The sequence below is a fragment of the Sminthopsis crassicaudata genome, chromosome 4 (genome assembly GCF_048593235.1).
Source record: "Sminthopsis crassicaudata isolate SCR6 chromosome 4, ASM4859323v1, whole genome shotgun sequence".
NCBI lineage: Eukaryota > Metazoa > Chordata > Mammalia > Dasyuromorphia > Dasyuridae > Sminthopsis > Sminthopsis crassicaudata.
In genome coordinates this window covers 286,232,038-286,304,126 of record NC_133620.1, presented here as the reverse complement: position 1 = coordinate 286,304,126, position 72,089 = coordinate 286,232,038, and the positions used below count along the sequence as shown (strand labels likewise).

The 72,089-nt window shown below is 37.0% G+C and overlaps 1 protein-coding gene and 1 long non-coding RNA gene across 5 annotated transcripts; both read right to left on the bottom strand.

Moving 5' to 3' along the window:
- Window positions 1–24,514: 24,514 nt before the first annotated feature.
- ETV7 (ETS variant transcription factor 7) lies at window positions 24,515–46,745 on the bottom strand. 4 transcript variants are annotated; one of them, XM_074311116.1, is made up of 9 exons: window positions 46,377–46,745; window positions 44,906–45,031; window positions 43,487–43,589; window positions 37,409–37,573; window positions 33,929–34,054; window positions 30,517–30,744; window positions 27,962–28,104; window positions 25,211–25,311; window positions 24,515–25,100 (listed from the first exon to the last, which is right to left on the bottom strand). In XM_074311116.1, exons 3-9 carry the CDS (start codon window positions 43,533–43,535, stop codon window positions 24,983–24,985), a joined length of 930 nt encoding a protein of 309 aa, XP_074167217.1. In that variant the 5' UTR covers window positions 43,536–43,589; window positions 44,906–45,031; window positions 46,377–46,745; the 3' UTR covers window positions 24,515–24,982. The 4 variants fall into 4 exon arrangements, with proteins under 4 accessions (XP_074167217.1, XP_074167216.1, XP_074167219.1 ...); XM_074311115.1 differs by lacking the exon at window positions 44,906–45,031; XM_074311118.1 differs by lacking the exons at window positions 30,517–30,744; window positions 44,906–45,031.
- An 8,688-nt stretch (window positions 46,746–55,433) lies between these two features.
- LOC141566505 (uncharacterized) lies at window positions 55,434–70,411 on the bottom strand. The gene is made up of 3 exons (XR_012489338.1): window positions 69,684–70,411; window positions 66,270–66,400; window positions 55,434–56,094 (listed from the first exon to the last, which is right to left on the bottom strand). It is a non-coding gene; the product is annotated as an uncharacterized LOC141566505 (long non-coding RNA).
- Between the last annotated feature and the right edge of the window lie 1,678 nt (window positions 70,412–72,089).

Here is a 72,089-nt window from a genome sequence, read left to right as displayed (position 1 = left end):
TGAATGTAACTGATAAAAATAAAATCTTAAATACATGAATTAAAAAAAAAAAAGAATATAGAGCTTCTTTTCCTCTTCACAGAGATTGGGGATTATGATTATGGAATATTGTATCACCATTCAGCCATGATCATAGTGTTTAATTGATCTTGCTTGGATTTTTTTTTTTTTTTTTTTTTTTTTTTTACTGGCTATCTTTAATTTTGTTGTTGTTGTTGTTGCTGTTGTTGTTGTTATACGGGGAGTAGATGAGGAAGTAGAGAGGAAATTTCATTTGGAAATGAAATAAAGTTATATAAAAACTAAGTTCAGTAATTTTTTCAATCATGATCAGCTTTTATGACCTCATTTGGAGTTTTCTTTGCAAAGACACTGAAGTAGGCTGCTATTTCTTTCTCTGGATCATTTGACAGATAAGGAAAACAAAGCAAACAGGGTTTGCTTATTCTGGGTCACATGGCTAGTGTCTGAGGTCAGATCTGAACTCAGGAAAATGAGTCTTTCTGACTCTAGGTCTGGCACTGTATTCAATTATGGCACCACCTAGCAATCCAACTATGGCACCTTGTTGCCCATAAAAACTAAAGTTACTAGTAAAAATAAGATATATTCAAAAGAAAAAGAAGGAAATTATCTCTCCCCATCTGGAATTCCAAAAAGGGAGCTCAAAGGAGCCTTAGAGAAAATATGCTGCAATTCTTTATTTTGTATAGGACAGAAATCAAGTCCCAGAGAAGTTAACTTGTACAGAGTCATATTGAATAAGTATCAAACTTGGAATATTAACCCAAGACATCTGATACAAAAACGTCTTTCTTTTTCTTTTTTTTTTTTTTTTTCTTTTTTTGCAGAGGCAATTAGGGTTAAGTGACTTGCCCAGGGTCACCCAGCTAGAAAGTGTTAAGTGTTAAGACCAGATTTGAACTCAGGTCCTCCCAACTTCAGGACTGATGTTCTGTCCACTGCACTACTTAGCTGTCCCCACAAAAATCTCTTCCTATCAGTTTTATGAGTAATTTTCCCTCTTCCCAAATTCTTATCTTCCAATAATAATGGTAATAATAATAGCATTTTAAGATTTGTTCAATTCTTTACAAATATTATCTTATTTTTTTTCTTTACAGCAATCCTAGGAGCTAAGTGCTACTATTATCTCTATTTTGCAGATGAGCAAACTGAGGTTCAAAGCAGTTATGTGACTTGTCCAGAGACATACAGATAATAAATGTATGGGGTAGAATTTGATCTCAGGTCATCTTAGTTCTAGTTTCAGAGCTCTATCTATTCAATCTGATCTATAATTTATTTCAATTCATATGTGCCATGCACACACACACACACACATACACATATTAGATTGTAAGCTCCTTGAGGAAGGGATTTTTTTTTTCTCTTTTTTTATTCCTAGTGCTTACGTAATACCTGGATCATAATAGGTGCTTAATAAATGTTTATTCATGCACACATTAAAATTTTTTTAAATAATTTTATTTTTTTCAAATACATGCAAAGATAATTTTCAACATTCACTTTTGCAAAACCTTGTATTCCAAAATTTTCTCCCTCCCTTCCTTCCCAAGACAGCAAGCAATCCAATATAGGTTAAACATGTGCAATTCTTCTAAACATATTTCCATATTTGTCATCCTGTGCAAGATCAAAAGGAAAAAAATGAGAAAGAAAAAAAATAACAAGCAAACAACAACAACAAAAGATGAAAATATTATGCTTTTTTCAATCCATATTTTCATTTTTTTGTTGTTGCTATTTGCTTGGTTTTTTTCCCCCATTTCTGTGTTTTTTTTCATCTTTTGATCTTTTTTTTTTTTTTTGCTCAGCATGACTAATATGGAAATACCTTTAGAAGAATTGCAAATGTTTAACTTATATCAGATTGTTTGCTGTCTTGGGAAGGGGTAAGAGATGAGGAGAGGGAGAAAAATTTGGAATGCAAGGTTTTGGAAAGATGAATGTTGAAAACTATTTTTACATGTATTTGGAAAAAATAAAGTAGCATTAAAAATGAAAAAAAGAGAGAGAGAGGATGCAAGAAGCCAATCCTATTTCAGATTGCCGAAGAAAAAGACTCTGGGAAGGAACAAGAAGAGCTAGCAGTCTCCATCATGTCCCTATTTCCAGTTCACTACTCTAGAGATTTTAGGGAATTTTTCCTTGAATGAGATCCAGGATCTTCTCTCTTGGTTGAACAACTACCTTGCTCCCAGTGGAAGGGCTCCTTCGTTCATATTGTCTGGTATATATTCTCCTGTATATCCTTTCTCTGATTTCTGCTTTACTGTGATTTAGATAAATGATTGTCTTTGCTATTTGCTATATGTGTTCATTGTGGAACTGGTATTAGGTGGAAAAGGGGTCAATCTTAGATATAGGGATTTGAGGTCTATTTTTTCCCCCCAAATGACAAAACCATCCATTCACTCCTTCCCCTGTATTCTGATACAACTGATCCAAAGTTAGCAAACCTTTGGATTCATCTTGAATCTTTTCTTGTCATGCTCCTTTCATCTTCTGGCTGTCACTAAGACCTGGCTCCCTCCTGATGACATAGCCTTCTTGGACCTTCATTTCCAGCATTGGCTGCATTTTTACTCATTTCCCCTAAAGTCTCCTGGGTCTCACTGGGGAGTTAGAAAAGCCCTTACTTCCAGTTGTTACTCCCAGTTTCACCTTCTACTACCACAACTCAGTAACTTCTCTTCCTTTGAGGTTCACTCAATTCTTATCTACCACCTAATCAAAATAGTTATGACTGTCTCCAAACCTCTATAACATTCATTCCCCTTCTTACCTCAATGAGTTCAGTGCCTGACTCACAATCTTTCTCTCCTGTTGAACTGTCCTCATACTATGGAACATATGACACTTTAATCTCACATTTTCTCACCACACTCCTTTCCCATTGAAGTGGGAGGGAACTGTTTCCTTTACTAAAGTTGTGGTCCCTTTAAGAAACTGTATTTCCTTTTGATCTGAGATCCCTTTCAGAGTCTCGGCCCCTCCTGGGGAAAGCATACCACCCCCCCAGATAAGTTATCTTTCCAGGATGCCAGGGCCTTTGATTCAATTAGAAATCCTTGTCAAGTACCCCTTTGAAGTATTATTAATTCCAATAGGAGATCTGGGCTGAAAACTAATAAGAATCTAAGCTTGGGAACCTCAGCTCCTGAAGCCCCAAGACTCCTTAAAAAGGGCAATATTTGGACTCATTCTTTGCAGATGGGCCTAAGTAGCTTGCTCAGCTGCCAAGATCCTTCAGCCTGCAAAGAAAGCATTCTCAGTGCCAAAATTCCATGTCCTGATAGATCTTTGCTACTATCAAAGTCAGTCCCTTAGCAAACTGATTTATAGTCAACAATAAACTTTCATTTTGCAGCTAATAATTCGGGAATGAGTGAATTCTTTCACTCCTAAACCTGAGGCCCATTTAAAGGGGATATTTAACAATTCTCTTATTGCCACTAACCTGTTGACCACCAGGAATTGAGAGCATTCAAACTGAGTCATATTTATGGTTCCCTGACTGGGAAATCCCAAGATCTGGACACTCACAACCACGTTAGGTTTTGTGCTATTGTAGCCCCTGGCTTGAGCATTATTCTCCCAGGGAGAATACCTGCTTTCTTTGACAAAAGGCCTCGTAGAGATAGTGGACATCCAGAAAATCTGGACAAGGTAAAAGACTTTTTTTCTTCTCTATTCTGTAGTGGACACTCAAAGCCACCGGGGATTAGGTTTTGGGCTGTTGTTGGAGCCCCAGGCTTGAGCACAATTCTTAGGGATGCCCCGTGGGAATTGCTGTGGACTGACAAAAGGCCTCGTTTTGTTGAGCTCTACCTTTAAAGATGTCTAGATACACGAGAGGTGCTGCAAGAATTTGAGGAAAAACTAAAAGCTTTTACCTGTCCAAAATGGGACAAAACACCTCTGCCTCTAAAACTTCTTCCTTGAGCAGAGATATTTGGCTTGAGAAAAATCCCCTAACTGAAAAGCTTAAGATGTTTAGGTGCTTCCTTTACATATCAAGGCATTCCTAAATTCCTTTTTCTCTCACCTGAGTTGAATCCTGGGCCTTCCAGCTTTTCCAGGATTCTGATTTTAAGCCCTGCCATCAGGCAAAAACTCCAAGACAAGAGAGAAAGTGTCTCTTTCAGGAAGCTGAACCTCCCCCCTCCCCCCCCCCACCAAGTAGAAACCTGACCATTACTCTGGGGACCCCCTGGGGTCCAAGGCCTGTACTCTCCTTGATCTGTCCTGGGTAGAAACCTAGAAAAGCCAAGCTTGTGCCTTCAAGCCACTCCACTGTTACATACAGCTGCTGGAGTCTTTGGTGACAGCAGTCAGGCTTTAGCAGAGGAGAGAAAGGTCATAGAATTAAAGGGAGCTTTGGAGACATCTCTCTACCCTGGGCTGCTTGAAGCAGCTACATGAAATTGAGATCTTCTTCCCCTAAATGAATTTTAGTGTTAACTGCTTGTGGAGGGGATAAAGGGGGAGAGAAATTGTTTCTTTTATGATTATCACTCTTTGAGATTGTGTCCCCTTTTCTGATCTCAGAGATCAGGATCTCTCAGGCTCCAAGTAGTCTAGAGAAGACCCACCCTCCCAGAATAAAAGAAGCAATACTAATCAGGGGCAAATCAACTCCCATAGATCTTTTTGAAATTTTAAATTCTCATTCAATTGAGGAATCCAGGATCAACTCAGGCTGTCCCAGCCCCCACAAAGATACCTAATATAACAGCTTCCCTCAACTAAGGTCTTTGTGGATGGGCCTAGGTAGCTTGCTCAACTGCCAGGACCACTCTGCACTGAGAAAGCATTCTCAGTGCAAAACTCCATTTCCAATAGATCTGCTACTACAGAAGTCAGTCCCTTAGCAAACTGATTTCTATCCAACAATAAACTTTCATTTTGCAAATAATATTCGGGAATGAGTGAATTCTTTCACTCCTAAACCTGCGGCCCATTTAAAGGGGATTCTTAATAACTCTCTTATAGCCACTAACCTCTAGACCACCAGGAATTGAGAGCATTCAAACCTCATCACCCTGACCTCCTCTTCACCTCTATCCCAACTAAGTCATACATAAAGACAGTTACACTTTTGATCTTTTCATCACCCATAGATGATCCATGTTCATGAATTCTCAGATTTTCTTATTATTATGTATTGACCCTATAGTATTGGAACTATGTGTGTGTGTGTATGTGTGTATTTGACTCTCAGCTCAATAAATTTGAAGACTGCATAGCCAATGTTCCACCTGGCCCTCTGCATCATTTTATACCCTTTGTCACACACTAGAGCTGGACTCTAAGATTTGCTGTCTTGGGGAGGGGAGGAAGGGAAGAGAGGGAGAAAAAAAATTTGGAACACAAAGTTTTACAAGGGTGAATATATTTTTTAAAATAAAATAATATTTAAAATTTTAAAATATTTAAAAAAATAAACTGTTGCCAAGACCTATTTTATCTTTGAAACATCTCTCACATCAATGCCTCCTTGTTTCCTCTGACACTATACTACCCTGGTACCCTTATTTCCTCACACCTTCATTGTTGTAACTGGTTAGTTGGTCTTCCTACATAAACTTTTCCCCACTCTATTCCATCCTTCACTCAGCTCTCAAAATGATCTTCCTAAGATCTAACTATGTCACTCATTTTTTTCAATATAAAATTTTCCAGAATCTAATATAAATCTTCCATTTGTCATTTAAATTCTTCTATAACCTGATCTCCCATTCTTCTTACATCTGACACACCCATAACAAATACACTGTGATCTGGTAACATTGACCTTTTCCTTACTCCTTAAACAAGAAGCTCCATCTCAGACTTCAGGTGTTTTCACTTGCTGCCTCCCAAGTACATAATGGTCTCTTTCCTCATTTCCATGTCCTGCCCTCTCGGGCTTCATTCAAGTCTCAGCTAAAAAATCCTCCTTCTATAAAAAGTCTTTCTGGATTGCCCTTAATTCCAGTGCCTTCCCTCAATTTATCCTGTACAGTTTGCACAACAGAGTTTTGGAGATCATCTAACATGGAGGTGCTGTAAATTATGTTCCCTTTAACCTTTGGAGGGGCCCTGGAACTTTGTCCCCCTTTTGGGGGGGGGGGGGATTCCTGAGTCTCAAACTCTCCCAGCCTCTAGGGAGGGACCACACCCTTCTGTCCACAAAGGAAATTCCCAAGATAAGTAATCTCTTTTTCAATTGGAAATCTAGGCCTGGGGCATAGTCAACATTGAGTGGCTCAAACTCCCAGGTAAGTGATCTCATTCATTGGAGATCTCATAGTCAAAAGTCCTCTACTGAGTAGCTCACACTGGTTCCCAGCCCAAATGTACCCAATATAACCAAGGGTTGGTCAAACCCATCTTTGCAGAAGTCCGAACAGCATCATGCCCACTGCCGAAGGTATTTTCTTCTCAGTGTAACTCACCTTTGCTATATTCCTTGCCTAAGAAGTCTGTCCTCCTAGTAAACTGGCTTCTTAGTGCAAATAAATCCATCCTTTGCCACAAAACTTGAGCCTGTATTCATTGGGGTTTTTTAATTCTTTTGCAAAGCCTGCCCCCAGTCAAGGGGATCCCATTGCTGTTAGGGGGTCTCTCTCTCAATTCTCGCACCTCATCATTTGTGCCTCATCAGAGGCACCTGCTTCTAAGAGGTAACATCCTGTGCTTCTCTTCCACATGGGTGGAAGACTGGCTTCAATTAGTTTCATAGCAAAAATAGGCTACATCTTTTAACATGCCACACACTAAGACAGTCTAGCTCCCTTTCTTTTTTTTTTTTCCTCAATAGTATTTTTTTTTTCCAAATTCATGTATAGCTCTCTTTTTTGAATGCTCCTTCAAGCTCATCACTAAAGGTGTGCTGCACTGAACTACTGAGGGGAAGGACTCTTCCTTTTTAGACCTTGTGGCCCCCAAAATGGGTTTTTCAGGCAGAGGGACCAACGTACATAGTTGTTCTAAATTTGCCCATAGTTATTTCTTTATTGGCTTCTCAATTCACTGGTGAGCTCCATAAGAATAGGGAGTGTCTTTTGCCTTTCTTGGTATCCTCAGCACTAAGCACAGTACCTGGAACACACTAGCTCAGTGGAAGGACAAATAAAAGTGATTTTGCCAACAGAATATACAATCTATCTATTGATTGAAAGGAAGATTTATATCAAAAGTTTTGGTTGTAAGCTTGGGAGCACAGTGGCGTGATCATAGAGTACTTTAATTGCCCAGAAATCTGCTAGAACTCCCACTCTGCTAAAAGCAGAATATTGAACAAATTCTTGACTTTCCTTTTTATTATTATTATTTCTCCCCCCTCCCCCTGCCCAAGGCAATTGTGATTAAGTGACTTGCCCAGGGTCACACAGCTAGGAAGTGATAAGTATCTGAAGTTATATTTGGACTTAGGTCCTCCTGATTTCAGGGCTGGTGCTCTATCCACTGCACCACCTAGCTGCCCCTAATTCTTGACTTTTCTTTAAAAAGTTCATTTTTCAAAAGGAGGAATAAGCAAAGAGGGATCCTACCTAGGAACTGATTTTTACCAAGTATGAGAAAAAAGGTTATTGGGGAGTGGAATGATGGTTGAAAGTGATCATCTTCTCTTAGAGTTTGTGGTAGAGAAGTAGAAAAGTCTGGTCGTGGTCTGACATGCATCATATATACTGGTAATTCATAATTATACGGTGTTCAAGGATGGATAGATAAGATCTTGAGACCAAAATTCTATAGAAGTCATCCATTAAGGAAGGGGAAACTGCAGAAAAAAAATTCAGAGGACATAAAAAGAAATAATTCTAATGAGAAAGAAAATTGGGAATAGAAGAGACTGATATGGATTCACAGGGAACTCATCAACTTATCATTCTATCATAATGTAAATATATTTAGAGTTGGAAAGGATGGTAGAGATCACCAAGTCTATCCAGAGAGAGATTAAGTGACCTTCCCAGAGTCTCACAACTGGATGGGGTGGGATTTAAACCTGCTTTCATGTTTCCAAGTCGAGTACTCCATCCAATGCAAACCACTGTCTTTGAAATTTGATTTTTAAAGATACATGGAGAAGACAAAAGTAAAGAATAATAAATCATGGGACCAACTTGTAAAAATGGTGCCAAGGTTGCTAAAACTCAGAACAAGCTGAGACTGGTGAAGAAAACTAAGAAAAAAAAAAATTAAGCTATTTTAGGGAAAAGCATAGGACTACAGAAGCAGCAGAACTACTGCTCAGGGTAGATGAGACACCAGTTGACATCAGAGGAAAGGCAACTCAATTCATATTTTGCTCCTCTCTTCTTTGCCAAGGAGAATGACTTTTGTTCTGAGGATGATAGGATGACGACAGCTAACAGAGAGTTGATACCTAAGAAAAATAAGAAGAAAGTAAGAGAGTATGTCGTTTTGCTGAATGAATTCAAGTCACCTGGCCCAGATGAACTATGTCCTCAGATACTGAAACTGACAAATATGATTGCTGAACTGACTGATGGACTGACAACAGTATCACAAAACTTAAGAAGGAAAAATGTCATCCTGTTTCTCCAAACGGGAGTGAATAGATTTTGCAAACTGTAGGTAAATGAGTTTGATCTTTACAATAAGTTATTAAAGAAATGGTTAGTGAACATCTAGAAAGTGGTAATTACATAAATTACAAAATTCTCATTAACATTGGGTCATAACAAACTGACCTTCTTTACTTTTTTTTTTTGATAGATTTGCTAAAGTCAGGACAATGCTATAATTTACCTGAATTTTGAAAAGTGTTTTTAAAAAGTATCTTATGCTATTATTATGAGGGAAAATAAAGAAAGAAATGAGGGTAATAAAATTAAACTTTTCCAGAAGAGCACCAGGCTGGAGTCAGGATCATACATATACACATATTTATACATAGATATCTTTAATCATACATATATATGTAGAGACACATATACCTTCATATGCATCTATATAAAATCATATTTTGCTTATTTGCCCTCTTTTTCTCTGAGGGTGGATAGCATCATCTTGGAGTCACTTTTATGAGTTCCAATCTGACCTCAGATACTAGTTATGTGATCCTGGACAACTCACTTAACCCTCTTTGCCTCAATTTCCTCATCTATCAAATGAGCTGGAGAAGAAAATGACAAATCCTCCAGTATCTTCACCAAGAAGACCCCAAATAGGGCCACAAAGAGTTGGACACAACTGAAAATACAACTAGACCAAAAAGGGCATTTTTAATGAACCAGGGATCATTGTCTACTATGTTTAACCTTTTTATTAGTGACTTGAATAAAGACATAGATTCCATAGTGATAGAACCAGGATTCCTGTGGTTGCCAAAGAGAGATTAGTTTTTTCCTAAAAGGCAACAAAACTGTTCCTAGGTCCTTTGACACAGCTACTTTGTCATCTAAGGTCATACAAGGTGAATATCTGAAAACCACAAGAGTTACCACACTTTACCTTGTTAATCAGATCTCTTTCTTTTTCTTTCTTTCTTTTTTTTTTCTGACCATAAATTTTTATGTATGTATATAAAAACAGGAAAAGAAACAAAAAACATTGCCGTGTGCACAGCAGAATATGAGAGGATTCAAAATACATAGCAGTAAATGTCCATTTCAAGTAAGTCTATATAATAAATACTACACATTATATTAGAATTGTCCATCTTTTTTTTTTTTTTTTTTTTTCCTGGCAGGTTTTCTTTTCTTCTCTGCTATCCACTTTTTACTTTATTTCCTCCCCCCAAGAAGGCTACAATTAAGCATATATATATATATATATATATATATATATATATATATATATATATATACAAACATACATACACACATATATACATACATATACATAGATATCTACAATGATACATACATATACACATATACCTTCATATGTATCTAGGTAAGACTTTATCATGCTTGTTTGTCCTCTGTTTTTCTGAGGGTGGATAGCATCTTCCTTCATAAGTTCAAGTCTTGTCATATTTTTCTAAATTCACCAGCTCATCATTTCCTACACCATAACAATATTCCAACCTTATACTGTCTAGTTATTTTAAATAGTCTAAAATAATATTGATAAATATGGCTGACATAACATAGCTTCCCTATTTTTCTCTTTTGATAAAAACTATTTTAAGTTTAACTTTGTCTGAGATCATAATAAAATATCCCTGCTTTTTTACATTACAAATTCTACTCTTGATCTTTATTTTATGTTTGTGTGTGTCTCATTTTCTATCTCCCCTAATTCCTTTGTTTTATTCCTTTATCCTTTATTACTTCTTTACCTTCCTATTACTTAAATTACCCCATTTCCAAGGAGTCCCCTCTTTTCCTTTATATTCTTGTTTTCATCTGAATTTAGAAGACTTTTAAAGGTATACATATTGTGTGTGTATTCCCTCTTTATCCTATTAATCTACACACCCTTCAAAACCCCCTCATCATATTCCCTGATCTTTTTAATCCCTTCTAAATTTATATCTTGTTTTCTTTTTAACCCAGATTTCACATGAGTAGAGTTCCCTCTAAAAATCTCTCTCTTATCCTCTTCTCCCTCTATGCCCTTGCCCTCTTATTTCTTTCTGAAGTTAGAAGACTTTTACACCATTTTATATCATTTTTACTTATTTTTGATGGCTATTCCAGTTCTTTTGCTCTTTGACACATAGTGTTCCAAGATCTGTGGTTTTTTAGAATAGCAGTTGTTAGGTCTTGTGTGATTCTAATGGTGGCTTTGCTGTATTTGAAATTTTGTTTTCTTGTTCCTCAAAATATACACTCCCCACGCTGTCTGGGAAATGAACATTTCTATTGCAAGAGCCAAAGTTTTCCAATTTCCCAATCCAGTTAGCCCTAGGGCTTACCACTTGCTCTTTCAGTAGAGCTATACTACACTTTACATGGGTCAAACCTATGTCCTGAGATTTTTTCCTTGGATCTTCTCAGTTTATTCCAAGAGAACTACTCTTCTGCCCCAATTCTTGTTTATTTTTACTGCTAAACATTCACCATGAGGTGCTATTTTGTCTGTGGGAGAAATCTGGAAAGTTTAAAATCTTCTGACCCATCCTGCTATCTTTCCAAAATCTTCTCCTGATCTGTTTCTATTTGCAAATAAGGGATAACATGTCTACAAAATCTACTGCCACTGTTTCTTTGTTGCATATCTATGTGGTGTTAAATAAATTAACTTCCTTTTGCTAAGTTGTTCAATAACTGATGAATAACTCATGCCATTCTCCAAATCAAACCTGAATTAATAAGGTGCTGATATTGAAAGTGCCTCAGATAGTTTAGCAAATCTATATATAATCAATAATTAGAAGGGACATTCCATATTGGGATGGGAGAACCATAGTTAGAAATATCCCAGTTTATCTGGGAAAGATCTGATAACTTTAGTGGCCCACAGTTCAATATGGATTCAGTAATAGAATGTGGCATCTCAATCACTGAGTGATTTTTTACTGTCCTAAGAGAAGCTTAGCTTCTAAGTAAACAATAAGCATTTATTAAGTGCCTACTGTGTATCAAATTAATGGGGATACAAAAAAGGGCAAGAGACAATCCCCTGCTATCAATTTTTCTAATGGAGGAGACAACATATAAACAACTATGTGCCAACAAGAGAAAGATGGTAAATTGGAGATAATCAATGCCACTAGCATTGAGGGGGATTGGGAAAAGTCTCTTTCTGAAGGTGAGGTTTCAACTAAGACTTGAAGGAAGCCTAGAAGTGGAAATAGGAAGGGAAAGCATTCCAGACTTAGAGGGTCAGTTGGGGAGAATGCTTGATTGGAAGATGGAGGGTCTTGCATGAGGAAGAACAAGGAGATTTGATCTCACTTGATCTCAGGGCCTGTGGAAGAGGTAATGTGTAATAAGTCTAAAAAGATAGGAAGAGGCCAGCTTATGAAGGACTTTGAATACCAAACAGAAGATTTTATATTTAATACTGGTAGGAAATAGGATGCCATTAGAGTTGGAATGGGGAGGGGTATGGTCAGATGTTTTCTTTAGGAAGATCACTTTGACAGCTAAGTGAAGAATGACCTATCTACAATGAGTAATGACTTAAGGCAGAGAGACTAGCCAGCAGGATATTTTAATAGTTTAATCTGAGATGATGAGGATCAGCAAAAATCCAATCTGATAAATCCAATCCAATAAAAATTTCTTAAGCATCTACTATGTGCCCAGGGTCTGTGCTAAGCACTGTGGTTATTTTTTTCAATAGTATTTTATTTTCAGATTTGTGAAGGAGGAAGGAATTTGAGACCTAAGAAGAATTAGAGATCATTATTGATTCCAAAATAGATAATTTTGATTATATTAAGATAAAAAGTTTTAAATTTATAATAGTTCAAGCCATTCTCCAATTGATAAATGATCAAAGGATATGAACAGACAATTTTCAGATGAAGAAATTGAAGCTATTTGTAGTCACATGAAAAGGTGCTCCAAATCACTATTGATCAGAGAATACAAATTAAGACAACTCTGAGATACACTACACACCTGTCAGATTGGCTAAGATGACAGGAAATGATAATGACCAATGTTGGAGGGGATGTGGGAAAACTGGGACACTGATGCATTGTTGATGGAGTTGTGAAAGAATCCAGCCATTCTGGAGAGCAATTTGGAACTATGCCCAAAAAGTTGTCAAACTGTGCATACCCTTTGATCCAGCAGTATTTCTACTGGGCTTATATCCCAAGGAAATACTAAAGAAGGGAAAAGGACCTGTATGTGCCAAAATGTTTGTGGCAGCCCTTTTCATAGTGGCTAGAAGCTGGAAAATGAACGGATGCCCATCAATTGGAGAATGGCTAAATAAATTGTGGTATATGAATGTTATGGAATATTATTGTTCTGTAAGAAATGACCAGCAGGATGAATACGGAGAGGCTTGGAAAGACTTACATGAACAAATGCTGAGTGAAATGAGAAGAATCAGATCACTATATATGGCAACAATAAGACTATACAATGATCAAGTCTGAAGGATGTGGCTCTCTTCAACAATGAGATGATTCAAATCAATTCCAATTGTTCAGTGATGAAGAGAACCATCTATATCTAGAGAGAGAACTGTGGGAACAGGGTGTGGAACACAACATAGCATTCTCACTCTCTCTGTTGTTATTTGCTTGCATTTTGTTTTCTTTCTCATTTTTTTTCTTCGTTCTTGATCTGATTTTTCTTGTGCAGCAAGATAATTGTATAAATATGTATACCTATATTGGATTTAACATGTATTTTAACAGATTTAACATGTATTGGACTACTTGCCAGCTAGGGGAAGGGGTGGGGAGAAGGAGAGGAAAATTTGGAACAAAAATTTTGCAAGGTTCAGTGTTGGAAAAATTACCCATGTATGTTTTGTAAATAAAAAGCTTTAATAAAAATTTTTATTATAACTTTTTATTGACATTACATATGCATGGGTAATTTTTTACAACATTATCCCTTGAACTCATTTCTGTTCTGACTTTTCCCTTCCCTTCCTCCACCCTGTCCTCTAGATAGCAGGCAGTCTTATACATGTTAAATATTATAGTATATCCTAGATACAATATATGTGTGCATAACCATATAGTTCTCTTGTTGCAAAAGAAGAATTGGATTCAAAAGGTAAAAATAACCTGGGAAGGAAAACAAAAATGCAAGTTGTCCACATTAATTTCCCAGTGTTACTTCTCTGGATGTAGCTGATTCTGTCCATCATTGATCAATTGGAACTGAATTAGATCTTCTCTTTGTCAAAGATATCCACTTCCATCAGAATACATCTCATACAGTATTGTTGTTGAGGTGTATGAGGATCTCCTGGTTCTGCTCATTTCACTCAGCATCAGTTGATGTAAGTCTCTCTAAGCCTCTCTGTATTCCTCCTGCTGGTCATTTCTTACAGAACAATAATATTCCATAACATTCATATACCATAATTTATTCAGCCATTCTCCAATTGATGGACATCCATTCACTTTCCAGTTTCTAGCCACTACAAAGAAAGCTGCCACAAACATTTTGGCACATACAGGTCCCTTTCCTCTCCTCGGTATTTCTTTGGGATATAATCCCAGTAGTAGCGCTGCTGGGTCAAAGGGTATGCACAGTTTGATAACTTTTTGGGCATAATTCCAGATTGCTCTCCAGAATGGCTGGATTCTTTCACAACTCCAACAACAATGTATTAGTGTCCCAGTTTTCCCACATCCCCTCCAACATTCATCATTATTTTTTCCTGTCATCTTAGCTAATCTGACAGGTGTGTAGTGGTATCTCAGAGTTGTCTTAATTTTCATTTCTCCGATCAATAGTGATTTGGAACACCCTTTCATATGAGTAAAAATTGTTTCAGTTTCATCATCTGAAAATTGTCTGTTCATATCCTTTGACCATTTATCAATTGGAAAATGGCTTGATTTCTTATAGAGTCAATTCTCTATATATTTTGGAAATGAGGCCTTTATCAGAACCTTTAACAGTAAAAATGTTTTCCCAATTTGTTACTTCCTTTCTAATCTTGTTTGTACAAAGGCTTTTTAATTTGATGTAATCAAAATTTTCTATTTTGTGATCAATAATGATCTCTGGTTCTTCTTTGGTCACAAATTCCTTCCTTCTCCACAAGTCTGACAGGTAAACTATCTTATGCTCCTCTAATTTATTTATGATCTCGTTCTTTATGCCTAAATCATGGACCCATTTTGATCTTATCTTGGTATATGGTGTTAAGTGTGGGTCCATGCCTAGTTTCTGCCATACTAATTTCCAGTTTTCCCAGCAGTTTTTGTCAAATAGTGAATTCTTATCCCAAAAGTTGGGATCTTTGGGTTTGTCAAACACTAGAGTGCTATAATTATTGACTATTCTGTCCTGTGAATCTAACCTATTCCACTGATCAACCAGTCTATTTCTTAGCCAATACCAAATGGTTTTGGTGACTGCTGCTTTATAATATAATTTTAAATCTGGTACAGCTAGGCCACCTTCATTTGATTTTTTTTCATTAATTCCCTTGAAATTCTCGACCTTTTATTCTTCCATATGAATTTTGTTGTTATTTTTTTCTAGGTCATTAAAATAGTTTCTTGGGAGTCTGATTGGTATAGCACTAAATAAATAGATTCATTTAGGGAGTATTGTCATCTTTATTATATTCACTTGGCCTATCCAAGAACACTTAATGTTTTTCCAATTATTTAAATCTGACTTTATTTGTGTGGAAAGTGTTTTGTAATTTTGCTCATATAATTCCTGACTTTCCTTTGGTAAATAGATTCCCAAATATTTTATGCTATTGACAGTTATTTCATTCAGTAGTTTTTGTAAGATATTATCTCATCATCTCTAAAAATAGCTTTGGGAAGAAGAAAATTCTCTCCATAGTGGTCAAGAAAAAGAGAAAAGATTTGTTGAAGAGTCGTATTAAAAGTATAGCTTGAACTCAGAACTAAAACAACAGGGTCTAGTCCCAAGGAGAAGCTTTTCAGAATGGCCGTTGTTTAGTCAGTTAGTAATGTCTGACTTTTTGTGACCCCATTTGGGATTTTCTTGGTAAGATACCATTGCCATTTCTTTCTCCAGCTCATTTAACAGATGAAGAAACTGAGGCAAACAGTTGTGACTTGCCCAGAGTCACACAATTAGTAAGTGTCTGAGTCTAGGAAGGTGAGTTATCCTGACTCCAGACCTGCCATTCCATTCACTATGGTGCCACCTAGCACTCCCTCGCAAGATATAGGTGATGCTTTAACCCAGAAGGACGAATTGAAGGGCAACTCTCTGAAATTAATTTAAAGTTACAGACAAGTCACTATTACAGGTGTTTCTACACAGGGAATTTCTATGAAATCTCAGAACTAGATCCAGATCTTATACTCTTATTTCACAAAGTTGTTATAAATCTCAGGGAAGGGAATACTTTTAAGCAGAGAGACCATCCTGTTAGGGGGTGGCCACTTCTGCCATGTATGACTGACCCTCCTATGAGAGACTTGTCAATGAGCTTCTGAAGGCGGATTTGAGAGTTTCAATTCCAGAGTTTTTCTTTAACTACCACATTTAAAGAATAATGAACCAATATTTCTTTCTACTCACCCCTGATCCAACATCACCATGAAAACTTCCCCAGGATAATTATCTTTTACCACCTCCTAGAAACTATTCCTATTCCCAGCAGGACCTTCTTCAATTGCTTAGGACTTTCCCAATAAATCTGAGTTATCTTTTATCTTGGTTAGTCTGAGGTCATTAAAATATTGATTAGCAAAAGACTAATTTTTGTGACAAGAACTGAAACAGAAAGATTTTATTACTTAACAACCTTGTTTCCTTGCAGTGATGATGGAGAAGAAATTACATTTTTACCATAAATAGAAAACTGTCTACTCAGAGTCATTCTTGGGCAGGGGGAGAAGGAAAGAGGGAGATATCACATGGAGGGAAAAGCGGATAATGCCATGGAGTTCAAGGAAATTGTTATGGAGTTCCAAGTGCTGGCTATGCCATATTTGAACTGGGTGACTGGTAAGCTTTAATTTTCTCTTCTCTAAGAGAAGATAGAGAAAAGGTTGTAAAATCTAGAGCAGGGATCATCTTTTGTCTTTTTTGTTGTTGTTGTTGTTGTTGACTTCCCAAAGTTTATCAAGTGCCTGGTACTTAGGTACCTAATAAATGTTTATTGATTGATTGAGAAGATACCCTCCCTCCTGGGTGACCATTCCTGATGCTGGGGGTGGCTGAGGCAGGTGGATTGCTTTGAGTTCAGTAATGCTGTGCTGTTTGTTGTTCAGTCGCATCTGGCTCTTCATGGCCCTATTTGGAGTTTTCTTAGCAAAGAACTAGAGTGGTTTGCCAAGTCCTTCTCCAGATCATTTTATAAATAAAGAAACAGGAAAACAAAGTTAAGTGACTTGCTCGATGTCACATAGCTAGTAAGTGTCAGAGGCCAGAATTGAACTAAGGAAGAAGAATCTTCCTATTCTAGACCTGGCACTCCATCACCTAGCTGCCCTTCTGAATTAAAGGGGAGAAAGTATCCACACTATGTCTGGCACCAATATGATGAACCCCCATCAGCATCAGAGAGGCACCAGATTATGTAAGGAAGGGCCCCAATCAGCCTAGGTTGAAAAAAAATGGAATAATAGTCATTCTGTGATGACTAACATGGGGACTGGACAATGAATGGCTACTATACTTCCAATCTGGGATAGATAGGAGATCCTTTAAAAAAAAAAAAAAAGGAAATGATATTTGCATTACAACCTGGTTCAAGATTTGCCTCTAATACATAATTAGACTAAATGACTAGCTTTTTACATAAATAAAGTTTGAAAGACACTTTATATTTTATTTGACCCTCACAGAAGCTAAGATAGGCTGAATGACTATTTTACAAACTGTAAAACTAAGACTGGCAGATGAGGGAGGGTGGAGACCTGAATTAGAAATGGAATTGCTTCCATGAGCTCCTTATACCAATGAGATCATAGGTTAGGGCCCTTTACCCTGATAGTTTATCTCATAGGGTTCTTCAGCTGACATTATTAAGCACCTATTTTGTGACCCTAGGATTGCAAAAGGTTGTTTTTTTTTTGTTTTGTTTTTGTTTTTTTTAGCACCCAAACACTGATACATTGTTGGTGGAATTGTGAATACATCCAGCCATTCTGGAGAGCAATATGGAACTATGCTCAAAAAAGTTGTCAAACTGTGCATACCCTTTAATCCAGCAGTGCTGCTATTGGGATTATATCCCAAAGAAATACTAAAGAGGGGAAAGAGACCTGTATGTGCGAAAATGTTTGTGGCAGCTCTTTTCGTAGTGGCTAGAAACTAGAAATTGAATGGATGACCATCAATTGGAGATTGGCTGAACAAATTGTGGTATATGAATATTATGGAATATTATTGTTCTGTAAGAAATGACCAACAGGAGGAATACAGAGAGGCTTGGAGAGACTTACATCAACTGATGCTGAGTGAAATGAGCAGAACCAGGAGATCATTATATACTTCAACAACAATACTATATGATGATCAATTCTGATGGACATGGCCATCTTCAACAAGGAGATGAACCAACTCAGTTCCAATAGAGCAGTAATGAACTGAACCAGCTACACCCAGCGAAAGAACTCCGGGAGATGACTAGGAACCACTACATAGAATTCCCAATCCCTCTGTTTTTGTCTGCCTGCATTTTTTATTTCCTTCACAGGATAATTGTACACTGTTTCAAAATCTGATTCTTTTTGTACAGCAAAACAACTGTTTGGACTTGTATACATATATTGTATTTAATTTATACTTTAACATATTTAACAGGTATGGGTCAACCTGCCATCTGGGAGAGGGGGAAGGAGGGGAAAAATTAGAACAAAAGGTTTGGCAATTGTCAATGCTGTAAAATTACCCATGCATATATCTGGTAAATAAAAACTATTAAAAAAATTTTTAAAGAGAATATATAAAAAAAAGCACCCAACATGACACATTCTTTATGTCTTAAGAAGTCAGCATCCTACAAGGTAAATTTAATGTAAAAGGAGAACCAAGGAGATATCAAAAGGCAATAGGAAAATTCTTGAGGAGGGAAAGAACACTTTCAATTTAGTGCAGAATCCCCAAAGACCCACATGAAGAGAGAATGAATGATAGAGAGTGGGGGGAGGGGATTATATATGGATCTGACCCATTTAGGGAGCAGCTAGTAATCCATGTGTTTGAATATATCTGGGGACCCCCTCTCAAGTGCCTGTGATTAGATTTCTGGGAGTAAGTGAACATGGATGGGAACTATATATGTACATTGATATATATTTATGTGTATAAGCAGATATATATGTATGTATATAAGTGAAAGAGATAACTATATGTATATATATCTCTTTCACATTGTTACTTTTTCCATCTTGGCTTTCAATATATTGCAGGTCTGCATAACAAATTAAATGGGAATTTTAAAGGAATTTTGAGGAAGCCACAAACAAAATGCATAGGCCAACAAAAAACACAGAAAAAATATTTTTACTTGATATTGATCTCTGCGATAGCCTATGACCAAATATATACTAAATATATATGTGTTTAAGGCTAGATTTGAACTCTGGTCCTCCTGATTTTAGGGCAGGTGTCCTATCCACTGCCATCTACCCTCTCTCTCTATTTATTAAGAATGACAGAAAGCAAAGTCTGAAAAATATTTTTAGATTCTTCTTCTTCCTCATTTGTCCTGAAGACCAGGCTACTCAGGGCCCTGTCAAAGCTCAGTTGACATTCTCTCCTTTTCCTGATCCCCTTGTGGTTCCTGTTCCTACATGCCCCTGCCTCCTGAGGATTTTATTTTAGGCTATTGGAATGTTCCACAATAAAAGACCTATTGATTTGTCCATTACTGATATGTCTGATTCTCTTGTACAAATCCTTGCTAAACTGCATAATTCCTCATCTGGACAGGAACAATAAGAAAAGTCTGGACCAGTAGATCTGAGCTAATTTGAAGGCCTTGAAAATCAGGCTCTAGTGTTTGTGCTTTCCTGGATTCTCACAAAAATCTTGTGAGACAAGTAGGACAGCTATTCTACTCTTTTTCAGGCTAAACATTTTTTTTATTATTCTTTTTTTCCCCTTTACTCTCAGATGGACATATTTCAGTTTGTCAGTGTTTCTGCAGAAGCAGCTAAGTGTCACAGTGCATGGAATCCTGAGCTTGGAGCCAAGAAGACCTGAATTCAAATCTAGCCTAAGATATTTACTGAACCTGGATCCTGGGAAAATCACCTAATCCTGTTTGCCTTAGTTTTTCCATCTGTAAAATGGAGAAAATAATTGTTTCTATCTCCCAGGGTTGTTGTAAGTATAAAAGTGATGATATTTTGCAAACCTTAAAGCATATGAAAATTCTAGCTATTATTATTAAAATACAGAGTGCAAAATGAAGTAGAAGTAATTCAAAAATCTATTCTATGATAATGGATTAATGTGTTATTATAACAAAGTAGTAGTAAGAGCTTTTGATCATAGATTAGAGCCAAAAGGTCCCTCAGAAACATTTAGTTTAGTGAGAGATATGTATGTCCAAGAGTCATACCCCAGGAGGGCTGTGATAGTGCCAGTCCTTTTCTACATGCTATTCTCCTAGAGATAATCAATCATGGCCCAGTTACACCACCCACTTTGTCCATTATCACTCAACATTCTCAAACATTCTTTCACCACTAGCCTCCTATAGCATCCTGGACATTAGCTCCTATGTTCTTGTTCAGTTGTTTTCAATTCTTTGTGACTTCAATAGAGATTTTCTTAACAAAGATATTGGACTGACTTGTCATTTCCTATTTCTATCCATTTCCAGTTGAGGAAATTGAGACAGAGTTTAGTACCAGATCCAGCTATTGAATTCTGAAGCCAGGTTTGAACTCACGAAGATGAGCCTTCTTGACTCCACGCTGTCACCTAGGTGCCCTTTAGCTCTTTAGAGATGAGATAAAGTAACTAGAACTGAGGCATCCTACCCCCAAGTGATAGGCCCATTCCTATCTCCCAAATTATCTGCTAGCTTCAGTAGGTGTCTCCCAGCTGATGGGTTCTGCACTCTAATTCAGGGGTGGGTAAGAACTTTTCCCTGCTTTTACTGTTTTTTAGTGGGTCACATCATTGAAAAAATGCATGATCAAAAAAATTTGAAAGTTTGAAGATTATTCATTGATATAGGCTAATCTCATTTTATTAATGAGAAAACTAAAGCCCAAGGAATTTGTCACAGTGTCTACACACAGGGATCATAAGTAGCAGCACCAAGACCAGAGTTCAAAATAGGGATGACTTCTGAAAAAAAGATGTTTAACTTTCAAAAGGAATTACTTGTCCTCTCTTTGTAAGAATAGGTGGAAGTGGCGATCCATAACAGAAATGCGGAACTGTTCATCATTTTGTCTCCCTGGGCCTGAATTTCCCAATCTATAAAATCTGGAGTTTGGGTTAGGTGATTTTTAAGTTTCTTAAAAGTTTGGAATGTGCTGGTAAATGTTTAACAATCAAATTTTCTTGGGGGGGGGGGAATGATGTACACACAATAACATTTGGTATTTAATCTGCATTATTAATACTTTCTCCATCACTTTCTTAAGATTCAAGAATCAACAAAACAATAATTAAGCCCAAATTTGTAGTACTTTGTCCATTTCCAAAATGTGCAATCTAACATTGAAATGCTCACACTAAAATTTTAATATTCTGTCCTGTTTCAGCATACACAATTCTATATCTTCTCCATTTTAAGGGAACTTAAGGATGAAAATGAATCTTTATTCATCATCTGGTGGACACGATTTAAAACTACAGAGACTAGATAAGAGAAAAAAAGTTTGTAGGTTTGAGTCTTTAATATGAATATCTAATTCTTTAACAGACCTTTAGGATAAAATGATGAATTTAAGAATCATTAAGAACTGAGTTCATTACTTCTTCAAATATTTAGGAGCTGTGTGACCCTGGGTGAATCACAACCTCTCTGTACCTCAGTCTTCTCATTTGTAAAATAGGGATAATGGTAACACATACTTTAAAGGGTTGCGAGAAGGATAAAATGACCTAATTTTGGCAATGCACTTATTTTTCAGTCATATCTGACTCTCCATGACCCCTTTTGGAGTCCTTCTGACTCCAGACCCAGTGCTCCATCCAAGATGTTCCCTAGCTGCCTTTTATAATGACTGAATCACATAAATGAAAAGTGTAACCACTGAGGGTTGGGGAGCTACAGCTGCCAAATTTGGCCAAAAAGAAAATACAGATGATATTTCTTTGCAGAGGTGGGAGACCATGAATATGGAACATTATACGTAATGTCATACTTCTTTGATATGTTGACTAATTTTCTGATTCTTTTTTCTTCCTCTTCTTTTTTTTTCTTCTTTATTGTTTGTTGAGCAGTGAAACCCAAGCCCTCCACCCTCCACTTCCTCCATTTCAGTCTTTTGCTGGAATGATACTTGGAGGGTTAAGTTTCCTATTTCATTCTTCATTCCTCCCTCCTTATTAGATAATTTAGAAAACACTCACTTTACTACTCCTTTAGATAAGTAGAACAGTCTTCCATTGGTATCGTACTGGCTTTTTGTCTCAAAAGATATATCAGTTTGAGCCTGGAGGGGCTCTGGGCCCTCAGCCAGACCATGAATGGCCCCACTGTGTGCTCCCCACATACCTTGGCATGGAGCCGCACAATGAGATTCTTCCTGTAGCAGTCCTCCTCCTCCTCCTCCCCTTGTGTCCCCCATGAAGATGAAACCAAAGGTTCATACTGGTCACCAGTACTGAACTATGAGAATCATTGTGATGAAAGTGTTTTTATAAAATTTAGTGTTAAGGTGAGTTATTGTCAGTTTCTTTGAATCTGAAAGATCATAGATTTAGAGCTAGACCCTTTTCAGATGAAAAAAAAAAAAAATGATCCTGGAAAGGGAAAGGGAAAGGGATTTGCCCAGAGTCATACAGAAAGTGAGTTTATCATATACCATGTACAGATAGGAAGCCAGTTGCCACAACATTCACCAATCATGCTCTGTCTGAGATACTTTGTGGTGTTACCTTCTCTTCTGGATCTTATCCCATGTGGCCCTTACTAGAGTATGAGCTTGTGAGAGGGGATGGTTCACACCTGACACATCTGACACAGGCCTTTATATCCTCAGTTCTTAGTAAGGACAGCCATATGGCTCAATGGATAGAACACCAGGCCTGGAGTCAGAAAGACTTGTCTTCCTTAGTTCAAAAATGGTCTCAAACACTTCCTAGCTATGTCAACCTCCGCAAATCATTTGACTCTGTTTACCTCAGTTTCTTCATCTGTAAAATGAGCTGGAGAAAGAAGTGGCAAATATTCCAGTATGCCTCTTCCAAGAAAAACCTAAATGGGGACATGGAGAGTCAATTCTTTGCATAATATCCTCTGCATTGTAAGTGCTTGATAAATACTTATAATCTGTATATTCTCATAGTGGAAATACAGGACTTTTCATATATAGTTGTTAATTAACTGACTGAGTACCCTAGATTAAATATGACCTTACCCATCATTCTCATTCCCATCACTTTAGATGATGAGACTTCTAAATCTGTCCACTTTTTAAAAAATTTTGTTTCTTCTTTTCTTCTTTCCGATTTTCCCCTTCCCTCATTTCTCTTTCCCTTTCCCTCCATCTTGGCATCTGGCTTCTTTCCTGCTACTTCTCTTCATTTTCCTTCTTCCTATTCTCTCCATCTTCACACATCACAAACTCTCAGCCGTGAAAGGGATCTCAGAAGAACCTTGGTGACTTCCTTGTGTGTCTCTTTTATCTCTTACTAAACTTCTAACTTGATCAAGGCAAGTATCAGATTTAGAGGTGGGAGGGAACTTAGGAATCAACAGTCCGATCCTCATATCTCCTACTTGGGAAACCATGGTCTGGAGGAGTCAAATGGCTTGCCTGAGGTCACAGAGGCAGGAAGTAACAAAGTCTGAATTTGAACCTCAATAAGTTTTTTTTTTTCTCTGATTTTTAAATAACCAGCCTTCCTATGGACCTTATCTTAGCAGTAATAATAATAATAATAATAATAATGATAGCTAACAATTTATATGGCACTTACTATGTGCCAAGCACTGTATTAAGTGCTTTACAACATTCTAATGACAGCCCTGGGGACTATGTGCTATTATTATTCCCATTTTATAGATGAGGAAACTGAGGTCAAATAACTTACTCAGGATCACACAGCTAGTATGTGTCTAAAGCAGAATCTGAACTCAAGTCCTTCTGACAGGCCCAGCGTTTTATCTGAAGCAGTACAGTACGTGAGGGCAGGGACACAACATTTTATTTTGTCTTAGTTCCTTGTGTACCTAGCATAGTATCTTGCATCCAAGTAGGTGGGTGTTCATAGAATCACAGATATAGAGCTAAGGGACTTTATAGACCACTGGATCTAATCTTTTTTATTTTACAAATGAGAAAACTAAGTTTTAGAGATACTAAATTACTTTCCCAATATGAGTTAGTAAGTATCAGAGGCACTGTTTGAAGCCATGTCTTCCTGATTCTGAGGCTACAAGATAGTTAACTTGTTAAATTAAATTATGCCAAGTGGCAAAATAGCATAGAAAGTGCTTAGTTTGGAGTCTGGAAAATCTGGATTCAAATCCTGTCTTTGACCAACTATATGACCCTGGGCATTCCCTTAACTCATTCAGACTCAGTTTCCTCATCTGGAAAATGGGCATAATAATAGCAACTATCTCCTAGTATTGTTGTGAGGATCAAAAATGAGTTAACAGAAGTAAAGTACCTTATAAACCTGAAGGCAAAATTATCACATAAATGATCTCATTATCTAATGCTGCTTAATAAAAATGTTTGTTGAATGAAGGAAGGAATAAATAGGAAAATAAACAAGATGAGAGAGATTGCAGATGGTGATCATGAGACTACTGTTAGAAAGTGTCTGAAGAAACAGGACCCAGTTCTTACAACTATCAAAAGAGACATTTAAAGAAAGAGTCAACAGGGAGCAAAGGTACCATGCAGCTTGCCCTCTGTCATCCTTTGCCCATGGGTTGACCTTGATCCAATTTTAGATTTGAGTCCTGTATGTGAATTCTGGAAGAGTACTTCTCCTTCCCCCATCTGCATTCTTCATCCAGAATCTCTGGCTTCTCCCAAGTCTGGAGGGAAGAGCAAGTGATTGGCTTCCTCCTCTTTCTTCTCCTTTTCTCTTCTTTCTCTTCCTAGTCCTCTTTCCCTCTTGTTCCTTCTCTCTTCCTTCTTCTTCCTCCTCTTTCCCTCTTCTTCTTTCTCCCTTTCCTCCTTTTTCTCTTCCTCCTCCTCCAGGAAAAAAATACTCTTCTAGATCAGAGAAATACATTCCTGCCTGTCAATTGTCCCTTAGGGTGAGACTTCTGACATTTCCTCCTTAAAATCCAGTCCTTCCTGATCCTGTTGTTCCAGCTGCTCCAACTTGCTGGCTTTGTCCTGAACAATCTCATCAGGAGTTTTCAGGAATCTGAAATTCAAAAAAGTGGAGAAAAATTTAGGGGCTCAGGGAGAAATGTCAACACTGGGCCCTTCGTTCTCCAGCCCATTTCTTCCTCATTCTATCTGAGCTGTTCGTACCTGAACAAAAGTTTCTGTCCTGGCTCCTTTTTGATGATATTCAATTTGTAGTAATGCCGGAGAGCCCTTGACATTTTCTCATAGGTCATGTTCACCCGGTTCTGGAAGAGAAAGTAGGCACCATGTGACTTATAGGCTCTGGAGTGATTGAACTGTTCTGGACCTTGAAGGCCCCAGCCCCTTGTGCTGTTGGAGAAGTGACCATCTGGCTCTCTCTGTTTACATTAATCCAGAAGTCTTCTTGCTTCTGGGAGGGTGTGGGGAGATGATGGGAGTAGAGTGGGAGAGTTTTATTCCCTTCTTAAATTATTCACTGGGGGGGGGGGCAGCTAGGTGGCGCAGTGGATAGAGCACCAGCCCTGAATTTAGGAGGAACCAAGTTCAAATCTGGTCTCAGACAACCAGTGGCAAGTCACTTAATCCCAGCCTCAGAAAAAGAAAAATAAATAAATAAATTACTCACTGGGCAGGCTGATCACTGCACATGGTTGCAATGCAGAGATAAAAGTGTGATGTGTCAGGAAGCATCAGGTGTCAAGGGACCTGAGTTCCAGTCCTATCTCTGCTACAAGTTCAATACAAACCTCTTTGGATCTCAGTTGCTTCATCCAGCAAATGCTACTAAGAAGTTGGAAATAATCAAATCATACAAACATAGAATTAAATGGAAAAGTGGGAGTCGGCAGGTCCACTCCCTCCAATCTCCCCCAGCTTGGGCAGGGAGGGACAGGTCCCTATAGCATTTCTAAGAGGTAGCCTCTGCACCTCTCCTTGAAACAAACAAAAAATAATTCTTGTCAGACAAAGGGAGTCTTGAAGGATTTTTCAAAGTCACAATACAAATATAAAGTATCATTAATTGGGATACAGAATAAAGGACCACCTGCTTTCTCTTTTAGAAAAACTAAGGAAGTATCTTTTTAAAGTATCCTATTCTAAAGTTTAACCTCTTTCTTTTGAATAGTCAGGGGGTCCACTCAATGGAGTATAGAAGTAGTCAGGGAGATCTGAGATCAAATCCTGTACTTCTTACTAGCTGTGTGATCCTCTGTCAGAATAATTTTCTTCATTTATAAAATGAGGATGGTAATAAAAATCTACTTCATAGAATTATGAGAATCAAATGAGATAAAGCACTTCAAGTGCTACATATAGATTCTATCATTATAATTATTAAGTATATAAAAAGTTAAGGGTGAAAACTAAGGCTTTTTGAAAATGAATTAAGAAAACTGAATTAATTTCAGAGAAAGTTATCTGATCTACTTAAGACCAGCTGGGGACCGCTAGGTGGCACCATAATGCCTGGATTCCAGTAGACTTGTCCTCGGAGTTAAAATGTGGCTTCAAACACATACCAGCTGTGTGACTGTGGGCAGGTCACTTCACCCTGTTTGCCTCAGTTTCCTCATCTGTAAAACGAGCTGGAGAAGGTAATGGAAACCCCTCCAGTATCTTTGCCAAGAAAACCCCAAGTGGGGTCACATAGAGTCAAACACAACTGGACACAACTGAACAACCACAAGCTAAGCCCATTGCCTTTTCCTATGGGCTGAGGTGATTCAGGGTAATGATCAAATGAAAGGAGTCTCTCTGCCGGCATCAGTCGATGGAAATGTGCTAAACATCATCTTTGCCCATTGGAAGGAAAAAGCCTTAAGGGAGGGAACTGATCGATTTTGGCAAAATCATTCTACAAGAGAGCAGGAAGTGAAGTGAATTAAATTTTGTTTTCATAAAGCAGAATCACAAGTGAAATTTATCCCAAGTATTGTAACTAGGCTTTATCCCATTATGGAACTGTGGCTGTTGTTTTGAAAATATAATAAACTGCTAAACAAAAATGATTTTTATTGGAGAGTGATGGGCTGATTCTGTGTTTGGTCTTCTCTGGCTAAACACAAGTACTTAGATTGTAATGCTCTAAATTAATGCTATTTCTAGCAGGCTTATCCCTAAAATGTAGAGTGTAGAATCTTCTTCCCCATTAATAGTAAGCTGCAGTAACATCAACACTACTACTAAGTAGTAAGTTGGGAAGTGGATGGATACAGAGCAGCCTCTGAGCAGGGAAGGCCTGCATTGAAGGGCCGCCTCAGACTCGTCCAGCTGTGTGACTTTGGGGAGTCACCTCCCTGCTTTGTGTTGCAGGAAACTTTCTCAGATTTCAAGTTAAAAAGTGGGTGTGAAACTACATTGATAGGAGGAATTTTCCACTGAGAACTCCTTAAACCAATGAAATCCCAGGTGTGGTAAAATAATAAGTTTTCATTGTTCAAGCATTTCCAACTCTTCGTGTCCATGGGGTTTTCTTGGCAAAGATACTGGAGTATCAGTGGATTAAGGCAAACAGGGTAAATGACTTGCCCAGAGCCACAGAGCTAGGGCAAGATTCTGAGGGCAGATTTGAACTCAGATTTTCCTGAGTCCAGGCTCAGAGCTCTTGCTACTTGTTATCCAGTGGAATGGATAACAATAAGAGGGTAAGTACAAACTGTAGGTTTCATTGATTCTTTCAATTGATGAAAGAACTCAACATCTGTGCCTCAGTATTCCTACCTATGAAGTTGCAGTCTGAAAGAGCTCTAAAGGCTCAAGCATTCCAGTACCAGGAGTGAGTCAATTCATTCTAATAAACATTTATCCCATGGACCTGATGGCTAGGGTTGCAGTCTCCCCCCTCCCTGCCCAACACCATTCCCAAAAGGAAAACTCATAAGGCCATCTCGTACCCCTGGAAACCAAGTGTACCTTATGATTCCCCCAGAGCCTGGCAAGTCCATTTGGATCGACCACCCGAAAGACCTTGGAGTCCTTGTCTTCCCACTTGATATATGATTCATATTTGCTGTCAGAGAGCAGGTGATACACATAATCCCATAGTAAACGACAGTCTGTGGTGGATCAGAGGACAACACAAGAGTGATACATAGTTGGATGTAAAAATGCTGTCTAAAAAGAATTTTTCTACTGTTAGCAATACTGTCTATCTACCCAGGTTACTTATACCTTCGGAATCCAATTCTTTTTTTTTTTTTTTTTTTTTTTTTTGAGGCTGGAGTTAAGTGACTTGCCCAGGGTCACACAGCTAGGAAGTGTTAAGTGTCTGAGACCAGATTTGAACTCTGGTCTTCCTGAATTCAAGGCTGGTGCTCTACCCACTGCGCCACCTAGCTGCCCCGGAATCCAATTCTTAACGTGCAACAAGAAAATTGGATTTACACACATGTATTGTATCTGGGTTATACTGTAACACATGTAAAATGTATGGGATTGCCTGTCACCTAAGGGAGGGAGTAGAGGGAGGGAGGGGAAATTTTGGAAAAATGAATACAAGGGATAATGTTATTTAAAAAATTACTCATGCATATGTACTGTCAAAAATTTTTATAATTATAAAGTTAATTTAAAAAAAGAAAAAGAAAAAGAATTTTTCTAAGTAAAATAAAGCAATAGTAATAAGGGAGGCAGGGCACTGAGCAAATATCTGTTAAACACCTATTACATGCTAACCACCATTGTATGTGCTTTAAAAATATGACCTAATTTGATCGTTGGGCAGCAAGGTGGCATAGTGGATAAAATGCCAGTTACTTAGTTCATCAGTTGTTAGAGTTGATCATTTTGTCAGTTGGCCAATCAATCTGTCAGTCAGGCAGAAAGTTTTATCAGTGAGTCAGTCTGGTAATCAGCCTGTCAGTAAACAATTTGGCTATTAGTTGCAAAGGTAATCAGTTAGTCAATCATCTACTCAAATTATCAGTTGATCAGTCAGATAGTCAACTGATAAGTCAAATAGTTAACCTATAAATTGATCGGTTGGTCAAGCTTGTGCTGGTAAATGTTTAACACCAAGCTCTCCAAAAAAAGAAAGAAAGAAAGAAATGTACACACTATACATTTTAAAAGTTTAATCAGTATTATCAACACCTTCTCTGTTACTTTCTTAAGTCTAGACAATCAACAAAACAATGCATTGAGATCTGATTCACAACAGTCGTCAATTTTTAGGGAATGATCACACTGAAACTATGTGTCAGTCAAGTTAACAATCAGTTGGTCAGTTATTTGTTGATTAGCTAGTTGATCAGTTAGTCTCTCATTGGTGCCTCAGACTTTTATTTTAATGAACATTCCGGGTGTCTAGCTTTAATATTTGGCCAGCATCCAATTTGTCTTTAGCAAAAGATAACAACCTGCTGAGAAAACTGGGCTTGGATTTCTTCAGTCCAGAGAGGATCTGGGATCCCTCTCTGCAGAAGGATCAGTCTAATGCTTGATTACAACCACATGGTATACCAGAAGCCAAGAAGGGACACTGGCCTCCTTAGTTGTTCCACAAACAAAAGAAGATACTCTTTCAGCTCCTGAAATTTTCTCTGGCTGTGCCCCATGCCTACAATGGTCTCCTTCCTTTGCTCCAACTACTGACCTGCTTGACTTCTTTTAAGTCTCTAGAAAGCCTTCCCCAATCCCTCTTAATTCTAATGTCTTCTTCTTCTTCTTTTTTTAATTTCCTTTTTTTCTTGTATAAACTTGTATTTTCTGTGTTTGTTTTATTGTCTTCCTCTTTCTATTGTAAGCTCCTTGAGGGCAGGGGCTGTCTTTTGCCTTTTTTGATATCCCTAGAACTTGGCACAGTACTTGACATATAGTAGGCACTTAATAAATATTTACTGAATTGAATTCAAATGTACAATTGCAGAAAAATAAAATGGATGGGTGGAGTCATCCTCTCTAAGTTAAATGTCACTCTCCTACCTATCACTTAACTCCTCTTATTTTAATATAAACCTATTCTAGAAAAATCTCAGCACATATTGGATATTTTCTTTTCCTTTTTCCCTACCTTTCTTTTCTTTTCTTTATTTTTTTTTTCTTTTGAGGCTGTTAGGGTTAAGTGACTTGCCCAGGGTCACACAACTAGGAAGTATTAAGTGTCTGAGGCCAGATTTGAACTCAGATTCTCCTGACTTCTTCATTCACTGAGCCATGTAGCTTACCCTAGATATATTTTTTTAATCTTTAATAAAACTGTAATACTGTTATCATTTAATTAATTAGCTTGAGCTCCTCACTGTACCTCCTCCCCTTATGCCTGGTGTTAAGTAATATCTAATGAACTAAGAAAACCTCCTTTCCCAATAGTAATTACTCTTCTTTTGAGGTGTTAAAATTACTGAACATATAACATTTATTAACAGATGAAATCAATCTTAAAAATATTTTCCCCATATAAATACATTATCCATCCACTGACATTCTTCCTTTCCACATGAAGAACAGGGTCCCTCCCCTCCACTCACCTGCAAGTTTTCCATTAATAGGGTCTTGTTTTGCTCTGTGAAAGGAATAGATGACCTCTGTCCCAGGGCTGATATCTGACGTGTGTAAGAGATTAAGGGGCTCTTCTCTGAAGAAAGCCCTTGGAAGGGAGATAGGATCCAGCTGACCAGAGGTGTTGCTGGACCCCTCATTCCAGGGGGGTGTCTTGAAAATCCTTTGAGAGGTAAGTTGTAAGGGACTGTTCCCTCCTGTAAGGAAATGTAAAACTGCTGGGGTTTTTTTTCCTAGCCTCGAAGTGGTCCTCAAACTTTTTAAAATAGGGGCCATTCACTGTCCCTCAGACTGTTGGAGAGCCTGACTATAGTAAAAACAAAAGCTCACACTCTGTCTCCGCCCCTCAGCCCATTTGCCATAACCCAGCAGGCAGCATAAACGAACTCAGCAGGCCGCATCCTAGTTTGAGAACCCCTGCATCTGGAGCTTTTCTCCAGAGTAACCATTACCACCCTTTCTGGAGTGACCAATAGGGCATATAATCAAAGTCCTCTCAAACATTGGCTTTTTCTATCTGTTATCCAATCCAACCAACTTTTCTTTATTTATTATATTCCACTATGTGGAATAGTCGAAATATTCTAGCTTTTGGAGTTCGGGGCCTAGGTTTACATCCCAGCTCTGTCACACCTGTGTGATATTGGGTAAGTCATTGAACTTCTGGATTTCATTTCCTCATCTGTAAAATGAGATTAAACTAGATGATTTCTGAGGTCCCTGATAGTTCAAAAACTATGATCCTATAATCTAAATGCTAGGCAGTGTTTTCTAGTAAGGAAAAAAATGATTTTTTTTTCTCCCACTCCAGAAAGATGGAAAAGTGTAGAGAGAAGAGAAAAGAGGAAAGAGTAGAGAAAAGGAAAAAAGAGGAAGGGAGAGAAATGCCAGGGAATAGCTAAAAATCTACATGGGATCTGCATTGATGAACAAACAAGACAATTTATCTGTCATTGAAATGAAATATAGAAAAGGGAAAAATTTATTCTTAAAGAATATATTTTTAAATTGAAGTAATATATAATGTATTACATTACTATAATTTCTACTGCAATAAGCTAAATGCAACCTGGCAAGTCACAACTTTTCATAAATTGCAACATTCATATAATGCGATACATTTATAATTAGCTGCATTTTTCTAATTACAGAATGTTAAATTTATGTTATAATTTCTCATGAGATCTTACTTATTTGAAGGCTAAAAAAAACATAGAATTAGAAATATTTTGGTCAACTTGAATTTTTGGTCAGTTAACTTTTCTGGAATTAAAGAATAACTAAAAATTTAAACAGATACTTTAGTATAATAAAATTGAACTACAAATTCCCATGTTATTTATGACAAGCCACATTTTAAAAACATTTGATTCATGAAAGTTGCATCTGCCCATAATTCAGGGCTATGTTTGTTGTCAAATACTAGACACTAAATATAATCAGAAATGCTCTGTTCCTAGGACAAGTTCATTAATTATATATCTATATAGTTAAGAACTCAGATAAACAATTTATCTATCTAAAACAGTTAATAGTGTTTTTTGGACTTGAGCCCCTATTGGTCAATAACTGATAACATTTTTATATTGTTATTGGTTTCTCTGATTTTATAATTGATTACATGACAGACGTGTATGCACTGGACACCTGTATCTACACAGCTATGTCTACATCTATGTACACTCTATATACACATGCTTATATATGTTTATACACATGTGTGAATGTGCACAATGATAGTCAAGTTTATATTCACCTCGATGCCCTCCTTCCCCCATACAACTTGTTCCTATGTTCTATGTATGCTAGAATAAAACAAAAAATCTGAAAAAAAAAGCATCAGTTTCATTCTCTCTATCGGGATGTTCTCTGAATGGGGCCAGGAGACTCTGTTTCAGTAGTCCCTTAATTTAACTGAAATGCCCATTTCAGAAAATCATTCGTATGAATTTCATCAGGAGTCTCTTAAAAGAGCTTGAGTGACAGTATTATTTCTCCTAGGAGAGGCAGTACATCAACACACAATACTTCATCTGTTCTATCACCACCCCTATCCCTGGTCTAGAAGAAAAGATGAGTCATGGGATGTGGAAACTCTGATTGAAAGATGGGTGCCAACATGGCAGTGATGTGCTTCTCCTTAATGTGACAGCAGTTTTTGTAGCCCCTGAAAATATCTCTCAGGCTACTTTGCAGGGACAGTGACCTTGGGGCCCTCTCCAAATCTAGATTACCATCTTTTCTACCCCCCATCCTCCACTGACCATTGAATTTACCTCAGAAAGAATTGCAGCTAGTTTGGGCTCTGATCATAAACATATCACTGGATAGACTCCTAGACATAGAGGAGTATGAGAATAGTGGGGGTTCAGCAAGCAGGGGCCAGGTAGAACTGGGCATTGGAAAGAAGGGAGAAGGAAATCAATAAAGGCAAACTTTGAATCATGGGATCATAGAATCTGTGAATCACTGGATCATCACTGATGCATCCATCAGACACTAAAACTAGAATTAAGTTTAGAGGTCATCTAGTCCAGGGTGTCCTGGAAGAGCCAATTGCTAAATTTTCAGTGTGAGCATCTCAGAAATCATTGCAAACCAGGAACTGACTTACTGTTTTGGTTGATTGTCTAGACTTAAGAAAGAAATAGAGGAAATGTTAATTGGGCAGATTAAACTTTAAAATGTGTTGAGGAAACAATCTCCCCTCCCCCCCACCAAAAGTTAACTATTAAATTTTTACCAACACATCCCAGATCTAATTCTCCACTCTAAGGAGTGCTACACTCTATTTTTGAATTCCGCCTTAGTTCCCACCTAGCTATGTAACCTGGGCAAATCCCTTAACCTTTTTCAGCCTCAGTTTCCTCACCTGTGAAATGGGGGCAACAATAGTTTTTACTTCCCAGGATTACTGGTTTAATGAGGTAACATATGAGCACTTTGCAAATCTCAAAGCACTATGTAAATGCTAAGTATTATTATTATTTTGTTGTTGCTGATCAGTTGTCTCAGTCATATTCAACTCTCTGTGATTCCATTTGGGGTTTTCTTGGTATTAAAATTTTTTATAATTATAAAATTAATACAAAAACAAAAATAAAAATAATTTTTCTAAGTAAAATAAAACAATAGTAATAAGGGAGTCAGGGCACTGAGCAAATATCTGTTAAACACCTATTGCATGCTAACCACCATTATATGTGCTTAAAAAATATGACCTAATTTGATCCTTGGGCAGCAAGGTGGCATAGTGGATAAAGTGCCTGTTACTTAGTTCATCAGTTGTTAGAGTTGATCATTTTGTCAGTTGGCCAATCAATCTGTCAGTCAGGCAGAAAGTTTTATCAGTTATAAAAGTAGAAGAGAAGACTGACTCACCTTCTAGAGGACAGAGAGGCTGCTGGAAGGGAACCACAGGCAGGAAAGGAGCACTGAAGAGGGGTCCACAGACCAGGGCTCTCCTCTGTGTCTTAATATACTGAAGCAGCTCATACAAGACATCACCTGGAAGCAAAGGAGAGAGAGAGGTTGTTGACCAGTACTCTCTGAATCTGACTGTGAAGGGAGCAACTGACCAGTGCATCCTCCTCAGGCCCTGGATATGTCACTCTGGAGCCGAAGTTGAAGGCTGTATAACCCCTTCACTCATTCACATGAAGAGGAGGCTGCCTTCCAGCCCCAGAACATGCTGCTCCCTATCACCAAGCAGTTGAGGAGATCTTTCTTTTCTTTTAAAGCTTGGCTTTCTCTATGAACTCTTTCTTGGATCCATCCCAGTTGGAAGTGAGCTCTCTTTATTTCCTTAATGACACTTTTAATCTACCCTTTGTCCCTTTGGTATTCTGCTTTGTAATTAGTTCTCAGACACTTGGCATATACTTGTTGTGACCCTGAGCAAGTTGCTTAACCCCAATTGCCTCCCCCCCAAAACAGAGATAGTCTACCTTCTACATGTCCTATCCCCACTACAAAAAGTAACTTTTTCTAGGGAAGGCATTGTTTCTGATTTAAATGCTATCCCCTCACAGTATTTTAAATACTTTAACAATTAGTTAGTGCATCATATATATATATACATTTGTTGAATTGTATTGAATTTTTTGCCTATTAGCTCTACTCAGCAGACAACTTCCTCCATGATATAATTTGAGGATTGGTGCTACCTGGCAGTGGGATGGGGAGCAGCAAGAGGATGGACTCTTGGAGTGATGGAATGAACAAAAGCCAGCAATTAGAGAAAAGAAGGCTGCCATTGGCATCAGTGGATCTTGGTTTGAATACCAGCTTGCTAATCACCAATGGTGTGATCTTAGGCAAATCTTTTTTTCGTTTCTGGCTTCTAGTTTTTTCATCATCAAGAAAATGAATGGCAGGTGAAGAGAAAGAGTACTGGCTACAGAGTCAGAGGACTTGGGTTCAAATCCTGCTTTTGATATTTACTATATTTATTATATCTTGAAATCCCCTTCTAGCAAAAGACCTTGGGATATTAGCCTAATCTGTTACAGGACAAATTCTTGGTCACTTCTTACATTATTCCTCAAAAAGCAACACTGTCTCCTATACTTTAGGATGCCCTCTGTCCTATCATAGATCCATCTCCTAGTAGCTTACTCTACCCTCCACTTCTTGAAGTCACAGTCATACCAGGGTGAAAAGGTAACAAGGAACTGAGGCTTTATGAGGAAAGGGAACTCATCTATAGACTGCAGGGAGAAGAGAAACCCTTAAGGAAGGAAGATCTTGGCCTCCAGATCCTCAGTGAGGGTAGCAATCATTCCAGCAGCTCCATTAGGGGTGCCAATTTGGGGAACTCTGAAATAGGAACTGAGGGAATGAGGAGGAGGAAAAAGAAAGGGAGGAGGAGAAGGGGAAGAGGAGGAAATGGAAAAATTTCAAAACGTTCTTCTTTGATTCTTATAATTATAGACTAGAAACAAAAAAACAAAGAAACCTGAGAAATGTAATGCATTAGTGAGGAAAGAGAAGAGTGAGTGAGCAGTGTTACTAAGTGCCAGCTGAGACCCAGAGCATGAAGAAGGGACCCCAAAACTCTAAAAAGCCTTAAAGGAGAAAATCTCCTTCAACTCTGCCTGGGGACCCCACCCCAAGGGACAAACAGTTTTATCCTTGTTATCTGGGTGGGGTCAGCTCAGTCCTGAAACTCATTGAATTCAATTCAAATTCCAGCTCAAGCTGAAACCATTGAGGAGCCAACTTGGGACTCCACCCACAGGCCCCCTTCAGCTTGTAGCCAAAACCCCTTATTATAAAAGAGCCAAACTAAAACCCTCTTTGCAGAGATTCCAAACATGCCATGCTATGCCATGCTAGGCTATACATGCTATGCCAAGGAGCCTCTGTCCACTAGAATACTCTTTCCAGTGCCATCCTCTCTTTATCTTCACCTATTTCCCTAACCAGACTTTATGCCTCTCTGTCAGGATTTCTAACCTTACTTCCAATCTCCATAATAAACCTCTTTTATCAATCTAGGTTTTGGGGTCTGTAAATTCCTTTACAGAGAATCTCTGTGCTGCCAGAAGGGGGTTCCCCAAAACTCCCTACCCTTGCACCAAATCCCAAAGGGTTGCAGGGGAGCCAAACCTCTCCATTTGGTTCCCTGAACCTTGAACCTGCCACTAGACCTTATCATTTAACTCTCTGACCACCAGAAACGCTAATCTTATTTTGGTTCCCTAAACCTATCATTTGTATTCATTCCCAGAATAATATTTTTAAAAGCATAAAACCAAATACTGCAGAGATCAATTATTTGTAATAGTTATTAAATATTAAAAATTCTAATTCCCAGACCCCAGGTTAGGAATTTATGGTTTAATCCATATTAATACTGAAGATGGAGGGAAACTGTTCCCTTTACTGAAGCTGTGTTCCTTTAAGATTATCACTAAACTGTGTTATGTCCTTTTCCTGATCTCAGAGATCAGGATGTCCCAGGTTCCAAAGAGTCTAGAGAAGGCCCATCTTCTCAGAATAAGAGAAGCAATACTATTGAAGGACAAACCAACTCCCATTGATCTTTTTGAAATTCTAAATTCTCATTCAATTGAGAAATCCTGGTCTGATCAGCTCAGGCTGTCCCAGCCCCGCACCAAGATGTCCATATAGCAGGCTTCCTTGGGCTCAGCTCCTTGCAGAAGACCCAAGCAATTTGCTAGGATCCTGCCTGCTCAGCATTCTCTCAGTGCTGAGATTCCATTTCCCAACAGGACTCTGCCACTATAGAGGTCAGTCTCTTAGCAAACTGGTTTCTATCCATCAATAAACTTTCATTTTGCAATTAATAATTTGTGAATAAGTGAATTCTTTCACTTTAAACCTGCGGCTGATTAAAGGGGATTTTTAACAACTCTCTTATTGCCACTAATCTCACCACCACCGGGAATTGAAGGGATTCAAACTTCAACAATATGACAAATACTGAGAGTGAGGGAGTTTAGGATTATCAGTCACTTATATTTGCTTATAAAGGAGTTTGTCAGATCCTCTTCTAATGATAAGACAGCACTGCCTGTATATGTGTGTTTGAGGGAAGGAAGGATGTCTGTCAGCAAACTAGAAAAGGGATAAGAAAGAAGGTACCAGTGAATAGGAGAAAATTTGGCACAATTTTGCCAAAAACCCAGCCCTAAATGAAAACCACCTTTTCCTGTTCAAGGGCCAAATGTGGAGCAGAGAGAAACCTCAGCTGAGATGTAAGTGAAAAAAGGTCAGATGGAAAAACCACAAGTGGGTTTCTTGCCCTGATATCCTCCCTGCCAGAGGCAAGTGACCACATCCATTTTTTGTCCACCCTAGCCATCTCCTTTTTGACTGGTCTTTACATTTGCTGACCTGAACTGGGAGCTCGGTATCTGAAGTCGTCCTTAGTCAGGATGCAGAGGGCCTTCCCATTCATCTCAAACTTCTGCTCCATCATCCGTGGGAGGGAGTATTCCTGCTCAGCCCATTTTAGCCAGTGAATCACATCCTCCTTACTCCACAGTGAAGGGTGAATTCCTGTAACCAACCACAGATCAGAATGATGCCATGAGTATGAGATCATAGACCTGCAAAGAGACCTGAGAGTCTGTCTAATTTCTTCAATTTTATGAAGGAAAAAGCAGAGGCCCGGAGATCTTGCTTAAGGTCACATATGGAATATGTTACAGGGTCTTAGGAAGTTTATATGGAAAAACCACAAGTAGGTTTCCTGTCCTGATGACTTCCTGCCAGAGTCCAGTTAGCCTAGGAGTTTTCATTTCATGGATCCAGAACTAGAAGTGATCTCAAAGATCATCTTGAACCCAACTCAAACTTCAGTAATCTGATTCTATGTATGGTACCAAGCTGCCACTCTAGTGGCTTTGGGTTGGAGATGTTGGAGAAGGGGAGAGAAGAGGGTCAGCCATTAGCTGGTCATTGGGTAGCCTCAAAGGACAGAACCAGTTCTTAATGGAAGTTGATGGGCCACCTTTCCTGATCCCTTAGTCATTCTTTGGAGATCACCTCAAGAGGACTGTCCTCTTTTCTTTCATTTTTTCCCCATCATTTTCCTTCTGTTAGGTTTATGCTATTAATTACTTGATTTGATCGATTTCAACATTTTCTTTATTTTATTAGCATCAGTGTGGCATAATGGAATGAACATAAGGCCTAACACCAGGAAAGACCTGAATACAAATGAGAATGACTTGCTCCAGAGTCAGAATTCCTGCCTGAATCCTCAGGCTACAAATTTAGCAGTCTTCACCACCTTCATAATTTACATGGAACCATTTAAGCCTTCCTTACAGGTTCAGATTCTGCTTTTGATGTATGAGGACTGCGTAACCCTGGGCAAAACACTGGACTTCTTAGAGACTAAGTAAGTGTTTAATGAACCTTAAAATAGTTGGAGAAATAGGAATTGTTATATTTAGCATTCTGTGGGCTTCCTTGAGCTTCTTCCCTTTTGGAGCACTTCATCTTCCAAAGAACCATAGAAGGGACTCTCTAAGAATCTCAGACAACTCTCTTACATTCCTCTCTGTCTGCATCCCAGCTGGAAATCAGAATTGAACAAGACCCTCTTTTTTTTTTTTCCTCTGACACAAAGGATGAATATTAAACATCACATACTTCACATGCTGTGCTTAAAACATTAGACTTGGAGTCAGAAAGATCTGGATTCAAATATCACCTCAATAACAAAATGCTTGTTGATTGACTAAAAAGTGCTTTAAACATTACATAAGTTCCAGTTATAAATACTATTCTACTGGTTCTGTTTTACAGACAGGGACTAGTGACTCCAAAAAAAAAAGAGGATTTGCCCCATTTTTCTCCCAAATTTCCCTAATTTTCCAAAGAGGAAACAAAGATATAAATTTATTGATGCCAATAGGGAGATGAAGATGGAGGTGTTGTACCCAGCCAGTTCTGTCATTGGGCCATGCATCTCTGCCATGGTCCATCTCCTTCCATCAGGGCAAAACCCTGGAAACTATAAATAATGTTTTAAGAGTCCAATATTTCTTCCTAGCCACAAGATTTTGCAATGTTGTAGGATAAATTTAGAGGGAAATGTAGGAACTGGGAGAGAAGAGGAGGAGAAAGAGGAATAACATCCAAGCACCACTTCATTATGAATCAAAAAAGCATTTAAGACTGATTTTGTTGTTCTCGTTTACTGTTTCCTGCTGTGAAAGTAAAGCAACATAATTAATCAAATTCTCATTATTAGGAAGCAAGGGTTGCTGTTTGGTAAGAGCAGAGGCAGTGGATTGCTCCAGTTCAAGAGTTCTGAAGTGCAAAGAGCTAAGCTGATGGGGGACCTGTATTCAAGAGGCACCAATATGGCAAACTCCAAGGTGGGAAGGAAACCACACTGCCCAGGGAAGGGTTTCTAAACTGGTCCAAGTTAGAAACAGAGTAAATCAAAGCTCTAGCCTGGGAGATTGGGCTGAGAGAGGGCTGCTGCATTTCCATCCTGGGTTAGATAGGGGGACCCACAAAAAGAGAAGGAGGATGAGGATGAGGAGAAGAATTACAATAACAACTGAGAGAACCAGGAGAAGGTGCAAAGGAGAAAAGGAAAGGGATGAGGAAAAAGACCAGAAAGGACAAATGAAACAGATTATGGAGAAAAAAATAGTAGGTTTTTTTTTGCTCTTCCCCTAAATACATCTTCATAAAATTGAAGTTTAATAATTGTACTGTGTGATACTGAGCAAATCATTCAATATTCTTGGATCTCAAGGAGGTTCCTCAACTATAAAATGATCTAGATAAACTCTAAGCTTCCCTTCCAATTTGCAATCTGTGTTCAGATATAGGAGATGGGAAGGACAGAACAGCAAGAATTAATTCTATAAATTAATTCCCTATAATGTGATATATTCAGAGATACCACAGAAAGAAGAGATTACTGCACTGAGTAGGAAGCTTAACCAGGTAATTTCTAAGATCTGAACTATCTCTAAATGTATAATTCTAAAATGTGACTTTCAGCTCAAAAATCTTCATAGCATTTAAGTTGTTTAAAAATGGAAGACACTACCTCAGAAGGCTATGCAGATCCCTAGAGCTCACAACCTAACCTTTAGGAGGAGACTATATGACCAACTTTCAGGGACATTGATCAATTTTACAAGAATTCCTGTTCAGATACAGATCAAACCAGTTCTAATATGCCATGAAAGATTCACCTTCCCAATTGTCAACAGTTCATTTATTTATATTCTTGTTGAGAATATGAAAATTAATCATTATATTTACCTTATCTTTTGAAACAGTTAAGTATTTATCACAAAATACAACTAAGGTACTTTCAGGAGAAATTAGTGACACAATGGATAGAATGCCAGCTTGGAGTCATTTCCCTGAGTTCAAATCTGGCCTCAGACAGTGCCTAGCTGGATAACTCTGAACAAGTCACTTCACCCAGTTTGCCTCAGGTTGCTTATCTATAAAATGAATTTGACAAGAAAATAACAAACTATTCCAGTATCTCTACTAAGAAAACCTCAAAAGGGGTCACAAAAAGTCAGGCATGATCAAAAATTTGCCAAATAACAATAAAAGGTACTTTCAGAAGCATTTCAATGATGCATTGATTCCTACATGATTCCATCATCTGATTCCTCAGATGATGTGAGGAGCAATCCAGCAGTTCTAATAGGGCACTCTGATTACAATATCCATCACTGTCCAGGAATAGAACTAGCTAGGAAATGAACTCCCCATTCTAAGAAATAAATAAATGACATAAACTTCAGGATCATCTATCTGTGAGGGATATTGTAGAGCAGATTCTTCCTGTGCTGTATACAACATTAAGCTGTATGACTTTTGAGGTCATAAAATGTTTAGGTCAGTGAAAGTTAGTTGAAAGTTAAAGGCTTAAATGTCCGTGATGCATAAAAGCTTGAGACATTGATCTACTATAATAGGGCTTTGAACTGGAAGGGATCTTACAAGTCATTTAATTTCTACCCTTCTCATACAGAAGGGAAGTGAGGGTCTGAGAAATGAAGTGACTTTAAAGGTTAAATTGGCACCTAAATTGTTCAATGGATAGAGCACTAGGTGGAGTGGGGAAGATCTGAGTTCAACTTTTAATTTATATAACCCTGAAAAAGTCTGCCTCAATCTCTCTATCTCTGTCTCTTTCTTTATGTCTCTGTCTCTTTCTGTTTTTCTGTCTCTCTCTGTCTGTCTCTCTCTGTCTCTCTTTCTGTGTCTCTCTCTATCCCAACTCTGGATTAGAAACAACTAACATTTGATATGGATATATGTTGTTGCTATTCAGTCTTTTCAGTCATGTTTGACTTTTGGAGTTTTTTTGGGAAAGATACTGGAGAGGTTTGACATTTCCTTCTCTAATTTATATTACAAATTAGGAACTGAGAGAAATAGAATTTAGTGACTTCTCAGAGTCACACTGCTGAGTGTAGATCTGAACTCAGGAAAATGGATCTTTCTGACTTCAGACAAGGTACTCTATCCATTGTATTACCTAACAGCTCCATGGATATATATGTGGAAGCATACAATTCATGCTTCCATATATCAGTTATTTCTCTGGAGGTGGATAGCATTTTTCTTCTTAAATTCTTCACAGTTGATTTTAGTTGTTCATATATATTACTCAGAATAGCTTAGTCATTCACAGTTACTCTTTGAACAATATTGTTACCATATACAACAGTTTTTTTTTTGTTCTGCTCATTTGACTTTGTTATTTAGTGTAAGTCTTTCCATTTTTTTCTAAAATCAACCTGCTCATCATTTTTTTTTACACACTGTAGTTATTCCATCACAATAACCACAAACTTACTCAGTCATTCCCTAATTGATGGCTATCCAATTTATAGTTCTTTGTTACACAAAGACAGTTTGGTATAAATATTTTAAAACATATAAGTTCTTTTTCTTTTTCCTTGATCACCTTGGGAAACCGACTTAATGGTGGTATTGCTGGATCAAAGGATATACACAGTTTTATAACTCTTTGGGCATAATTCCAGATTGTTTTCCAAATGGTTGCATTAGTTCATAGCATATGAGTGTCCCTGCCTCCATTTCTTTACCTATAAATGGAGGTGATAACATCATCTACTTCCCAGAGTTGTTGTAAAGATCAATCAATTATCAAGTATTTATTAAGTTCCTACTATGTGCTAAGTAATGGGAATACAAAAAAGGGCATAAATAGTCCCTGCTCTGAAGAAACATTTTTGAATACAATTAAAATTATATATAAATAAACTAGATACAGGATAAATTGGAAATGATGAACAAAGGGAAGGCACTACCATTAAGGGGGAGGAAGAAAGTCTTCTTGTAGAAGGTAGGGTTTTGGCTAGGACTTTTTAAAAAAGGAGATAGAAATAAGGGGGAAAAGAATTCCATATATAGGATATACCTAATGAAAATACTCAAAGTTGGGATATGGAATATCTTATGAATAAATACAACAAGGAGATCAGTGATGCTGGACAGCAGAGGGAGGGTAGCATTGGGAATAAGATGTAAAATGATTAGAAAGGTGGGAGAAGACCCAGGTTATAAAGAAATTTGAATAGCAGAGGATTGTGCATTTGATTCTGGAGATAATAAGAATCACTAGAGTTCTTCAATGGGAAGAAAAGATATAATCAGACCTATGCTTTAGGAACATGAAATGAAATAATACTTATAAAACATTTTACAAATCTTAAAATACTATATAAATGTCATTACTAAGAAGAAAAGCCAGGATTTGAAACCTCTGTCTCCAAATGCAGTGTGCTGTTAATCCCTGACCTGACTCTCCTAATATGTAGGAAGGACTCCTCAGAAGAAGGCTAGAAGTTTAATGTAAGGACCTTTAAATGTAAGGGTTTGTTTTATTTTCTTCTCCTGGCATGGTAGAAGGAACACTGGACATATAACATGGGATCCCAATTCAGTTTCCTCTTCCCCAAAATGAGAGGGGTTGGAATAAATGATGTTCAAAGATCCATTCCAGCACAATCTCCAATTCAGTGATTTCCCCACACACACATATTTGGTTTTCATAGCCCATGGGATGTTAGGGCTGCAAGGGATAATTCCACTCCCTTCCTATAAAGCAGAAGAAAGTACTTACTGTTCATAGATATCATGCCAGGTTTATATATATATATATATATATATATATATATATAAAATATAATTATATATATTATATATGTTACATATATTATATGTGTGTATAATATATATATATATATATCATAGGCAGTCAAATCCTCTAACAGAAAGAATTTTAATTTATTTTTTCTGACTTCATCTTCAAAGAAAAACTAAATAAAACGAGGGCAGATAATGCAAACTATGGATAGGAGCCAGTAGGTTTACCTTGGAGAGAACCAAATGCATTTATCTTTAAAAGGAAAAAAATCATCATTGATTGATTGATCTACTCACTGAGTCTGCCTGGTAACTTGCAGATCTCCTCTTCTTGGATAAGTTGCATTCTAGACTCACATTTGGCTTGGAACTGAGTGACTGGGGGTGATGTTGCTGACACCTGGATGGAATAAGAATTAGTCAGCTCTCCTCGATGGAGAGAAATGAAACAGAACAAGACAGTTGATCATTAGCTGACTCCAAAAAGTATGCTTTTCTTATTAGTCTAACCCAGTATGTTCCTTTTTTTTTTTTTCTTAAAGAAAAATAGCTACTTTATTTTTATTTAATCCAGTGACAAGCCCCACTAGAGGACTCCTGGATATAAATTAATTTCCAATGCATAAAATCTTAGGAACAGAAAATATAGTTTGAAATGCAGATAGTACTTTCCACTGAGATGCTTTTAGAACCCTTTAAAAGTTCACTAAAGGTGCAGCTAGGTGGCGCAGTGCATAGAGCACCATCCTTGAATTCAGGAGATCACAAGTTCAAATCTGTTCTCCAACACTTAACACTTCCTAGCTGTGTGACCTTGGGCAAGTCACTTAACCCAGTCTCAGGAAAAAAAAAAAAAAAAGAGAAGGGGTCCAAAAGTACACCAAAAAGAGCAGTCAAGGTAAAGACACCTTTACTCTGGTCTCTCCCTTCCCCCCAGCAAAATGGTGCCTCCATTTATAGCATTTCAAAATCAGTTTAATCTAAAGAAGTGACCTAGCCACTAAAATAATGAAATTATAGACTCTAGAGCAAGAAGAGGCTTTAAAGATCATTTCATCAAGGGATTTCTTTCTTTCTTTCTTTCTTTTTTTTTAGATAGATAAACAGACAGATAGATCTAGATCACAGATAGACAGATAGATCTAGATCTATGCTTTTTTTTTTTTTTTTTTTTTTGCTGAGGCAATTGGGGTTAGGTGACTTGCTCAGGGTCACACAGCATCTAAGGCCACATTTGAACTCAGGTCCTCCTGACTTCAGGGCTGGTGTTCTATCCACTGTGCTATCTGCCCCAATGTATGCAAATTTTAAAAATTGAATAGTATTTTATTTTTTCAATTAAATGTAAAAATAATTTTCAACATTCTTTTTTTTTTTTTAATTTTGAGTTCCAAATTTTTCTCCCACCCTCCCTCTCTCTCTTCCCCCTTCCCAAGATGGCAAGCAATCTGATATAGGTTATATCTGTGCATTGATACACATATTTCAATGTAATTGATTTCCATTCCATTAAGTTTATGCATTTGAAAACTTTGTTCTGAAATGGGACCTACAAGCTTTACTGAAGTCATGTGACTTTAGTAACATCAAAAAAGGTCAAGGACCCCTGAAACTAGAACAACCCTTTCTTTTGACAGTTAAAGAAGTTAAGGTTTAGAGGAATAATGACTTGTCTAAAATCTTAGAGATAGGAAATAACAGAACCAGCATTCAAACCTCTATCCTCAAGCTCCAGATGCAATGTTCTCTCCACTCTATTCTGAAGCTGATAAAGGGGTTCAGTATTGAGTCTTGTTCTTAGAAGTAGAGGATCACTTGAAGTTCCTTGCCAACAACAAATAGCTAATTCAAGAAAAGTAAAAGTGAAACCAGTTTCAGATTAAATATCAAAACAAAACAAAAGCAAACTTTCTACTCTTTTAGCAAGAATCTTCTAAACTTGTACAAAAAGATTCTGAAAATGATGGTAGCAAAAGGACTTGATTGGTAGAGAGGATAGGATTGAACCTGCTATTTCATTGGTCAAATATAGTTTAGTGACATTTTGAATATAGTTCCCAGGGAATTTCCAGGTAAGGAAACTTCCTCCACAACATGAAGGATTGTCAAGAGCACAGAGATTGAGTGACTAATCCAAGATCACACAGCCAATATGTCAGAGATGGGCCTTGAACCTAAGCCTTCAATACCCAGTTGGCAAAAGAATCAACAGAAATGAATGTAGGGTTCAGTTTCAGTTCCTATCGAATTTTCATTCAAGCCTTTTGGTTGTGGTTTTGGGCATCAGTTTCATATACAACTATTATTACTGGTTTTCCACTTAGAAATGAGAGTATTTCTCCAGGAAAGAAAAAAAATATATCTCTCCCCTCCAACACTGGCTGTCAGCCAGCACACCACCTGTTCTTGGATTGAACATATGCATCCAGTGTTTGCTTTCTCCAACTTCTGTCAAGTAATAACTGCTAAAGATAGGGGAATTCCAAGACTGCTAACTGCAAGGGAAATGTGATCCTAGGAGTCTTAAAACTTCTGACAGAAATCAAGACCCTAAAGAAAAGTATTGGTGGGACTGTGAAAAAGACATAAAATATTGGGCAGCAGGGTGCAGAGGAGGGAAGAATATGATTAAGGGATGAGAGGGAATGCTGAGTGTGAGTTCTGATGAGTTCAATGAATTGAAACATTTAATGGGTCCTGGAAGAATTGCAGGAAAGTAAGTGAGGACTGATGGAAGTAGAAATATGAAGAAGCAAGCTAGCTGAGGCATTGAATAGGGATTGTGGATGACAGAAAAGGGGGTAGTGATGCTGGTAATGAGGAACCTGTTTGAAAGTGGAAATGGATGGAAACTTAATAATATGATCGACTTTAGAGTTAGGATAGAATTCTTAGAGATTATCTAGTTTAAACAGTTCATTTGCAGATGTGAAAACTGAGGTCCAGAGAAGGGAGATTACAGAAGAAATAAGTAAGTATCAAGGTTCAAACCCAGGTGTTCTGACTCCAAATCAACAGTACAAATGTTGATAAATGAAGCACAGTGGGAATGGAAGGAAAGAAGTCGAAAAAAGTGAGTGTAGGTTCTATGGAGAGAGCTGGATAGAGAATAACTTCCTGTGAGGTGCGGGAGGGGATTTAAGAAGAGGAAGATGAAATGAGCCTTCCTTAGGTCGGGGCCTCTTACCTGCATTACAGGTGAAGAAGTGGAAGCCCGGCTTTCTTTAATGAAGGCTGAGCTGACTCTTGTTGCAGGGGAACCTTGGTCTTCTCTTTCTGACCTACTTCCATTCAAATCCTTATTCCAGACCAGGAAAAGGAGAGATGAGCGAGGGTAAGAAAACTATTTTGAAGCTGGAGGGACGTAGAGACGCAGGAGCTCGCAACCCGGAGCGGTAATGGGTGCCGGTAGTCGCTATCCTTCCGGGAAACGAAAACGAAAGAGCAGGATCTCCCTTACCCGCCTCCCCTTGGAGGCGGAGGACAGGAGACTGGGACAAGTCTCTTGCCCTCCCCCAGAACTTCCACATTTGCTCCTGTGTCCTACCTCTGTCGGGCGATATTCACAGGGGGAGTTCCTTGAGCGCTCACTCCCTTTCATCTCTCGCTTTCTGAAGCGCCTGTCCGAGGTGCTGCCCCACTGAGAAAGCTCAATCTGAAGTTTCCAGAGAATTTCGGGCTAGAGGCTGCCTTGACTATCTTGTCCAATTTGTGTCTGGCGCATAGTAGGCACTTAAGAAACAATTTTTTAATTAAATAATTTAGAAGGACGGAATTTGGGGAAGCAAGAACGCGCATCTTGACACTAGAATTTAGGCATATACAAAGAAACTCCATTCAATTAATTAAATTTTTTTTTCTCAATGGTATTTTATTTTTTTCTGAATGTAGATAGTTTTCAACATTCATTTGTGAAACATTTTGTGTTCTAAGTTTTTTATCCCTCCTTCCCTTCCCTTCCCTCCCCTCCCCAAGACAGCAAACAATCTGATTTAACAACATGGACATCCATTCTTTTTAAACATATTTTCATATTTGTCATGTTGTGCAAGAAAAATCAGACTGAAAGGAAAACAAACAAAAAAGGTGAAAATACTATGCTTCCATCCACATTTAGTCTCTATAGTTCCCTCTGGATGTGAATGCATTTCCATCCTAAGTCTGGAATTTATTCAATTTAATTCATTTGTATTCAGTATCTACTACATATCGGTTGGGGGAGAATCGAATGCACAAAGTACTGTATATACAAAGGCAAAAATAAAACAGTCCTTACCTCAAAAATCGAGCATCTATTAGTGAGATAGTATGTATGTAGGTAGTTATAGATAAGGAGTTTTTAGTCTGTTTTGTGTCATGGACTACATTGACAATCTAGTGAAGTGGATGGAACTCTTTTCAGAATAATGTTTTTAAATGAATAAAATGAAAGGATAGGTTTACAAAAGAAAACAATTATATTGGAATCATTATAAAATATTAAAAAGACAAATTTGTTATGTAATTCATAAACTACCTAAAAATTCACAAAACTACCTAAATATTTAAGGATCTCTTGGGGTCTTAAGGACCCTCTCTACAGAATCCAGCTTCTTAAACTATGGTAGTCAACCCCATAGGGAGTCTCCTAACTGACTCTAGGAGGTCATGAAATTACAATTTGTTATCAGTGTATATATATACATGGGGTCATGAGTGAAAAAAGTTTAAAAAGCCCTGATATGGAATAAGGTAATTTAAGAAGAAAGACACAGGAGGAAAGATCAAGAAAGACATCTTGAAAGAGCTTTGAAGGAAGATAAGAATCTGATAGTCATAGATGATGAAGTAGTTATTCTTCAGCAGACCATTTCTACAGTACAGTACAGATCTGAACAATACCTTTCAGAAAGGGCATTGATTAGTTGGAGAGTATCCAGAGGAAGGCCACCAAAACAGGGAAAGGCTTCAAGTCCAGGCCAAATGGAATTGAGCAAAGGAACTAAAAAGTTTGGTCTGGAAAAGAAAGCTATTCAAGAATGAAATAGATGGTCTTCCTTTGTTGTGTTTTTTTGCTAGTCATAAAGTCATTCAAACAGGAATAAATGACCATTCTCTTGATTATGTTGTAGTGGGATGCTTTGTTTGGATATAAATTGGACTATATGGCCACTAAGGTTTCTTACAGATTTAATTCTGTGATTTTTATACATTTCATGCACAGAGTTTAGCTTATACAAAGGCAAGGGGGAAAGAGATAAAATATTGGAAACAGCTAATAGTCCAGTTTGATTTAAGTCCAGAGAATAATGTGAAATCAGACTAGACAGGCAGAGAGATGCCAGATTGTGTATAAAATGTCAGTGAAGATTTTGAATTTTTACCATAGAAACAATAAAAATGTTTAAGAAGTGGTATGATTAGATGTATATATTAGGGAGCTGATTTAAGTAGTTATGAGGAAAAAATTGGAGAGGGAAAAGATTAAAATAATTAAGAGATTAATTAATAGTCTATAACGATTGTGCAGGAAAGATCTGATGAAGACCTGAATTAGGGGGATGGCCATGTGAGTTGAGAGAAGACCTGAATTAGGGGGATGGCCATGAGAGTTGAATAGAAGTTGTGGAAATATGAACAAGACATGGCAACCTACTGAGAGTGAGGGAGGAATGAAGTGTAATGAACCTATGATGACTACTGAATTACAAATCAAATGATTGAAAGGGGATAGTAACCTCAACAGATAAGAATTTTGGAGGATGGATAAATTTATGGGGGGGGGGATAAGTTTCATTTCAGACATCTGCCCTGCTTGGTTTCAGCTCCATAGTGTAAGATGTCATCACTTTTAAACTCACTACCATGATGCCTTGACTTTATCTCCCTCAGCCTCACCTTCTTTGTGTATGAGGGTGAAAGGAAAGAGAACTAAACTCTTCCCCAGTGCCTTCCTTTATGGAGGACTGAAACTAGACTCTCAGATCTTTCTGCTTTGCATCTGCTGCCCTACCTGGTATCAACTCATGGAAAAAGATGCTCCCATGCTGGCTGTCACTTGGTGTTCCATCTCCTTAACTCCTACCATTTTCTTCCCACTTCCTTTTGTGTGTTTTCCCTTCCTTTAGATTATAAGCTCATTGAGGGCAGGGGTTATCTTTCTTCTTATTAATTGTATCTCTAGAATTTAGCACAGTTCCTGGCATATTGTAGGTACTTAATAAATGTTTGCTGGACTAAATTGGGTATGTTTACAAAATATCCAGGTGGAAATATTCAGCAAGCAAACAGTTTATGAATTGTAGAGGGTTAGAGTTCAGAAAGGGGCTTTATGCCATATGGATATATAGACTTGGGAGTCAAATATATAGAAATAACTGACACCATGGAAACAGATGAGATCCCCAAGGGAGAGAATGTAGAAAGAAAAGAAAGGTGATGATTCAACAAAAAATAAACAACAAACAAATGAATGAATAAATGAATAAGCCTGAGAAGAAATGGTCAGAAAAGTAAGAGAAAAGAGGAGGGTGACTATCAAAAGATGTGGAAAAGTCAAAGAGAAAGATGATTGAAAAAGATCACACAATTAAAGATAAAAGATTTTTATTAACCTTTTAGACAGTGGAGTGATAAAGTCAGAAATCAGAATGCAAGGAATTTATTTTTTTTTCTTTTCTTTTTTTTATTATAGGTTTTTATTTACAAGATATATTCATGGGTAATTTTTCAGTATAGACAACTGCAAAACCTTTTGTTCCAACTTTTTCCCTCCTTCCCCCCGCCCCTCCCCCCAGATGGCAGGTTGACCAATACACGTTAAATATGGTAAAGTATAAGTTAAATACAATATATGTATACATGTCCATATAATTATTTTGCTGTACAAAAAGAATTGGACTTTGAAATAGTGTACAATTAGCCTGTGAAGGAAATAAAAAATGCAGGAGGACAAAAATAGAGGGATTGGGAATTTTATGTAGTGGTTCATTGTCATCTCCTAGAGTTCTTTCGCTGAGTGTAGCTGGTTCATTTCATTACTGCTCTTTTGGAACTGAGTTGGTTCATCTCCTTGTTGAAGATGGCCACATCCATCAGAATTGATCATCATACAGTATTGTTGTTGAAGTATATAATGATCTCCTGGTTCTGCTCATTTCACTAAGCATCAGTTCATATAAGTCTCTCCAAGCCTTTCTGAAATCATCCTGCTGGTCACTTCTTACAGAACAATAATATTCCATAATATTCATATACCACAATTTATTTGGCCATTCTCCAGTTGATGGGGAGACACTCAGTTTCTAGTGTCTGGCCACTACAAAGAGAGCTGAATGCAAGGAATTTTTAAAAATGAGGAAATAATCATCTTGATTATTGTTTTGATTCTTATCTCCCTCCATTACCCCACCCACCCAAAGCTGTATTGGGAAGTGAGAGAGCTGTTCAAATATCAGAGTGTCTCCAGGATGACATAGTCTTGCTACATACTTTGGATTTCCAGTCTGATTCTGATTCCCTTAAATGCAGAAAATACTTTTTATGTCCTTGTTTTTACTTTTTTCCCTTTCTTCCTTGTGTCCCAACTGTTCCTAAAAATTCAGTTGCTATGATTGAGTCCCTGTCCATATTCCTAATCAAAGAAAAGAAAAAAATGAAAGCTCCAGGGGAAATTAAGTTTACCAAAAGTTTACAAAGCACTATCATATATTCTATCACTTGAACCTGAGAGTAATTTTTAGAAGTGATATTATTATCCCCATTTTATAGATGAGGAAGCTGAAGCTGAGAGATGACTTGGCCACAGATAATCCTATAGCTAGTTATATGAGAAAGTCTTCAAATTTAAAAAGATTTAAAGTGTTCCTGACTATTATTAAAGTCAAGCACTCTATTATACCTCAATTCACAATTTTAAAATAAAATACTGGAAAAATACATCAATATAGTAAAAAAAATCTCTCAGCATAATTAAATTAGCTATGTACCAGAGATGCAATAAAACATTGAGGAAAGCATTTAATTTAATGAATCCTATTAAAATTAAAACCACACCAAGACACATAATTATATCACTAACTGTAGGAAAAAAGCCTTTGACAAAATACAAAATATTTATGCTTTTTAAAAAAAATTAAATTAATTTTATAATTATAACATTTTTTGACAGTACATATGCATAGGTAATTTTTTACAACATTATCCCATGTACTCCTTTCTGTTCCGAATTTTTCCCCTTCTTCCCTCCTTCCCCTCCCCTAGATGGCAGGCATTCCCATACATATTAAATATGTTATAGTATATCTTATATAGTATATAGTATATCTGCACAATAGATATATGCAGAAGCGAATTTTGTTGTTGTTGTTGTTGTTGTTGTTGTTGTTGTTGTTGCAAAGGAAGAATTGGATTCCAAGGGTAAAAATAACCTGGGGAGAAAAACAAAAAATGCAAACAGTTTATACTCATTTCCCAGTGTTCCTTCTCTGGGTATAGCTGATTCTGTCCATCATTGATCAATTGGAATTGGATTAGCTCTTCTCTATGTTGAAGATAATCCACTTCCATCAGAATACATCCTCATAGAGTATTGTTGTTGAAGTGCATAATAATCTCCTAGTTCTGCTCATTTCACTCAGCATCAGTTCATGTAAGTCTCTCCAAACCTCTCTGTATTCCTCCTGCTGGTCATTTCTTACAGAACAATAATATTCCATAACATTTATATACCATAATATACCCAACCATTCTCCAATTGATGGGCATCCATTCATTTTCCAGTTTCTAGCTACTACAAAAAAGGCTGCCACAAACATTCTTGCACATACAAGTCCCTTTCCCTTCTTTAGTATTTCTTTGGGATATAAGCCTAGTAGTAGCACTGCTGGATCAAAAAGTATGCACAGTTTGATAACTTTTTGGGCATAATTCCAGATCGCTCTCCAGAATGGCTGTATTCTTTCACAACTCCACCAATAAAGCATCAGTGTCCCAGTTTTCCCACATCCCCTCCAACACAAAATATTTCTTCTAAAAAATTTTTTCTACAAAGCATAGGCATAGAAAGACCATTTCAAAATTATTTTTAAAGTATATAAGTAAAACCAAAGTTAGCATTATATACAATGTGGAAACACTAAAGATTTTACAATGGATATAGAAGTAAAATAAGGATGTTCCCTTTCTCTAATATTAATATAGTTATAGAACTGATATCAATACAAGAGAAAAAATTAAAGGCATGATAATCATAAGCAAAGAGGAGGCAAAACTATTCTTATTTACCAATAACACAACTTGGAAGATTCTGGAGAATCAGCAAAGAAATTAATTAAAGAATGGCTTCAGTAAAGGAGCTAAGATACAAAATAAATCACACTATGTATATCATTTCTAAAATAGCAAGTAAAATTAGGGAGAAAATGATAGAAAGTTGTCAGTCAAAATTGCTACAAAAACAACAAAATTGCTAAAAAATAAAAAAATTAACTTAGCAATCTACCAAGGCATAATGAACATGAATAGATACAATTGTAAAATGTTCTTTTACAGAAGAGCATGTTACTTAAAATGCTCTTCTGAGCATTTTGACTGAGCCAATATTATTACATTGAATTGAATTTAAGTTACATTCTAATGGAATGCCAGCTTCTTCAGAGTAGGGATTGTTTCACCTTCTCTCTCTTGGTTCCCCAATGTAGCACAGTACAGATATATAAGTCCAAGAGTCATTCATGAACAGATAACCAAAGATTTTGAACAAATACATATCAAAAGAAGATATGCAAACTATTAATTACATAATTGTTCCAAATCACTAATAGAATAAATGGAAATAAAAACAATTCTGAAGTTTCCAATCACATCCAGAAAACTGGGAAAGATGACAAAAGGGATAGTCAATGTTGGAAGGATTGTAGAAAGAGAGGCACACTCAAACCCTGCAGGCAAAGCTATAAATTGGTCTAACTACACTGAAGAATTGTTTAGAATTTGCTATTTAGAATTGTGCAAATAGTACAGGACTATTTCTCATGTTCAGATCATTTAAGATGGAGGCATTCATGTGGGAGATACTTCTTGGAAAAGATATCTTGTATTTCCTTACCTTGTAGGCAGGAATAGCTTTTTTTCCCCATTGGTTAGGTAGCCAAACCAGGCTATATCTTTAAAATGACAGACAGAGACAGTTTTGCTGTCTCTTTTCAGCAGTATCCAGCAGGATGAAAATCTTGTTTCCTGAAACATAGGTGCCATGTGCTGAGCTAGATATGGGAGGAGCCACCTTCAGGCCTCTTCCTTTTAGGCTCTGTGGTCTCAAGAAACAGGCTTGAGGTTTAGGTTCATTTTATTTGTCCTTTTCAATTCTAGTTGTAAATTGGAACTCAATCTCAACTCAAGATGTATGTTGATGTCAGTCTATCAGGGAAGTCCAGAGAAACTAGGCTGCCAGGCCCTAAAACTAGAGGGATTTCAGACTCAGAACTTGGAATAATCTATATAGGAACTAAATTAAGCTGTGAGCCAAATTCCTCAGTGACTGGGGTAGGGATACCTACTGTGAAAGGAAAGATTATGTCACTCAGGTGTTGGGGAGAGTGTTTGCATGATTTTTTTTGATATACCGTTTCAATAAACATTCCTAAATCAACTAATCTCTTAAATGATTAATTAGAAATGGAGTGCATGGACTCCTAAAATTGGGGGAGGGGACACAATCAGTGGGAGTTTAAACCACTGGTAAAGACCTCAGTCCCTTTAATAGTAACAGAGAATCCTGCAAGAGAGATACAATCTAACACACCTGGTCTTTACGCAGTTGGGGAAGGAGAAGAATGGTTGTCACTATTATTATATTAAGAAAATGACTCAACTGTCCATTCTCTTTGACCCAGACTAGCAGGCATATGTTCCAAGGATGTCAAAGATTGAAAAAATTAGTCTCAAAATACAGGGTGTCCCAAAGGTCTCAGTGCAATTTTAAGCTATTAAAATTTTAAATCTTTTCATGATTTTCTGTATTCTTTCCCTTAGGTTCTCATAGCACCAGTTCTGGGAGGGGAGAATGGAGGATAGCCTCTAAGATTCCTTCCAGCTCTATGGAATATGATCCTAATACCATATTCATCATTTCTTTTGGCACAATAATATTCCTTTATATTCATGTGCCACAATTTGGTTAGCCATTCCACAGCTTATGAGCATTCATCTTTAGTACTTTGCTACTACAAAAAGTGTATTACAAATATAAGGTATTGCAAAAGTTGCAGTGCAATTTAAAACTTAAACTAGAAAACAGTAATAGCCAAAGCCAATTTCTTTGGGAATCGGTAGACTGAAGAGATATTGGAACAAGGTATGCATTAATGACACAGAGAGCCTTCTCATTTTATCTTGATATGTTCGTTTTGACCCTTGTTCTAATCAACCAATTCAGATAATCTCTTCATATTTTTAAACTGATAAGTTAATTTTTTGTTTATGTTTTTCATTTCTTATTTTTTCCAATGCCTTCTCTCTTTTTAAAGGACATGTTCATGAGAAATATGAAGTCTACAAGCCCATTTGATTTCTTTCACTTCCTGGTTCTAAATCTTATTTTCCAATTTTTACTGTCCTTGTTTGACAATGGGTTTACTTTCAAGTCTTTAGTCATTTGGCTGAGAATATTGACAATTAAATAACGTTAGCTATCTAAACACTATGGTCTTCTGTCCTCTTGTCATCTAAGCTTCCTTTGGCATACTGCTCTAAGAATAGAAACAAGAATAGTACATTCTGATAAGCATTATCAGAGTTTATCTGATCAAAGTTATCATTGTTTGCTTCTCTGACTCTGATGCAGGCTAGATATAGAAAGGATGTGGATAAAAAAGGCAAATAGAAGCACCATGAGACATGAACTTGATCGATATACACATGAATATCATAACATTACCAATCTAAGAGCTAAGATAAAAATTTATAAGTGCCAACACATTATGCTTCCCAGACTAACCCAGTCTGTTCTCTGCATACATACACCTTTCTATTCTGAGCAAATTATCTAAGTTTTATCTAGACTATATAACCAAACAACTGTGGATTTCTGCACCATCTAACCACATATATACCAGCCATCTTGCAGCTATAACAAAGGATTCACATGGTTTTAATACTTTTAACTATCTGGGTTCCAATTTTGGAAATTTGGGGTAATCACAAATTTGCAAATGTGCTCAAATAAACTGTCTTTTCTAACATGAAACCAAGCAGAAGCCACAAATTAAATAACAAGGCATTTATTTAGAACAGAATAGCAAAGTACACATCAAGGAAAAACCAAGTAAAACGATTCTCCATTTCCTCCCATCCAATAGTGTCAAAAATTGAGATTCTTCTTAGACAATTCAGATTTATAAAGTTGCATCATTATTGGAAGACTTCTCATAGCTCAGTCTCCTGACTGTGCTCCTTGACTTCTCTGTAATTTCATTCTGCTTTCATGGTTGCTGTTCATCTCTGAAGCTGACATTTTCTAGTGTCATTTTATTGATACAGAAACAGATTCAGTGAAATTCAGTGACTTGCCCAGGATCTCTTGGGCAATAAGTATCACAGCCAGAATTTAAACTGAGATTTTACCACAATTCCAGGATTCATATCATTGACACATATCAAAATGCTCCTTTTCTCTGTATCTATTATATACAAACTACTCAGGGAGATAGGAAGATCAACAAGGTATAGTCTTTATTCCCAGGGTTTTACAATTCAGTAAAGGGAACTTGTGTGTCTTAAAAAGTAGAGAAAAAATAGCTTAAATTTGAAATTTTGTTCTACATTGGACGCTTAGCCAAAAAGTATCTCAAAACCAAATGAGCTTTTTTAAACACAAATAAGACAAAATGAGCCACTGTATCTCTGACATCTTCTAGTTGAAGGCCCTGTAAAAAAAAAGACAAGAGCATTGAGTTAGAAATTCAATATAATAATAAATAATAATCTTATTTGTTACAATAATAAGTTTCTTCAGTTATGATTAATAAATTTCTTCAAAAACCCAAATTTATTGTGATTTTCAAGCTAGTTTCTATTTGAAAATCACTTGGAAATTTGGAAACTTTACTCTTCTTTTTCTCCTTAAAAAGATTTCCATTTTGACAATGAACATATTAATTCAAGGTACTAAACATACTCAAGAAAAATGCCCCAAATGTCCAAAAATTGGTAAAAATAAAATTTCACATTAAATAATCTCAGCATTGTTATCTATACTGATTTCAAGGATGTGTTTAGATTTTGTGGAAATAAAGTGAGGTCCTATTTACACTATAAATTTTAAGGAGATAATAGAATCAATTATAAGAAAAGCTAAAGAAAAAATATTTAATGAAAAATGAATAGTAGTGGTGGTGGCATGTCTGATCTATGCCTGAATTGTGTACACTGTTTCCCCAAGTTAACAAATTATGCTCAGAGTTTCATTTGCTTCTACTTAAAATTAGGAAAGGAACCTGAATACAAAGATAAAGTGGGACCTTTGCCCTAAGGGAATTTCCACTTAGTTGGGAAGATATATTATATACACTCTGAAGGAAAAAGCAGAAATGATAAGTGGTAAATGAGTATTACAGAACATTTATTCATTAAGCATCTAGAATATAGGCATACAAATTATAGGATATGAATATAGAAGATTGATAATAATAATAGTATAGCTACCATGTATATAACACTCCAAGGTTAAAAAGCCATTTATATAAATACATGTTTAAATACATATATATATATATATATATATATATATATATATATATATATATATATATATTTATATGTTATCTCATGTACTCTGCTTTCAAGGAATATATATAGGAATGTATTATTATAATAGGAATGTATTATCTAATGGAGAGAGGTATATCATTTGTAACAACTTTGATACAATTGAGAGTGAGATGAATACAAAGGACAGATCTAGACAAATGCTTTGAGAAATTAGAAGAGGGAGAAATCATTTTGAGGGAAGGCAACGTGTTATAATGGATAGAGCAATGGACATAGAATTAAGTGGGACCAGCTTTAAAATCTTCCTTCAAACACTAGCTATGTGATCCTGGGCTTAATCTGTTGGTGCTTTAGGTTCCCCATCTGTAAAATACAGAAATGGGAGAAGGGCAGAGACTTCAAGAACTTTAATTTGTCTTCCAGTTCTAAATCTATGATCTTATGATCCTGATGATTAGTAGAAGAGGCACTTGAATCAGACCTTTAAAGAAGGGAGGGACTTCAAGAAAAAATATCGGGAAGTCATTTCAGGGAAAGAGAAATTATATAGTAAAGACTTGGTTATCAGAGAGGACAGGATAAGAATACAAGAATACAATTATATTTGTTTGCTTTGGGGGTGGAGCAAAGTTAGGAGGGCTGGAAAAAGTAATTGTAATAGCAAGAGAAGTAGAGCCCAGATAGGATTAGCAGGAAGTATTGCATGCTCTCCTCCCCCAGACTGGCCTAGAAAATAATCCTTCCCCTAAACAGACCTAGAAAATTCACTAGACCAAATCCAAAAAAGTCACCGTGAGTTATTTTCCAGCCTAAGTCAGCATAAAGGGAAGTTTATGGACACTAGATATGGGGTCTGGCCAGGGGCATAACCACAGTAACTACTACAGCACAGAGAGAGATTGTGCATTAGGACAAGAGGGCACTGCAATGGCAACAAATGTTTTGTTGCCTACTATTAGATCCCAGGTCACAAATCCAAGGCTAACTGAGGCTAATTCCTACTAAGGAAGCGTTTTGGGGCAAAAGAGATTATAAGCTCCAGGTAGTACACTTAGTGAGGAGCATGTTCAGAAGCAATTAGTAATAGTATCCTTCAGATGCCAGGACTAAAGTGGGATATCACTTCCAACTTCTGGCTCAATCTGTAGCCTACAGAGGAATTAAACAGGGACCAAAGGAAAACTTACTGTTTTGATATCAGCAGAGCTTCCCAACTAGTCAATAGAAGCTAAATTCAGCAGCAGTCTGGTGGTGTTCACTCACAGACTCAGATCAGGAACTTGGTTGGGACAGGACTTTTGTCCTGGATGAGATTACTTTGGAACTACTGAAAGTTTGCAGGTATCCAACCTAAGCTGTCCTTATGATCTATAATAATACAATACTCAGTACTAGAGAGCAGCAACAAGACTAACCTAGGCTTTCCCTTCAGAAGTGCACAGAGCCTGGCCCTCATGTGAAGTCAGAGAGTAGGCTAGGAAAATGAACAACAAAAAATCTACCATAAAATGCTATTGTAGTGACAGCAATAAATCCCAAAAGAAGAGGATTCCAAAACATCTTCAAGCAAAGCCTCAAAACAAATAACCAAATAACCCACAAATGAAACAAATTAAATTAGAACTAGAAGAGATGAAGGAAGAGAGGTGGCTTTTAAGTTTTTACAAATGAAATGACAGTCAAAGAAAAAAATTAGAAAATGAGAACTATGGAAGAAAGAATCAGAAAAGGAATTAACAACTTTGCACTACAGCTACACAACCTGAAAATTAGAAATGTGCCAAATAGAGGTCAATGACTTCATAATACAAGAAATATTAAGACAAATTCAAAAGATGAAAAAAAATTGAAGTAAATGGAAAGCAGATTGAGGAGAATAAAATTTAAAAATCATTACATTACCTGAATGTCAAAACCAAAACTAGAGGTTAGACATATTTCAAGAAATCTTAAAAGACAGTTACTCGTATCTCCTAAAACAAATGGGCAAAATAGAAATAGAAAAGATTCACAACTCTTTCTGATATTCCAAAATGAAAACTTCCAGGAATATTATAGCCAAAATCAAGAGCTTCTAGTTCAAAGAAAAAAAATATAACAAGGAGCAAAAAAGAAAGACTCCAAGTACCATAGAACGATAATAAATTTGTAATGGACCAACCTTCTACCCTCAGACTTTTTTAAGGGAGTTGATGAAGAACTGAATTTTACCTTTCCTGAATTTTCACTTTTTTTCTTTGTTCAACAGAGATATAATTGTTTTTGTTTTTCAAAAGATTAGGCAACTAAGAGAACAAAACAAAATGAAAGCATAAAAAGACTAAATTTATGAAGCACAGATACCGTCTCCCAAAGTAATTCTGATCTAGTAACAGGTTGGTTTGACTGGCTTAGTTCAAAGGGGATCTGCTTCATTCCCATTCCTTGTCACACTACCTCAAAGCCAAAATTCTTCATCTCTTAATCTAGATTAGTTTCTAAGCTTTGATCATTTGATCAAATGATATTTATAGACTCTGGTGTGATGCTTTTGTGTCTCCTATTTTCTTTCAAGTAAAATAAAGACTATCCTATATTTAAAGAAGTTTGAATACTTCGTGTTAGTCTAGCACCTATTTACATTTTCCTGGGAAATGAGTCAGAGAATGATTTAGGGGAAACCCCTACACTCCATACTGAACCCAGTCCATGCAAACCCAAAGTTAAGGTTCTGAGACACAGTTTATGACATGGCTTCAAGTTATCTGTCCAGCCTCACCTCACATCTCTCTTCTTCATGTACTTTTATTTTGCAGTCATACAGGGCCATTCCTTGACCATTGTTCTCCCCCAAACTAAAATTGACTGTTCACCCTCTAAATTAAACACAAAAAACTCTTGAAATCTTTCCATTTAGGTCCAAATTCAGACACCACTTTTTTCCAAAAAGCCTTCTCTGACTTACCCTCCTCTGAAACTGATCTCCATATATCTTACAGAAAGTTGCCCAAACTTTTTTGTTTTGTTTCTGTGAGGCAATTTGGGTTAAGTGACTTGCCGTCATTAATAAACATTATGTGTCTGAGGTTGGATTTGAATTCAGATCCTTCTGACTTCAGAGCTGTTACTCTATCCATTACACTATTTAGGTGTGCCCCAAATTTCTTTATATTATACTAGTGATAATTACCTTTGTGATTTGTATATGAATCTTCATGCTCATTAGACTGTAAGCTAAGGACAAAGCTAATTCTATCTACTTTCAGAGCCTGGTACAATGCTTAAGAGTATTTCCAGCTTAATATGTGCTCTATTGAACTGCATAACACCATTGCCATTTTGCCATACAAAAAGTATTTCTATATACATGAATGATACAGATAATTCTGACCAACAAAGAAATTCCATTTTTCCCTAAGATAGGTAACATTGTAGATGGAGTGCTAGACTTAGAATTGGGAAAACTGAATTTGAATCCTGCCTCAGATACCTTACTAGCTGTGTGATCTGGCTTGTTGTTCAACTTTTTCCTCAGTTTCCTCATCTGTTAAATCAAGATAATTATAGCATACATCTCATTGGCCTGTTGTGAGAATTAAAGGAGATAAATGACATTATAAAATACTTTGTAAACTTTAAAAAGCACTATATAAATGGTATTTACAAAAGAAAAAAGGGAACCCACGCTAGTCACAGAATTGACTATTTACAATGCATTTAACAAAGTGTCTTTCAAATAGCAAAAGCTCAAGACATTTCTGTTGTGTAGAATTTAGGGCACACCAGCACATGTATAGTCCCTCAAAACATCTATCCTAGATTCAAGAGATTTTGTGCATCATAGCTCAAGAAACCATATCCTAATAAACCCCATCAGTCTGTTTACTTGTATTGGCCAATCTAGAAGATACAGTTAAAAATAAAAGATATTTCATCAAATAGAAAAATAAATAGTTATAAGGGAAGATCTATATATACATACATACCTCCAAATATATTATAAATGAGGTTTTTTTTGTTTTGTTTTGTTTTGTTTTTGCTGAGGCTATTGGAGTTAAGTGACTTGCCCAGGGTCACACATCTAGGAAGTGTTAAGTATCTAAGGTTAGATTTGAACTCAAGTCCTCCTGACTTAAGCTGGTGCTCTATCCACTGTGCCACCTTGCTGCCCCAGATATACTTTTAAAGTTATTCATAGAAAGAATACATGTGATTCGGGAACTCATTGTAGATACTAGATACTCATGGAGGACACAAGCAAAAAGATATATATGTCAGAAACCTATATGACCAGGATAAATATGTGTAAGGTCCACATAAAGGAAAAACATGCATATACAGAGGGAAAAACGGGGTCAGGATGTACATATAGCAGAGGCAATTCACAACTCAAATATTACTGTTGACATCCTCTTATGACATCTATAGACTTGCATAGAGTATGAGTTGGATATTCACTACATATACCTCTGATAATGTTGAGGGCGGTAGCCCCTTGGTATTCCTTGTTTGATCTCCAACTTCCTTTGGGACTTGGACCTTTGATACAAGATCTGGTCAAACTAGTCTGGGCTTGTACCCAGTCCCCCCACAGGATCGGAGCTGGCTAGGATAAAGCCCATCAAAAATCTGGCCTTCTAGGAATTAACCTGAGCTCCGCCCATTACTTCTTCAAGCAGATAAAAAGAGCAAAGCTAGAACCATCTTTGGTTCAGAGATTTGAAAGATGCCAGCCAAGATGCTTGCATCAGAGATTCTCTGTCCCCGCCGCTTTCAGCGTATATCTTCCTCTATCTAATGCCTTTTACTAACCAGACCTTAACCTTGCTTCCAAACCCTGCAATAAACATATTTTTACCCATCTAGGTTTTCGGGCCTATAAATTCATTTACAGGGGACTCTCGCCACCACCAGACCTGATTTAACTTTGTATCCTTGCACCGAATCCTAAGGGGGTTGCAGGGGAGCTCCATGTGACTCCCTGTACCCCGAATCCTGCCACTAGCCCTCACTTAATCCTATTGAGGTATATACCTCATTATTAGGTATTTATCTCATGATTTGGTTCCCTTTTACCTCATCCATAACATTGAATTACTGTCTTTTAGGTGTCACTTTTCCATACTCTATTAAATATTATTTTGCCATATTGTTGTACTTCTCTTATGGTCTCCAAGCTGGTCTCTGCTATCATCTATTGAGCTTCAGATCTTCAGGGCCATCTGCTAGACTTCTCTCATTCATTAAAATATAATGTCTAGAAAACTCTCAAACAAGGACAGGCAATCAATGAAAAGCAAAAGAATATTCCTAGGCTAAAACTGTCTATTCTCTCATTTGCTGAGCACTGATAAAAGTCTATGGTACCAGAAAATTAATTGATTTAGAATTAAAAATGTTCTTGTAATTCATGTTCAAAACCTGATTATAAACCTGTGTCTACAAAATATTTTGAGGACTCTGCTGCCTAAAATCTCACAAGATTTGTATGGAGGCCAGAGCAATTAAAGTAACTTCATTTCTAAGATCTTTTTAGATTGCTTTGCAAAGGAAGCTATGACCCAAAACTACAACAACAATAACAACCAGAGATAAAGATCTGTGTTCCATTCCTTCTTTGATTACAAATACCTACCACTAAAACATTAATCTACTTCTTTTGTTTTTAAGCCTCTAGCCAGTGCAAAAATGCTCTGAGTGAATAAATGAATGAATGATTTTTATTGAATGAGGGACCTGAGAAGGTAGCAAATTCTTTCTTGTGAAGAATAGAAAATAGTCATAAAGAAGGCTTTCTTTTTCTTAAAGTCACAGAAAAAGAAAATAAAAACTCTTCAGCTTGGCAGTTTAAGGTTCTCCATGCTGTGGCTATAACCTACAACCTATCTTTCCCCAACTTTATCTTACACTACTCTCTTCAGTTTCAACAAAACTGGACTAATAGCTATTTCCTGAATTAGGAATGTCACCTCCTAAATTTACATAAGCCACCTCTACCATGTTCATCTGTCACTTCTCACTTCTTCTTCTTAAAATTTTTATCTTCCATGGAAGAGTGACAGAAGAGAGAGCATATTGGGGGAGGAGATTGTCAGAAGCAAAACACTTTTGAGGAAGGACAGTCAGTGTGAAAGGAGAGAGAGAAAAGAATACACTTAGCAATAGTAATTGTGAAAAGAATTTTGAAGCAAAGTTTCTCTGATGAAGGCTTTATTTCTCAAATGTAAGAAAAATCTAGTCAAATTTATATAAAAAAAAATAAGAGCCATTCCTCAATTAATAAATGATCAAAAGATATGAACTATACCCAAAGGGACTATAAAATCATGCTTATCCTTTGACTTAACAATACCACTACTAGGCATGAATCCCAAAAGAATTTTTTTTTAAAAAAAGGAAAAGGGCCTATATGTACAAAAATCTTTATAGCAGCTCTTTTCTCAGGGCAAAGAATTGGAAATTGAAGGAATGCCCATCAATTGGGGAATGAATAAAATATGGTATGTAATTATAAATGGACTATTTATTATTGTTCCATAAGAAATGATGAACAGGATACTCTCAGAAAAACCTGAAAAGTCTTCCATGAACTTGATGAGATACCTAAATGAAATTAGGATTTAATTGAAGTTTAGTGGCAGGTTCGGGGTACAAGGAGTCAAATAGAGCTCCCCTGCAACCCTTTGGATTCGGCGCAAGGATAGGGAGTTAAATGAGGTCTAGTGGCAGTGCAAGAGGAATTTACAGACCTGAAAACCTAGATTGATAAAAGAGGTTTATTATGGGGATTGGAAGTAAAGTTAAAGTCTAGTTAGTAAAGTTGAAGGTAGAGCTAAGAAGGCACCAGAAAATGTTCCAGTGGGCAGAGATCCTTGGCATGCCAAATGTAAGGCTGCCATGTTTGGGATCTCTGCAAGGAGAGGGCTCCAATCTGGCTCTTTTATAATACGGGGTTTTGGCTACAAGCTGAAGGGGGCTCATGAGTGGTGTCCCAGATTGGCTCCTGCCTGAGTTTTAGCCAGAGTTAGAATTTGAATTGAATTCAATGGGTTTTAGGACTGAGCCAGCCCCACCCAGATAAAAAGATGAAACTGTTTGTGCTTGGGATGGAGTCCCTCTCACTGAGGCAGAGTCAAAGGAGGTTTTCTCCTTTAAGGATTTTTTAGAGTTTATGTATGTATGTATGTATGTATGTATGTATGTATCTGTATCTGCAGTATTCCCCTAGTAGAATATAAGCTTCTAGGGAGCAAAAACTAACATTTTTTGTTCATGTATCCTTGATGTCTTCCACATAAAGGGCACTTAAATTATTTATTGAGGAATAAAACAAGTGAATAAAAAGCTTGATGGGGAAAGCACTGGATTTAGAATCAGAAGACCTAGATTCAAATTCCAGTTCTGATATTGTAACTTTAAGCAAGTCATTCCTCTTGAGCTTCAATATTTTTATTTATAAAATGAGGAGGCTAGAATAAATTATCTCAAAATTATCTTGCAGTTATATATCTATGATTCTAAGGTCTTCTGTTCTAAGGAATTCATGTAACAGTATAAAACTCTAGCAAAATTAAGAAGTACCCTACAGCAAAAGTTCACAGATTTTTTTTGGATTAAGATTTGCATGATCTTCTAAGTAGAAGAAAAACATTCCATTGTATATAGGTATTTAATTTTTTTTTTATAATTTTGCTCTGGAATATGTATGCACTACATACAAGTCATAATCTAGACAAAGCCAGTTTGCAGGTAAAAGAGAGAATAGAACATGGGTACCTCTCATTTACCAGCTCAAGCAAGCTATCAGTACGAATAATGAATGGACCATGACAAGCAAAGTTGTTTAGATTGGTTCCAGCTTAATATATTATAAAGATCATGGCAGAAATGTCTACCTTTACAGTTCTGCCTACATTGATCAGAATGTTGGTCTTCTACAAAATCTAAAGAGTACTAATTTACTATAACCAAGCATGCAATGGAAAGAAATATATGTAATTCCATAAAAAATTTGAGGAACTATGTAAAAGACTCATATAGATATATTGGAAGTAGTCTAGCCTGCAAAAAGATGCTAGACAGGTCACATTGCAAGGATGAGCAAAAATAGATGAAGTGCCCAACTATCAGAGTAGATACCACAGGACTAAATATGGCCAAGCTAGAGGCCAAACTTGATGGTGAGTAACATTTGAGTGAAAATGGAAGAAGTAAGCACAAGATCTTCAATTTTGGTATTCCAAGATCTGGACATAGATTAAAATGAGCAACAACAACTTTAATATTAATATAGGATTCCTAAATTTCTTATGGTTACCTTTTAACAAAGAATTCTATTTTAGACAGTGCTCAACACCTAATAAATGCTTGTTGATTAATTTTTGGAAGCCAGTTATTAGAACAATAATAAGGCATAAGGTCAGGTGTCACCAACTTACCTGAATTGTGGGTATATAGGCTTTAGAAAACTAGATTTGCTAAACCATGCCATAAAAGGAAGCAGGTGTCACTTGATAAATTGTTCTATATTGTATATGGCAAGGAAAATATAATGCCACCAATTTAAAAAATAGGGAAAAAAAAGACATTCCTGAGTTGAACAGTGATAGATAAGTGATGATATCATTTCCCTCCATCCCCCCACAATGAGGCAGTTTAGAGAAGGAAGAAATATCATCTATGAATTAATTCATCAACCTAAGGCATCAAATAAAAACAACTTAAAAGTTATCCACAAAGCCATAGCAGGTTATTAACAGAAACCAGATACTTTAGAGGTTATGTCTCTTATCTTTTGCACATCATTTACAGAAGACAAAACAGCTAGGAAACATAGTGAAACAAATGTGTTGACTCTAAAGTCAGAAAGTCTCTAGTTCAAATCTAGCATGATTTGTGTGACCTGAACAAATCATTTAAACCTTTTTTTTTTTTCCTGCATCAATGTCCTCATTTGTAGAAATGAGGGTAATAATAACCCCTACCTCTGAGGGTTGTTGTGAGGATAATATTTTTGACTTTGTTAGCTATTATTAGTAAAATGACCAAGGCTTTCTTCACAAAATATAGCCCTTGATATCCCTGTCAGATAGATTACTGGTTTGATGAAGCTTAGGTCTGTCTCAAAGTAATAATTTATGTGTTTGCAGGTGATAGCTATGTAAAATGGTTTTCCTTCCATGAGACTTTTATTACAACAAAGCACTTTTTGTAAAATTTCTAAAAAATTCAGCAAAGCAGTTTTTCTAAGTAGTTCCTGGAAATCACACCAATTTTTTGTGGCATTTTCTCTTCATCTAATTTCCCTATCTACTTGGTAGCACTATTAGGGATGGTATGTATGGTATCTCACCTCTTGAACTATTCTATTATTGATTCCATCTCCAGTGAGTCTCAGCTGCAAACCCAATCTCCGTAACATTTCCTTTTCATCGTAGGTACAGCTACTGTTGTTGTCTCTCAGCTGACAAAGAGTATAATCACCTGTATGGGTAGATTGTAACCTGTATGTTAAGTTTTAAACTTATATTGACTGAAATTTGGGACATGCTTTTAATGTCTAGAAAATCATCTAACTGTTTATAGTAACAATGAAACAGTTTTGAAGAACATGAAGGATGGATCCTCATCACTATCCCAATAATCCACCAAAAGCATTTATAGTAAAACCTTGATTAACTGGAATGCTGAGGTAATTGAATTTTTAGGTAATTTAATTCTTTGGTATTTGACTTTTTGTTTAAACATTAATAATTTACTGGGCCTTGATGTTTCTACTTCTGTTGAAAATATTTCTAATATCAATTTAATAATAGTTTTTGTTACCTTAGTAGGTATAGTATAAAGACTGAGCTTATAATTTCATTAGAATAGGGAACTCCCATGTGAAGGAATTCTCTTTACCAAAGCAAATCAGCATCTTTACAACTGATTGTTGTAAATCAGTCTTGGAGAGTTACCTGGGCTACTAGGAAGTTAGGTGACTTATCCACAGTCACACAACCAGTAGATGTCAAGATATATCTATCTATATCTATATCTATATCTATATCTATATCTATATCTATATCTATATCTATATCTATATCTATATCTATATCTATATCTATATCTATATCTATATCTATATCTATACATATATCTATACTTGAATTTGGGTCTTGCTGGCTTTGAGACTAACCCTGTATCTATTATGCCATGCCATAGTATACTACAGATAATTTAAAATTCCATATGCCTCAAAAGTCATCATGACTTCAAATCATAATTACACAAGATATACATATTTTGTAATTGGCCCAATTACACATTGGACTGAATATGAACATACTTTGAAATTATTTTCAAAATTATATATTTTTGTCATTTACCTATTTCTGATAACAAATGAGTTCAGAAGAAAAAAGTTATGTTCAAAGATTACAATTAATCAAGATGTTTCAATATTAATTATATAATTAAATATGGAGTTTTCCTAGATTAGGCATGGTATAATGGGAATTAGCAATCTCTTTCCTATAGGAAATTAAAATTAGAGATAGATGTATTGTCTTATTATAGGTTATAGATAGCATAAAAACCCTAAAACAAAAATCAATTGTGGCCATTAAATCATCATATTCATTCTAAGTGTGTGTATATATATATATATATATGCAATATCTACTTGTGAAATCAGTTCTTTATTCATAACAGCAACAAAAATATTTTCCCTACACTAGGGATTGACATTTTTCATCATTATCCCTAAAATGACATGAAGACCTGCATTTATTGTTACTTATATATACTATTTATGCATGTCTTAATATATATATATATATATACATATATATATTATACTATAATATAGTATTAAGATGTAAACATTTCAAATGATGCCAGTAAGGTTTCACAGCAAGCTCATCTGTATTGTTTTATACATTTAGTTATTTTATACAATTTAATCCAATAAAACAGTGAAATTATTATTTCCAGAAGACTTTATCAAAAAGCACATTGTGGGAACTGGAAAGAGGGACTCAAAAAACTTTAGTTTTCTCCCATTAGTGCATAATCACAATGTATAATTAGGTTGTCTAATTGTCTTTTGGAAAGGCAACTAGAACCTGGCCTTAAGGGGATAACATGGGATCAGAAGAAAATGAGGTTACAAAAGTATAAAAGCATCAAATCAAATGAGATAACATATTACATGCTTTTCAAAGCTTAAAGTACTACATAAATGCTATATAGCTAATATGAGAGCAGTGAAAATTGGTCATGGGAATTTCCAAACAGCCAAAGACTAAAGAAAAAAGACCCAAATGGAAACTCTGATTTGCATAGTTGAAGGGGTGGGGAGAAAAGGGGTCCACCCATGATTCATTTCTCTAATACCCACTAATGAATCAATTAATAGGATGATTCATTTCAAAAGTTAAGATTCCTTCATTTATTCTATTTAAAATAAAAACCTATAAGCTGCTAGGGAGCCAATCACCAACACCAAGTTAACTGAGTTTTATGCTTTACTATTTTTAAAAAAAACAGCCTTTGATTCCAAAGTGTGAAGGATGTAGAAGACCCTTTCCTAAAATGACTACTCAGAGATCACTCAAAATAGAAAGCAGAAAGGCTGTTTATTATACCTCTGGTGGATGAGCCCTTTTATCCCGAGATAAGGGAAAGAGAAAGCTCCTGGTAGGAGGGCTAAAGAAGTAGTAAAGATACACAGCTTTTATACAAGAGATAACAGTATAAGTAAGAGAGCATTGAGAAGGGGAGGGGGAGGCATCTAATTGGTTGTTGCTGTTCCGGAGAGATTGGAATGGAAGGTTTCTGTTTCCCCAAAATCACCTGATTTCTAGGAATCATTTTTTTTTTCTAATTTTTTTTTATTATTTTTTTTCCCCCTGAGGCTGGGGTTAAGTGACTTGCCCAGGGTCACACAGCCAGGAAGTGGTAAATCTGAGACTACATTTGAACTCAGGTCCTCCTGACTCACAAGGCTGGTGCACTATCCACTGAGCCACCTAGCTGCTCCGGATTTCTAGGAATCAGAAAATCAGACCTTCAGGCTTCAGATATAGCTGGCCAAGGGTCAAGTAAATATGGGCCTGCACATAATCAAGCAGAGAGTGGTCAAGCTAATAAGACTAAATATCGATAAATGTCAAATATTGATAAATGTCTTCAGCTCAGGTTAAGTAAATATGTTTATAGCTGGCCAAGACTCATGTAAATATGGGCCTGTGCGTATTATACAGGTCATAGGGAAACACAGAAATAATGAAAAGAAAATACAGAAAAAGAATTCACACATTCCTGTAAGTCCTTCACCTTATCTCTCTATTCCACACATAAGGATTCAAAGAGGAAAGGGAAGCACATGTACAAAAAAATGTTTATAATAGATCTTTTGGAAGTGGTAAAGAACTAGAAAGGGGGGCCCAATAGTAGCTAAATAAATTATGGTATTATTGGAGTCATTATATGAGAACCAGGAGAATAACTTATACAATAACAGAATAGTAAAGAAAAACAAGGAAACTGATTAATACAGTAAGTGATTCACCAGTATTTGGAGACTGATGATGAAACAGGCTACCTTCTTAGAGAGGTTGGATTCACAAGAAATAAAAGATGATTTTTGGACAAGCCAATTTGTTTTGCTTAACTATGTATTATTTGTTATGTTTATTTTTTTCCTTTTTTTTCCAGTGGAGATGTGGGAAAGAGAAAAAATGTTAATTGAAAAAAAATTTTAAAGCGGACTTTGGTTTACCTTTTATGGATGGTTTTAGATTAAAAATAAAGCAGATCCACTAGTCCCACCCACACGTTTTAGAGCAGGTATTGCCCTTTTGTTCGTCTGTGGCAAAAAAAGATGCACTTCAGAAGTGCAGAAACGGTTTTTGCTTTTTCTTCGTATTTTAGTGCTCAGCACAGCACCTGGCCCTTGGAAAGCACGGAATAAGTATACTGATTGAATGATATTAAAGAGCACCCTTCCCACGGCGGGCCCTGGTTTGTGAATTTTAATTAGACATTCTTGTCTTTTTCATTTCCTGCCCTGTTTATGTGGTTTTGGATCCTCTGGATGGACATTGGGATGACCATTGGATCATCAGGAAAGGAAGTATTAATCATTTTCAAAGAGGGGGCTCCTGACAGCAAGCGGCTTATTTCCCTTCTCTTCAGGGATGGAGAACACTTAAGATACCCGGAGACCCAGGCCTTCCTAAGGTAGAAGTTTGAGGACGAAGTTACCCACATAGACAAAGGCCGCAGGAACTGCTAAGGGCCTTAAGAAATCAAGCGGGCTTCCCCGGGGGCTTTACTTTGAGCCAAAGGGAGCAGGAGGTGGAGGTGGAGGGGAAAATCGGTTTTTGTTTTTTGTGGCCAGTGCGGTTTACAATTTTTATGGGGACCTTTTTGCACCTCAGCGCCCTCTCCACAGCCATCTAAGTAGCCGAGGAGAAGTGAGAGGAGAGAGAACTCTCAAACCCCCGAGGCGGCGGTTAAGCCGTTATGGGTCACATGGTCCAAGAGCGACCAATAGGGAGAGTGAGAAGTGCGCGCTTCCCGTCGGCTCTATAGAGGAACAAAGTACTAGGGAGAGTCTGAGCGGCTGCGCACTAAAGTTGTCTGGAGGCGAGGCTTGTAGGGGGGGAGGGGAAAGGGAAGATGGGGTTGCAGGGTTGGGCGGGGGTCTGAGGTGACGCATGCGCATCCCCGCCTCCCACCCTTCCCTCACCTCCTCCGCCCCGTGGTGGAGGTTAGAGGAAACTAGAAGGCGGGGAAAGGCTACAAAAAAGGCGGGGAGGAAAGCGGGAAAAGGAGTGAATAGGCGGGAAACGGATAAAGGGAAAGGTGGCGCCAGAGTACGAGATTCTGCACCATTTCCTTTTCTTTTCTCTCCCGGAGTCCATGGACTGCAGCAGAACGTAACCCCTCAGCCTGGAGAGTTTTCCGCAGCTCCTGCCCCCGCTGAGGGCCTTAAGGCCGCTTGCACCCCCACTTTATGCTCCGTCCTAGGCAGAAACAGGGAGTAATCTCTCTGTACGTGCATTATGGGCCGTCATCAAAAACAGCAACAATAACTGGGGGGGTGGGGGGAGGGTTTCATATCGCTCCTAACTGCGGCTTACTGGTGTGAGTGATCAGTCACTGACAGCGTTATCCGTACGTGGCGGTACGAGGGAGCTACTCCCTGGGGACGAAAACAAGTATCTATCTGCTTGTAGGGAGTGAGGGCGACAGCGTCCCACCACGAACCCGGGAGTCTGAATACCGATCTGTCTAATCTGTCCCCACAAACACAAGCTACTGATTTCCTAACATTGTGAAACTCCCCTAAGCTTACATTGCGCACCCTTAGGATGCAAAGTACCTTATTAGGTACCTAGAGAAAATAATCAGGGATGCTGTAAAGGGGGGAGGGGAGAAAGGATATGAGCGCATTGAAAAAAAAAATACTAAAAGCTGTAAATATTATTCTTTCCCACAAATCATTGATCTGATGGTGTGGTAGTACACCTGGGTGCTTAAAGGTCAACACAGCTGGAAGGCTTTACCGAGATGGAAATGCCCGGGATACAGTTTAGGGGGAGGGGCGGGAGTTTGTTTTGTTTTGTTTTTCCTAGGACTGTGTAGCTAAATTTAGAGAGCTTCCTCTCCTGGTCAGCTTACAGTTTAGTATATTTTTGACATAATAATTCTGGAAAACCAACTATTAGATTATGATCAGTGTTATCGGGGGCAATACCGATATTGAAATTATAGAATGTTAAAATACTGAATTATACAACTCATTATTAGTATTAGATAAAATTAGCAATTTTTGTGTTTTGTTCGTCAATAAACACTTATTGTACCAGAAGTTGTGTCTTTTCATTTCTAATATCTGAATAAAAAGTGAAATTCTTGGCTAATTATTTTATCTTCATTAATTATAAATTTAAAATCTGGACTTCTAATGACTAAATTTGTCATTTTTCTTATGATTGCTGTTGAATGGATATGATTTAATTGAATCATTAACCTAATTATAATTATAATTCTGTTGTTGAAGGATCAAAGGGTTGGGCCTAACTCTGCAGTTATTAAACATCCTTTGCTAAAGAAAATTTTCTTCTGATGCCTAAACTCTACATAAAATTTAGTTAAATTTATACATTTTATAAATATA

Excerpts from the sequence above, each read along its gene's own strand:
- ETV7 (XM_074311115.1), bottom strand. Across the intron at positions 28,105-30,516 it reads TATTAATGGAAAACTTGCAG|ACTGTCGTTTACTATGGGAT; the intron begins GTGAGTGGAGGG and ends GATCCACCACAG. Across the intron at positions 25,101-25,210 it reads GGACAGAAACTTTTGTTCAG|ATTCCTGAAAACTCCTGATG; the intron begins GTACGAACAGCT and ends TTTGAATTTCAG.